The sequence below is a fragment of the Triturus cristatus genome, chromosome 3_1 (assembly GCF_964204655.1).
Source record: "Triturus cristatus chromosome 3_1, aTriCri1.1, whole genome shotgun sequence".
Classification (NCBI taxonomy): domain Eukaryota; kingdom Metazoa; phylum Chordata; class Amphibia; order Caudata; family Salamandridae; genus Triturus; species Triturus cristatus.
In genome coordinates, this window is record NC_140583.1 from 1,133,228,940 (window position 1) to 1,133,301,028 (window position 72,089).

Here is a 72,089-nt window from a genome sequence, read left to right on the forward strand (position 1 = left end):
ATGATGTTGATGAAGACGAGCCAGTCATCACGCACATTACTCCCGCCCCAAAGGGATTGGAGACCGACATTCTAACCCTATCCAGAAAGGCTGCTACTGAGCGGGATGAAGCACGGATCTCACCAACACAGGTTACACCACCACTACCTCCAGCTGCCATATTTTCCAAGGCCCGCCAGGGACCTACATCCAGCTCAACCACCTCAGTAGGAAGTGGTAGTAAAAGTCACAGTGTAGGTGGACAGGGTCACATATTTTCAAGCACCCCCTCAAGTTCATCTGGTGTTGAAAGTGGCACATCCAGCAGTGCCAGAAAGTTCTCCTCCCCAGTTTGGGACTTCTTTTCTGTTAGCGCCAAGGAGGAGAACGTTGCTATATGTGCAATTTGTCGGCAAGGTGTTCGGCGTGGTAAGCTTGGTACAAACTATGGTACCGGAGGACAAGCAAGTCATCTCAGAATACACCACACTATTGTGTGGGAGGATCACCTACTTAAGTTAAAAGAAAGTAGGAAAACTAAACCCTTTGAAGTTGGTCAGGAATCAGGGAGCGATATTATTGTGGTGGCAGGTGAAGAACAGGGAGGCATTTCTAGCCTTGTCTCCAGTAGTGCAGTCACTGCAGTGGTAACGCCCACATCCTCCTCAGTAACATCAGAGTGGCACCGCAGTAAGAGCCATACTCAGAGTGTGGGTGAGACACCAAGGCGACCGGCGAGTACCTCAATGAGACAATCTGTGTCGTTGAGCCTTAGTGGGTTAATGGCACCACTAAGGAAAGTAAGCCAGCCTACCATTGACAGCATGTTTAGGTTGGAGGGGCAGTTCCAACGCAACCACCCAACGGCACGATTGTACAATGCGAAGCTGGCTAAAATGTTAGCGCTGGACCTTCTTCCTTTTTCATTTGTGGAAGGGGTGGGTTTCCTTGAATTTGTGTCTGCCATCTGCCCGAAATGGAAAGTTCCAAGCCGGTCCTATTTCGCAAGAATTGCTGTTCCGGCACTACATCATGATGTGCTGGAATTGGTTGGACAAGCTTTGCAGAAGAGTGCTGTGCACAATATCCACCTGACAACAGACATGTGGACCAGTTGCCAAGCCACAGATTACATGTGTATCACTGCACACTGGATCTGTTTTGTGGGGGTTAAAGATCAACTATCTGCACAAGGTGTTGTTGACACAGCTGCGATTTTTGAAGGTACTCGGAAACATGCAACTGTAGCCATGTTCGCCATGGAGAAATCTCATACGGCTGAAAACATTTTAGAAGAGTTTCGCACCAAGGTTTTGGAATGGCTGCAGCCCAGAGGGCTTGGTATTGGTTTTGTTGCCACAGACAATGGCAGTAATGTACTTAAGGCCATGGAACTTGGTTCCTATTTCAGGGTTCCGTGTTTGGCACACTGCATAAACATTATAGTGCAAGACTTTCTGAAAAAAGAACCCATAGTAAGCAATTTACTGTCCATCTGCCGAAGAATATGCACTCATTTCAGCCATTCTTTTAAAGCTCGGAAGCAGCTGAGGATCATCCAACGTGACCGTAGGATGCCAGTCAAGGCACTCATCCAGGAGGTGGCAACACGTTGGAACTCAACGTATTACATGCTTGATCGTCTGTACGAACAGCACAGGTCACTCAATGATTATGTCTGGTACAGAAGCAGTGATGCTAGTGTTAAAGGCATGACCCTTCAGAGGGAGCAATGGACCCTAATTCAATGCCTCACTGAGATGCTGTCTCCTTTTGAGGTCTTCACACGTGAAGTCAGCAAGGAGGACTGTACAATGGGCCAAGCTATCCCATTGTTGCAAATGCTAGAGCATGAGCTGAATAATGTGTCTGAATCCTACAAAGGTGTAGAGGACAGAAGGCAAGCCCATGACTTGGTGGAGAGCTTATCCAGGCGCTTATCAGAAAATGTAAGGATACAAAATAAAATTTTGTCACAAGAACATTACATTTGTGCCACAATTCTGGATCCACGTGCAAAATTAGGACTATTCCGTTCTTTTTCCGACACTGATGTTGCCCGCTACAAAAGTTGTATAGCTGAAGCAGCCATCAAGTTTGAAAACGAAGGGCTGCTAATTAAAAGCCCGCCACATCAACCCACAACAAGTACTGATACTGAAGCAGGCCATGCAGAATCAAGTGCAACTTCGTCGGCTGAGGGCAGTGCGGTTGGCTCACAATCGCAACACTCACCATCACCATCGACTACAAAAACAATAACTGGATCATTCGGCCGAGTACAATCATTATCAGATTGGTATGTAAAGATGGGCCTTAAGCACAGTGCTGATGCACAGAAAAAACAGCACAAAAGCTTACCAGCAGCAACCCTGAACATTGAGCGGATGGTCCAGGCCTATCTGGACGACCCAACGTTGATCAAAACCCAGTGCAGTATTGGCATAGGAAAAGGTCTGAATGGCCACAGCTCAGCAGGCTGGCGATAAGCTATCTGGCTTGCCCTGTCGCAAGTGTCTCTTCCGAACGTGTTTTCAGTGCTGCAGGTTCCATTGTAACCTTGAGAAGGACCAGTCTATCTCCCAAAAACGTGGAGAGGTTAACAATGATCAAAATGAATCAGCACTTCATACCACCGAATTACACAATGCATGAATCAACAGAGGAAGATGAGGACAGCGGCTCAGGTGACGGAAGTATTGTGTCAGATGATTACCTACTACTGCAAGATCCCCCAGAGTTTGAGGACGAGCTATACTTCCCTGACAATTAGGCTCGCACTTACTGTCTTCCTCCCTTTTTTCCCCCTTTGTTTGTGTCTGTTGTTCCGGTTATAAACTTGTGAATCGCAACCAATGCATTATCACCGTCTTCTAATCTTCTAATTTAAGATACAAGTTTCAGGTGTCTGCCATTTGACACTACAGTCCTCAGAATCCAGCTCCTCCGCTCGATCATACTGCATCTCCTGGTCAATTCCATTTCCCTCATGAATGATGATTGGATGATGGTAACAACAAATTCAAACTTTCCTCGTCCTTCCAAAACAAGTGGACCATGAATCTGATGACTTCTATAGCTATCCTCCTTCAGAGCCGAGAGAGACTGGCCCTTAACTGAAAATAAGATGCAACAGGTAATGATTGATGCCATGCATTGTCCGCAGAAAAGCAGACTGAGTGATGTAGATTTTGTTGTGTGTGTTGCGCATGAATGAATTGATGTAATTGACTGTGCACTGCCACTAATCAACATTCTACAGAACACACTAATTTTCCTCTTCTGGCAAACAAGAAATGTGTACTTCTCCTGCATCTTGGTGATACATTGCTTTTAATTCAATACAGGAAGGGGACTCACTCAATCTGCGCAATGCAAATGACTGTGACTTAACAGCACCGTCCATCATGATGATGGCGAAAGAGACGGCCTGCAGCGTTAACGAGATGAGATGCAACAGGTAATGATTGATGCCATGCATTGGCCGCAGAATAGCAGACTGAATGATGTAGATTTTGTGGTGTGTTGCGCATGAATTGATGTAATTGTGCACTGCCACTAATCAACTTTCTACAGAACACACTAGTAATTACTAATTTTCCTCTTCTGGCAAACAAGAAATGTGTACTTCTCCTGCATCTTGGTGATACATTGCTTTTAATTCAATACAGGAAGGGGACTCACTCAATCTGCGCAATGCAAATGACTGTGACTTAACAGCACCGTCCATCATGATGATGGCGAAAGAGACGGCCTGCAGCGTTAACGAGATGAGATGCAACAGGTAATGATTGATGCCATGCATTGGCCGCAGAATAGCAGACTGAATGATGTAGATTTTGTGGTGTGTTGCGCATGAATTGATGTAATTGTGCACTGCCACTAATCAACTTTCTACAGAACACACTAGTAATTACTAATTTTCCTCTTCTGGCAAACAAGAAATGTGTACTTCTCCTGCATCTTGGTGATACATTGCTTTTAATTCAATACAGGAAGGGGACTCACTCAATCTGCGCAATGCAAATGACTGTGACTTAACAGCACCGTCCGTCATGATGATGGCGAAAGAGACGGCCCGTTAACTTAAGATGAGAAGTAACAGGTAATAAATGATGATAATTAATGGCATGCATTGGACACCTGACTCTGAGCTATTGGTCTTTGTGTTTGCGTTGTTTGTTGTGCACAAAGTGATGTCAAAGTGTACTAGTGTTAATCTATCTTTCTGTACACAATAAAGAATGACTCAAGTCAGTAATATTTATATTTCTACTCTTGTTGTGTTATAAAAATTACACTTGTACTGCAGGCCGATCTTCAGTCAGTAGAAGTATCAGAGCTGATGATGAAGTCAGGAGGATGTTTCATGAGTGGCATAAAACGGAAAAGCCTAAAGGTAAACACGTGAACCACAACCACAGCACACCCAAATGTCTGTGTAGAAGTTGAATAGAGTGTAGCGGTGGGATGACTGCAGTGCATTGATTTTACTAACTTTAACTGTAAAATGCTATGTCTGGAATGGATAATGTGCTTTGCGTTTGTCCAACTCTTTGAGAGAAAAAAAAAAAGGACTCTAAAGTGTTAACGTAGGATGTGCTAATGGTAAGCACTGTGGGCCTGATCTCTCCTGTTACTGTTGAAGGTCTATGCTGGAAACAGACTACAGTAGAGATGATGCATATGCATACATGCCACCTCGGAAAGTGTTCTTGTTGCACTACACCATCACTTGTGCATTTGTTTTCACTTTCTTTCTGAATATCCCCTTTGGTTTTCAATCTAAAATTACAGGCCGGGCCTTGTCCAAAACTTTGTAAAACATTACAATGCATATTAATTACCTTACCAATCAATCACCTTTTTATTCCAGCCGAGCAGTGGCGAGTGGTGAGGCGACACACCCAAGATTGATGGACGAGAGGAGCAAGAGGAATGCCGAGATGCAAAAAACCAGTCCACATTTTTGACCAGGATAAGACAGTAACAGTATCCACTTTTCACTTCTTTTAAATAATTTGATTAATATCTTGTATACATTCTTTACAACAGTGTGTTCTTGGAGTTGTTATTATCAATCATCATTACGTTTGCTCTGTGTTTACGATTCTTCACTACCAATATTTAAAATTTCTATTTGCTATCTGTTAAAGTATTAAGGCCGGAACAGAACAAGAAATAGAAGTGTATGTAATCCGGGTCTCATCATGCATGCATTTCCTTTTTTATACCTTAACATATGGAATGGATATGGTATGGTAGTCTTCAATGATTGTCGTTTGTTTGTCTATGTATGCATACTGTTTTTCTATGTCAAACCTTTCCCAAAATCCCCCTTCCCATCCAATCAACGGACCCTAACCCTCTTCCCCCGGGCTGTGTGACTTATTGTCGAGGTGTAACTAAATTAAATGTACACCAATACTTAATCACACACTTGCTGGGGCGGATGTGGTGAAAGCAACACTACTTCAATTTCAATGCAGAGCGATGATCTTCTTCTGCTTGCCCACCCATGAGTAGGATATTTCACAGGTTATTTTATTTAACAAAGGAACATATACCTCAGCATGAATTGCCGGCATTGATTGGATTTGTTTGTTGTCATTCCTCATATACAGCACTAACTGTTAGACTGTAGGCATAGCCAAGTCGACAAAACTATAGTTTGTAACTCTGTCTAGTAGGCTATCCTCATAATAACCAGCATTCAGTTTTTTTGTCAAATATTTGAGCATATAATTGTTGCTCTGTAAATTCTGTGATGTACTTCATTCAACTACTCCTCTAACAGTCTCTCAAAGGCGATTGACTATCTCCTTTTCTTTTTTTGGAAATGCTGCCACCCTGCCAGTGTATACTACTACTACTATACTACCACCACCACCCCAATCATGGCATGTATGAAAAAGGAAACCATCTTCACCATGCAGCCAGTGCTGTGCCACAGTTGGACATAAACATCAAGCACCGGTAAGAGAGAAGTTTGGGGGAGGCAGAATCAATAATGGACATGTTGTCAATGATGTCAGTTTCAAACACCACTCCAAAGAATGCATAGTAGGACCAGTCAATGAGTGAGGTGTGTCGCATCTATCTGTTTGTGTCTTATACAGTCAGCAAATTATTGAAATCAAACACACGCTATGGGCGGCCATGCACCAGCAAAGAAACAGTGTGATGTAAAACAGTTACCCCACCTACAAAACATTAACAACATTGCATGTAACATAGAAAAATATATTTAATTGACCCTAACAAATAAACTAAACCCACAAAAGCTAACCCACCCACCTCCCTAACCCCAACGACTGTCCATAGAAATAGAGAACGCCCAAACGAGTGAAGAACGAACAGGAATTAAAAAAAGGGCAGTGACAGGGACTAACTGGTGGGGCGGGACTGGAGGAGGACACGAATCTGGTCCTCTAAATGGGCGACGCGGCATCTAAGGCCGCGGCAGTTGCAGCCACAGTGGGGGGGGGCACCGGAGATGGCACGGTGGCGGCGGGCAGCCGCCAGACGGTGGCGCCGTACCGCTGGAGGGCAGTGGCTGGGGCCCGGGGCACTGGAGGAGGCTTGAATTGCTGCTGCACTCTCCTCCTCCTCCTCGGCTAGGACCACCAGCCGCCGGTATTCCTGCTGGATTGCCTCCAGCTTCCGGCGCCGTGCCTTGGCGGCCAACTCCTTCCGGTTGATTTTCGGAGTAGCTGTGTATCAAAAAGAAAAAAACAAGACAATTGTAAAATATAGTCTTAATAAAACAGTAGGACAAGGTAATTATTTATACACATAGTGGCATGGTAGAGTAGCACTATAAAATAAAGCACAGTAGTACATAACATTTTAAATGTCGCCCGTCCTTCTTCCTTCCACCTGTCTTACACTTTTTAGTTGAACAGTGCACCAGGTGCTCTTCTCCATAAAACTTTCAAAGCGGAGTTGAAATCAGATAGATGAGGCCATTGGTTACTCAATACTCTGGCTCCTAGTCCTATACCAATTAAAGGGAATTCAGGTCTTCTAGTTCACTCTTCAAACGTCCCCAAGAACTCATACTTACTTACGACATCGGATAGCCATCCGACTGCTAAAAAGGGTGGGGGTCCCGTGGGGACAATTAATTAGGATGATGCGCCCGGCACAGTGGCGGGCGCACCCTGTTATTTTAAATTTAAATTCTGGTTGGCTTTGCTGAAAGCAATGCTAAAATGTTGTGCTGCTTTTCCAAGCACAACATGACGGGCCTCGCACGGAGCCTGTCACGTTTTGCTTTGAAAGTCGGGGGGGTACCATAGCATCGGTAGGTACCCTCCATGGGGGCCCCCAAGCATACTCTGCAATGTGTGCATGCCTTTCCGTGGCGGACGGTAATGCCGCCACGCAAAGGCATTCCAAAATGCAGATTATATGGCTGCCGGTGTGGTGAGAGAGACACCACCGCCATATTGAACCCTTTTCCGCCTAGACATGTCTGAATATTTTCTACAGGGATGGCGGGAGGTTTGCCCCTGCTGTGACGGCAGTGAATTCCAGCCAGCCCGGCGGGGGCAATACGCCCACCATCCTAATGGGGCCCTAATTCACAACTTTACAGTATACATATACATACAGTACACCTTTGCAGTGAGTGTGCTGTCAAGTTCAACAATAGTTAAAGATTATGAATCTAACTTACCACCGCCTGCCACTGGTGCTGCCACTCCCCCTCCGTTGCTATCTGCAACTGCCGCATCCTCGCCCTCTGCGTCGCCTTCGCTGGCCCCAGCAATGGTGGTCGGTAGTGCGCCTAGAAAACATTACACATTTATTAGGCAACATATACACCTCCCCCCTATTGATCAGTAGCAAGGTTGAAAAATGAGTTAATACTAACATAAATCACTAGTACAAATCAGGTAGTAGTAGAGTAGACACTAAGTTATATGATCATTGTAGCATTTGCTTGATTAGCCCTAGCCATGCACATGTGACGTTACCTTTACCTTGCAGCTTCTTAAGACACCTTTGAGCCCACATGACCTGCCTCACACTGCTACTGTCTAGTCTACGCGCTGCGTACAGGCGGTCAACAAACATTAACAAGCCACTTTTTTAGGAAGAACTGGTGTACTACTGTTACTGTTAGTCCATATTGCTTATCCATAGATGCTACACTTTTTGGCACGGCTGAGAAATGCTTGCAAGTTGCAATATACTAACGCACACCATTTCTTTTTTCGCATTACAGACGCAAGATTCGCTTCTACGAACCAGAGCTTCTGAACGATGCACCAACTACCAGTACTAGGTTCTTCTGAGGTGAGGGGTCCCTTCACTCACATCTTCATTTATAAATGTATATAAACTAAATTGCTATGGGATGGTGGTGCTGCCTTCCACCACTTCAGTTATCATGATTTAATTCCCAACTGTATAAGTGTAACAATGTATATTGTTTTAATGTTATTGATTTGCCGGTTGGTGCTGCTAAGAAAACAGTGTACAGACCTTCTCAAATTGAAATAAAAATGTTAAACTTACATAGACGTTGTGGTATTTGGTGTGGAGTGGACTAACTTACACGATTGAGCAAATTAAAGTAAGGGTGTGCATGTGAATTGCTTCCACGACAGAGGTTGGGTGTGTTAATGTTCTGGGTTGTCTACTTGTTGGTTATCTTGGGGGGAGGGTTCCGAGACCTAATAGGTATGACAAGACAGTACTATAGTCAAGCAGTGGAATTGTGGTGGGTGCGGAATTTCTGATTGAGGTGTACAAGGAAGGTCCAACCTACCATCACCAACATCCTATTTTCTGGTGCAAATGTATGTGCAAGATCCCTACAACAGTTGTATGTCCTATAGGGTATCATATCAAAATATTAAGAAATCTGGTAGGGCTGTTGCTGTGAATTTTCAAAGCCTAAACATCAACAAGAGTAAAAAGTAGTACAAGACAACGACCCAACGGATTGTACGAGCTACTGGTGAATATGAGTTTTATATTACAACCTTTCACAAAGAGTGGCACTGGGCAAGACTAGCTACTACAGTACAGACAGACAGACTGATAGTATGTAGTAGTACTCAGTCATCATAGCGGAGGCAGGGATAAGCTTTTTGAAACCGTACAGATCGAAGGATAATTGGTGGTAAAAAAATAGCATTTGGAAACACACTATAGTTCGGGAGAAATGGGGCAGTAAAAGTTATGGAATAAGAAATATTATTAAAAACAAGAAGACTTACTGGGGCCAGTAGAGGAGCCCTCAGCGGTGTCCTCCTCGTGGTGTTCCTGTCCCGCCGACTGCCCAGTCCCTGCCCGTCTGCCCCTGGGTGCTGATGAACAGGAAAGATATAAGAAAGAGACAAACATTGATGGATGGTGTCAACTTAAGCAAATACAATATTTTTCAACAACGGTCAAAAAACACTTATGTAAACAATTGCAATAACTACATTGACCGATCTCATCTGGTCAACATGTAATATCGGGGGATTCGCAGTTCGACTACTTAAGTTACTATTTATCAACAGTAATCCATTCTTCCATTCTGATTCCAGAAAACTAAGTTACAAGTAAGCCTAAGTATTAGTACAACGTACCACCCAACCTAGCCCACCTATTCCAGGCATGCCAATTGTACATTAAGTATGCATTTCGACTGTATTCCTCAACAATGTGTATGATCCAATCATGGAGGACACATGAACATGACTACATTTTTTGTATATACACAATTTTGGTTTGATTGATGCTGATCTGCTACTGCTAAGTAACTGCAAAGCCTACCTCCACTCATTGAACAAACTAGAAAGGTTCTAAAGACTGGCGTACTAGCAGCACGTCACGTAACTGAGTGAGGGGGCATCACGCATACCACTAACCAATTAGAAGCTCATACAAAGTACCTAAACCTATGTATCAATCCGCCCCTATCTATTAGTGAGAGGACAAAGTAAGGAGTGGACGTGAGTCACTGTAGCATTACGTAACTTAATTTCTCTAAAATAAACTCGTAAAGAATCACGCTAAGCAAGCGCAAACGCAAAGCTGCAAACAAGTAAGATTAGTAGTAGCGCAGAAGAGCACCTGTGTCATAATCACAGAAGACTTTTAAACGTTATTAACCTGGAATGTATTGCAAGCAGCAACATTCTATCTGGTTGGAAGGAAAAAAAGATATTCGCAATATATAACATAGAGCAGAAGAACAGACACAAAGTTGTAATAATTAAATAGGTACTCACCAAGCCCCGGGACCTCCACTCCTAGCAGGTCCAGCAGGTCCTGCTCACGGTCCAGGATGTCGGACCACCGGTGCGTCAGCTGTGCCTGGGTGCGCCGGACCCCAGAGATGCGCGACACTGCCCGGCGCACCTTCCCCCACCGCTGCCGACGCTCCCGGAGGCCGTACCCGGACCCAGGCCTGCCACCTGCTGCCAGGGTTGAGGGGAGGTGGCGCTGCACAAAGAAAATTAGTGCAGCCAACTCCGCCTCCCCAAATAAGGCCCGTGCATGCACCCCTTGTGGGCGCCGCCTTCCGCAAGGAAGGCGGTCGCGGCTCTGGCTGCGCCGGCGAACAGCCCTGCCCTTGGACATGGTTCTGGGGACGGGGCGGGAAAGAAAAGGTAAAATAAATAAAGGAGTAAAGGAAATAAATAGCAGGCAATACAAAGAGAAAAAGTAGCTAAAAAACAAAAAAAAAGTACACAAAAACCAAAAATATAGAGGCAGGAAAATAGTTAGAGAAATAATAAGTAATAAAGATCCAAAAAAAGTGACTATAAACAAAGGATTGAAAAGATTTAGGGAGGATTGAAAATCAGGCCCCAGAACCATGCAATAGAGTGGAAAACAAGATGGCCGCGCCCGTTGCGACCACGTGCGCAAGTTCGCGCGATATTTTCTCCCTGAGCAAGCAAAAAGCAACGCGATCAAGTAAAAGCGATCGCGAACAGGAAATATCGACCGCGAACATGCATTGCGCGACCCGGAACAGGAAGTAAACAACGCCAGAGGGAGGGACAAGTGAAAACAAGATGGCCGCGCCCGTGAGCGACCGCATGGGTAAGTTGGCGACCCGCGAACACGCAAAAAATACAGCGAACAGGCGGCAAAAAACTTCCGCATCTTCGCGATATTTCCGGCGTGTTTGCGGAGATTTTCTGCATTCTCGCGATAATTTGCGGAGGTTAATTCCGCAAATTCCGCCCACCCCTAGTTTATAGGTTGCACTTATTGTTTTGTTCGACAAAAACAACTTGAGTTGCCTCCTTTATAGTGCACAGAGTTAACTTCCTGAAGGAAGTATTGTAAAGTGGAAAAGAGTAGAGTGGCATTAAATGGAGTAGAGTGGCATAGAATGGAGTGGAGTAGACTGTCATGGAGTGTTGCAAATTGGCATTGATTTTCCTAGAGTGGCATAGAGTAGAGTACAGTGGAGTAGAGTGGCCTGGCATAGAGTCTAGTGAAGAGTGATAGCAGGGCTGGTTTTAGCACTGGTGGCATCCAGTGCGACAATGTTTGTTGGAGCCCTCAGTGACTACCTCCACCATGGATTCCATCAATACCATCCACTGACAGTGCCCCTCAATTCTCCATAACAACTCTCTCTCAGATGCGTTTAATTAGTTTTACAGTGCCGCCGCCACTCATACCAGAGTAGGATGTCAGAGCAATTTACATCACATACACCACAGAGAGACAACCAATTATAGGTTGTGTAAATTAGTGTGTAGAAAGCATTCAATAAGACAGAGGACTACAAGGTGTAGGAGTTACTTGTCATCCATACTGGTAAACAGTATAGGTTAATAGTGCTTAGTCTGGAGAACCACATCACAGAATTTGAAACTTAACACCATGATTGGGGGTTCTCTTTCATAATCAGAATTGATATCTATCCAAATGAACCCTTTTCCCAACATTAGGATAATGAAAGCTTGGGGAAAAAAATCATAGCGCTCTAATCTATACCTTGCAGTATCTCTCAGACAAAAGCAGTAACCCACTGACTACTTTTAATTTATATTCACTTTCTGGTCTGAATTGTACATGTTCTTTGCAGCAGACATTAACTCTCTGCTTCACCATGAGTCAAAACTTTCACTAGATAAACCTCAGACCTCTTCCTAGGAAGAACGTTAATCACCGGAGTTATCTTGACATTTATATTGTTGCCTGCAGGTGCTTTTAAAACCATAGAATACCTGTAAAACCTACGCCCCAACCGAAGCCAACACCTGGTGAAGTCACACTGTTGCATCGTCCTAGAGCTAGCCCTGTGTCATAGACTGCCAGGGAGTGGCTTAGAATGGTCCGGAGTGGCGCTTAATGGATGGTCCTAGAGTGGAGGGGTGTAGTGTGAAGGGGTTTATAGTGGAGGGCTGTAGAGTTGAATAGAGTTTCATACAGAGGAGTGTCATAGAGTGTCAGAGAGTGGAGGGGAGTAGAGGGGATGGGCATTGAGTGTACGGGTATAGACTGGCGTACAGTGCTGTAGAGTGGCATGGAGTGGCAGAGAGTGGAGTATTGTAGTGTGGAAGATCATAGAGCAGAGGGGTCTAGAGTGGCGGGGCTTAGAGTGGAGGCGTGTATTGTGGAGGGACGATGAGTGGATTAAAGTCATATAGCATAGAGTTGAGTGGAACAGCATACAGTGGAATAAAGTGTCATAGAGTGGAGTGGCGCAGAGTGTAGTAAAGTGCCATAGAGCAGAGTGGCATAAAGTGTTGTAGAGTAAGGTGGTACAGCATTGCGTAGAGTGGTGTAGAGTGTCAAAGAGTGGAGTGGCATAGAGCGGCATATAGTGAAGTGGAGTGCTATATTGTGGAGTGACATAGATTAAAAGCATGTAAAGTGGAGTGTTGTAAAGTGCCACACCATAGAGTGGAGTAAAGTGTTGTAAAGTGAAGTAAAGTGTTGCAGAGTGGAGTGGGGTAGAGTGGAGTGGTGAAAAGTGGAGTAGAGTTGAGTGGCATAGCATAGAGAGGAGTAAAGTGTCATAGGTTAACCTTTCATAACATGGACTGCTGTAAAGTGAAGTAAAGCGTCAGGGAGTAGAGTAGAGTGAAGTGACATAGAGTGGCATGCTGTGTCGTAGAGTGCCATAGGGTGGAGTGTCATAGAGTGGCATAGAGAAGAATGCCGTAGAGTGTCAAGGGGTGCAGTGGTGTAGAGAGAAGTAGAGAGACCTAAAGGGAAGTGGCATAAAGTGTTGTAGAGTGTCATTGATTACAGTGACATACAGTTGGTATACAGTGTTGTAGAGTAGAGTGGTGTACAGTGTTGTAGAGTGGAGTGACGTAGAGTGACATGGAGTAGGGTGTTGTGGAGTGGCATAGATTGCCATAGAGTGTCATAAAGTAGAGTAGGATAGAGTGAAGTGTCATAAAGTGGAGGTTTGTAGCATGGAGTAGAGTGGCATAGAGTGGCCTAGAGTGGAGTTGCATAGAGTGGAGTAGAGTGTCATAGAGTGAAGTGACGTAGAGTGTTGTAGAGTGAAGTAGAGTGGAGTGAAATGGAGTGTCAGAGAGTGTCACAAAGTGGAGAAGAGTAGTGTATCATAGAGGAGAGTTTCGTAGAGTAGAGTAGCATAGAGTAGAGTGGCATACAGTGGACTGGATTAAAGTGGCATAGATTTAAGTAGAGTGGCATAGAGTTAGGTAGAGCAGAGTTGAGTAGAGTAGAGTGACATAAAGTGGCATAGAGTAGAGTGGTGTAGAGTGGAGTGGCAGAGAGTGTTGTAGAATGGAGGGGCATAGAGTGGCATAGAGTGGAGTAGTGTCGTAGTGGTGAGTAGTACACTGCCATTACGGACAACACATTTTCAATTGAAAGGACCTTTACATTTGCACAGACATACAGTTTTACTGATAAAACGAATGCACCACACAAACAATAATGTGTGGAAATGGCATCACCTAATGTATTGATTTGTTTTATCATAATAAAATATTTGGTTCTATCACACTTTAGAATTACAACAAAATATGCTTCATTTCTGCAATTTGAATTATGATGTATTTTAGAATATTAGCACAGTTCATATACAGACATTTAAATGTAGTTGTGTACTTCAAAACAGACCATCCTCTTACACCCCAAGATTGTCAGATAAATCTTCACTTTGAAATCAGAGAAAGAAAAGTACAAACTAAGCTACCTCAAAAGATAGAGCCTGATATTTGACCTCTGTTTTGAATGCACAGCAAATGTGCCGAAATGAAAACAAAATCTAAAAACCTGTTTAGAGAAAGTGAGCACCTGTGGAAGAATACTGTAAACAGAATATGCTCCATGGGAGTTGACATAATGGGCAGTCTAAAACACATTCAACTAGCAAAAAATGTAAGTTACAAATCACAAAGCTAATGGCAAGCAACGGGCAGAATACATTCTTTGGTCAGCTTTAAGATTGTCCCCTAGAAGTCTTTAGCAACCAGAAAGCTTTGCCTTCTGTTAGGCTTCGACCAAAAATGATAACTACACACCTTATCAAAAAAGAAAGAGAGAGAGTGAATAACCCAGCAATAAACCCATCTCCCCATCAGTTGCACCTGTAACATCTGATGTCCCCTGCTCCTTCTATCAGTCGACTTGCTTCTTTCCTGCCTTGAAACTACCAGTTTAACTTGCATGCTGAAAGCTGTCCACTGCACATCAACAATAGGTCATCTACTGCAGCAATTCAGACTTTTTCGTGCATTATAGTCTCAGTCAACTGTGGCATTTTCACCTTCTGCAAGATGCATTCTTCTGATTCGTGTCTATCAGCATTGTTCCAAAGATTTGAACATGTAATACATAGTGGTGTGCAAGCTCTAGGCTGGACTCTGTTCTCACGGTTTTAAAATATCTTTGGCGTGTTTTCTGCAGCAGTGAGACAGGTCTCTGGGACAAAGTGACACAAAAGACATGGATAAAGGAGTTGAAAGAATACTCAGAAGACAGTTGCTCTGTAACAGGAAGACGCTGACAATTTTCTGTGAACGCAGCAGCCCTCCCTCACCTAGACGCTTTTCATCTCCATAAGCTGTAGCACCCTCTTAGTTCCCACAACTGTCCTTTCCACTGATCAAAACCCCCACATCTACAATCTTATTTACACACTTCAAGATCAGCATATACGTGGCAGTTTCCAAAGCCTGAACACCTTTTGAATCGAGGTAAGAATCATAGACCAGACAGTCATTGCTACAAGCGTGGGTGGAGACACGGAACGGTCGTCCAACTCATCGCCAATTTGAAGTGACCACTCAACACAAGGTAAAAAAAACATGGGGCTGATTTGGATGGCGGGCGGACTTTCGCCCGCCCGATACCCTAGCGGTGCTTGGACCGGCCGCCAGTGGTGCGGCGGTACCGCATCTGCAATTAGGATGCCACTCCCACCGTGGGTGGTGCATCCTCTATTCCCAGCATTGTGGCGGGCGGTGCTCGCAGCACCACCAGCCCCACTGCTGGGAATGCACTGTGTGCATTGTCATGCACAAGGTGACAGGCACCACGCAGTGCCTGCCACCTTGTCCATGACAATGGCCATGTGCACCCCCCAATACCCTGGGGACCCGCAATGGGCCCCCAACAGCAAATTCCGCATGCCTTTCAATGGCGAAAGGCTTCTTCCCCCACCCATGCTAATATGGATGGCGGTGTCTAGCAGACACCGCCACCATATCCAGCCCCTTTTACGCCCGGTCAACTGGTCGACCGGCGGAAAACCGGCGGATGGTCTTTCCGTCCGCCGGGGTCCCCCTGCCAACCGAATATGGCGGAGGGAAATGGGTGGCGGGTGGAGGGAAATGTATGGCGGATCACCACGGCCATGTGGTAATCATCGTAATCAGCCCCCATGTGTTTATTGACCGTTCGTCTCCACAGCTCCCAGGGAATGAATAACAGTCCCTCGATGTTCAAAAATGAACATTCTGTAACCATGGTGGCATTCTCACAACACAATCAAAACAGGTTAATACATTACTACAACACTCACACTAGTTCACAATACTCCTCTCATTTTCTAACCCCAATGTTATCCCACCAGCCTCCCTACCTTCAACTTTAATGCAACAAAACTAGCATGACTCTCAAATACAGACCCACTACTCCCCACCCATCTTCTTCACCACACACACATATATACACTACATACGGACATAGTGCAGAAGGACCAACCATCGACACACCACTCTCTACATAATCACTGATCCAAGAAACACTGATTACACATATATGGTTGTTAATTCAGTTCACAAGAAGCAGTCACCAACTGGACTTCCAACAAAGGGAACACACTGCTATCAAGCAACATTCTGCCAATCAGAACATGACCAACTGAACACACATATACATGTGATGGAGGAGGTGCTGAAGATAGTCACAATACGTAACTCCTTCAGGGGAAAACCCACACATAGAAGAAGACCACAGAGAGGGACAGGAGTCCTAAGATAATGTATTATGAGCGGATATGAAAATGATACAAAATGCTATAAAAAAAACCACAGGCAAGGTTTCAATCTGCTTAAAGGTAATCATACGTTGTATATGCTAATTAAGATTAGCCTAATTTCCTACTTAATTTCCTAAAGGATCAAAATAGATGTACCTTTCCTCAAGGACAAGGGTTGGACACTATAGAGATCCGTCATTTTGTTTTCTCGTGTAAGTAGAATATTTAGATTTTTTCATTTTCGTGATTTGGTGGCAAATTTCACACGTTTACCAGTGTATTCAAAGTTCATCAAAATAAATAATAATGGTTTACATGAAGAGCTGCAATATCGGCTGAACAGAAGCCTCTTCTGTCACAGGATGCACAGGAAATTACTTTAGCTGCAGAGCAAATAAAGGAGTGAAAACTAACAGCAGGAGATGTCATATTTGACACAGTTCCAAAGAAAAGCCACGAAGAATCTGTATTCATACAAATCAAGAGCAGAGGTGACAAGACAATCAGATGCTCTCCCCATGGGTTCGAAAACGGAAAAGAAAAAATGCTTTAAAGGCTAAACACTGTATCATTTTCATGGTGGGCAAAATGCCCATTTACTTTTTCTACGGAAGCTTTGCAGATTCACAGGCAATAAACATACCTATGTGGGGCTCTGTTCAACAAACAAGAATGAGAACTTAATTTGAAATTTACATGGGAGCATTGGTTTTTGTGAAATTGTGAATACAATCCACTATTTTGAAACATTGTGCACAACGATTTCTAGGTTTTGCATATGGTAACCCATCATATTCGATTTTTTTCTGTACATTATATTAGCAATTGATCTTTCTATCGCGCTATGTGATGACCTGTGAATAAGAAAACAGATACATCAGAATCACACTGAAAGCTAATATGACCTTGAATAAGTTTCAGAAGGTCTGGGAAAAGACTGAACAGAATTCCTTAATTATACCGATGTAGGTCCTTTTTTTATAATAGGCTGAACACAAGGGGTCAGATCTATCAAAGGGCAACGCAATCCTTAAACCCAGCCAAGCAAAGTGACCTTCCATGGCGCAGCTTGATAAATCTGGAGTAACACAAGGCAGCGACTTGCACTACCTTGGGTTTCTCTCGGCCAGGAAGGCGTTACATGGGTGGAGGGTGGGTGTCCACCCATGCTTGTTGCTGCATTCCTAGATTTGCCAAGATAAGTAAATATGGGAATGTGTCAAAATTGTACGCCTTCCCGATAGAGGTGAAACAAGGAGAATATTATAATTGTTTCCTAATTTTTAAGTGTGCTGCATTTCGCAGCACACTTAGAAAGAGAAGAATGCCTCTAAGTATTGTTTTTGTGGATGAAGATTCTCCTTCCTGGATAAGAACAATCCATCCTGCCTGTGTTGGCTCTAGGCAGCACATAGCGTGCCAGTGCAGGGAGAGAGCAACAATGCACCATATTGTGCTAAATATGGCGCATAGTGCCCGCTTCATTTGGTGCAACAAGTTGTCTTGATGTATTGCGTTCTGTCAAATATTGATAGGTTTACTTTCAAATGAAACTGCAGCAGTCTCGTACACATCGCTTCAAATGATATATTGCAAAATAAAGAGAATATCTTCAAAACAATCCTTAGCAAGGACAACAGCTCAGACTTGTTGAGACATGCTAACACGTGCACACAAAGGGGCACAAACTATTTGTACCATGTGTTGGCACAACAGCCCCAGATGCCCGGTTAACAAAACTTAGGGCACAAACATAGGAGCAACCGAAAGTGGCATTTTGAACAGAGCAGTGGCACAAATAACTTTGGCGGATTTTAGTATTGCGGATTTTTAATACAACTTAAAGTCAGCCCTACAGGCTTAACCAGTGTTTGTTTTGAATGTGTTCATCCATTACCCTTTCTACCAATGTTTTGTGCTTGCGTGCCGTTTTCCTCCTTTTCCTATTTGATTGAGTTTGGACACAAAATCTTAAGTTTTTACTTTTTGGATTCCGACCTTCAAAAAATTTCTGCCAAAATCTAGATTTGAAAAACAAATCATAATTAATTGGCTTTTCCACATACCATCATGTTTTAGAAATGTAGGTTGTCATGTTTCTTACTAGAAGTCTCTTTTAGATGATTGAAAACCTCAGGTGCTCCTCTTAGTTGTTTAACTTCTTTTCATGATTTGGCTGGACAGTGCAGCCACCACTCAATTATGTGAGAATCATCAGGAGGTCTTTGGCTTTGCCCACATGTTGAGGCTGAGGAGTACATACTTTGATGGGGCAGAAGTTGTGTACTTCCCGAAAAAGTGCTAATCCTCCAGCAGCTGTGATCGTTTTGTTTATTTATCCAGCTGCCTGAACTTGGACTTTCGGAGTCACATACATGGCAATATAATGCTCTTAAAGTGTGTTATATAACTAGATAATTACTGTGACTGTCTTTCTCTGGCAGTAGCACAGGTGCAGCCTTAAGCAAAAAAAATTGCAGTCCCAGCATAATTTCCTTCCATCATTAACTTTAGGCTTCAGAGTGTAGAATTGTGTTTCAGAGCAATATTGGGTGCAGAGGGCTACACTAATCTGCATAGATTTTTAGGGCTGGCTTGATAATGCCGGGCCTTATGTGCTAAACAAACAAGCACTTTCAGAGTACTTTTGAAAAAGTGACTTTGGCTCCATTCACAAGTTGGTTTCCACGAGTACAGGATCTGATTGGATTTAATCTGAGTGCTTCAATAGAAAGACTGCTTGTGATAAAGTTTATGCTAGCAATAGTCCTGATCTGCCTATTATGACATGTAAGGATATAGCATTAGGCTTGGCATATTCATTATCAAAATCATAAGTTAAAGTCAACAGCCATTTTAGTGTGGACTGGTATTACTCTATAATAAATCCAACCAATAGGTATTTTGTTACATGTAATCTCACAGGTGAAGATAGTAGGCAAGGGTTTTGGAACTGGGCTCTCACTGACACAAACCTTGGTGGTTTTCACTGTGATGGTTTTTGTTAGGCTCTTTTGAATGGGGTTGTGTATTGTTTGGCATTCTGCATTTTTCAACATATTTGTAGTTTCATAACAGTGTGTGTGATAGTTAGCAGTTTATGTGCACATAAATATGCCGGTGTTGTGTAGTTGTAAATCCTATGGTGAAAGGTCAAGGCTTCGAAGGTTCACTGGGAAAAGCTTTCCAACATTTCAAAGTTTGATCTGTTTATTACAAAATGTTATAAAACAGCTAGAAGTATTGAGCTATTGTGAAAAGCATGTGTTAAAGACAACTGACTCTTATGGATGGATTGATAGTATAATGAGCTAAAATATGTAGCCGGATATTGGTCTAATGGAATGCAAATTACCCTAAGAAGCCAGAGGTTTTGTGTTGGTGATTCACATGAACAATAATCTTGTTATGCTCTCTTTGGAGAGACAGTAATTTGGCTTTTCCAATTGTGCGCCCATACACTGCAATATGTGGTATGCAACCACCTGTCACTGCCGGCCGCCTGCAGGACCCGCAACATCCTGCACCACCCCATTGCCCAGTCGACCTAGTATTACCCTTAACACCAGCAGGAACTACATCAACCAGGCATATGGGGGGATGCCAGAGCCACAGGGGTAGCAATGGGCGTTGCACAGCGATGGAGGTGAGTGAGGGCTCCCCACTGGGTTAGCCACCGGAGGAGGCTGCAGGGCTGACGGCAAGGGATAGAGGTGGCTGGACTAGGTTTTAGTGCGGTCTGCAGCCGCTGTTAGCCTGTGCACTGCTGGTGCATGAGAGGGGACCCTATGAAGTGGAGGGGTGCGACTGACAACCATTTTGAGGGGGCCAGCCCAGCTAAGCACATGGGGAGCCATGGAATTGATGCCACAAGATTATTTCTGTGTTTTTGACACCGCCATTTTTGTTCAGTTTTACTTAGCCCCTGCTTACTCCCCCTTTCCTATGCCTGTCTCTGTGTCTCACTTCTTGTTCACCCTCGCAGCCACTTCATCGTTTAGAAAGGCTAAGAAGGCCAAAGAAGCCAAGAAAGGGGGAGGTATAAAGAATAAAGGGGAATGAGATACGCTTCAGGAGCAGTGGCGAAGGCTCAGAACCTTAAGCCATGGGTCGGCAAAAAACCCTACATCAGGAGCTAAGCGCAGAAGAATACAGCGCAGGTTGACAAATTCGAAAAATGTCTGTTCCCTGTGGAATGAACATACTAAGAAATCTTCTCTTAAAAAAGACCGGTGGATGCAACACCATGCACATCTAGGGCTTTTACATTTTTTATGTCTTTGACTCTCAAGACAACTATATGCAAGTCCCTCACTCCAGGGCCGTGGAAAAAGTTTAGAAAGATGCGATTCTGCCATTTAAATGAAGGAACCAACGCAAGTAATGTGGCAGCAGCAAGCTGCAACTTGACAGAATTAGCACAATCAGAATTTGTTAAAACACTTGCATGTCCTAAAAGCAAAGAGACCGATCTCTGCTGTTTGAATTCATCTACTCCACAAGAATCACGAGCTAAAGAGAAACCTTAAACACATCGGTCAGGCACGCCCCACAACAGGGACATGTATTAGTAGAGGCATCAGAGATGAGATCATGCACTATTTGTGAAGACCTCGCGCTTGGGGAAAATGTTTGGACAACAACCATCAAGGTCAGTGGAAATCCCCTGGAACAGTCATTAGTGACCTCCTCGCAGAAGTAAAGCTGAGTACACCCTACGAGACGCGAATCTGGGCCACATAAGAACGGGGATCCAGTTCATGTGCCAATAGCAAGAAGAGCTCTGAAAGATGTGCCCTGAATAAAATAAAGTCAGGGCAGGAATACATGAGGTGAAAGGCCGTAAAGATCCTCATAGCAACACCAAAAGAGCGAGTATAATATGAAACGTCACTGAAGATAAAGGAACATCAATTGAAGCCTTGGACAGAGCCTGGACACATTGAATGGGGAAGTCGAGGTTGAGGGAGTAGACTGCCGACCGGAGGTGGAGGGAAAAAGGGCAAGGAAATCAAGAAGAAAGGAGTCAGCCAGGAGGACATGTCTCTGAAAGCTCAAGGCACACGTAGCACTAAAGGCCAATCTCGGCTGAGCAAGCAGGAGAAGAAGAGAAAGCACAAAGGTAGAAAAAGAAGCTCAGCATTAATCGCAGAAAATAATAAGGGAAAGTTATAATCACTTTAAAACAAAGAAAATCGTAAGAATTTGACTTAAAAGCTAGAACAATGTCAAAGTACTAGGACAAGGCAAGAAGTGGTACATACGGGTCATGCTAGGCAGTCACATGTATTTTAGAGTGTAACAACTGCCAAAATTAACCAATTGAGCTGGAAGGCACCCACAGTAGAGGGAGTACCTACATTAGTAACTACTGAATCCCAAACAGAATGGGCCACTCCTCAGGAGTCTCTAACGTCTACTGCTGGTAGGCCGAAGCAGAGGCCACTTTAGGAAATCTATCAATGCAAAGAGAATCCATAATCAAGGTAGCAGCCGCACTGCTAACAGCTAGATCCCAAACAGAATGGGCCAAATCAAGGGAGCCAACAACACCAAGTGGTAGTCAACAATTTCATAGTAAATTGAGAAACTTAAGTGCCAAAGACATCAAGCTCACAAGACAGATTGTAAATGGTGAAAAACACATCTCTGAGGACTCTCAGCGACAAGTAGCAAAGTATATGAACAGGCCAGTATGGGCCTAACTAAGGCAACCTACACTGTCTGTCTGTATCTAACCAATTAATAGTAAGTCGAGAACCCCATCTTGTAAAACTGTCAAAGATATTAAGCTCACCAGGCAGATTGTAAGTGCCAAAACACAAATTTCAGAGAATCCTTAGTAAAAGGCAGCAACGGGCCAAGCAATGATCTGCCCATACGGCACCCAAAATATAAAACAAGGGGCAATCATTATGACCTGAATCACACCAATATCTTGAGTTTGCAGGAAGAAATTCCATGGTTGGCAGACATAAGATCATGTGGCATATACTCAATAGAGTTTATTTCACCATGTGGACCGCAGCAAACAGAACCCACTGTTCTCATCTTCTCAACATTCCAGCAGGCAACCCACGTATATACGCACAAGAACGCCTTCAGGAATTATGGCATCAAACTCAGCTGGTTTACACGCAATGTATACAGACTGCCATTGGCTAACCACGAATCCTCTCAACTAGGTAGATGATAGAATTGAAATGTAGTTTTCCGATTTTACTAGTGTTTCACCCTATATTAGGTTAGCATTTTTATGGCTAATACATTTTATTAATAATACTCAAAAGATACTGTGGGTCTTGGGTTCAGAATCAGAACAAACACTGGTAGATCAGAAAAAGTCTGAGGTAACCAAGGCAATTATGTGGAAACCTCCACTGAGGTTTGAGTTCCCATCACCCACCGAAGGTGGTTAATCATCATTTGGGAACTGAGGACATTCCCAAGAGTACCAGCCACTCTGGTGATTGTGATGGTACCCTGGTTGTCCCAGGCATCCGTGCCAAGTTGTTACCAACGGTAGGGTGATGGTTGCAGTGCGGAAAGTGTAGTAAAACACAAAAGTGATGTTAAAAATGACTACCAAGACACTAAATATTTTATTCTGGCGCTATCTTGGTGCCAACTTAAAAACAATATATAGACAGCATAAACAAATAACTGTCAGGTCTTTGGTCTACATGTTTCGGCTTATGGACAAAGAAGTCCAAGCTCTCGTCAGGACCATGTAAACGCTACTGCAAAAGTGATTGAAACAATAAATGAAAGGAAATGTATCGTATAAATTGATTCCACGGTTGGTACCCAATACAACCTGATAGGGTCCTGTATGTCACATTGGAACAGTTACAAGCATTGTCTTGTGGTTGAACTCTAAACGGAATCAAAACAAAAAAAGGTTTTTTTGATAAGGACACTCAACTTAATCATGTTTAACAACAGTGTACATTACAGATCCAAATGCTATGTATGGTTCATTATGATGCACAAAAATATATTTGTATCGATACTCATGGATGTATACTGTGACAAGTAGTTGACACAAAAAATTACGTGCACTTACCCGAGTAATTGTGGGTAGGCACCTCGCCTCACCTGGCATCCGCTCAGGAAATGAGGCACCGATCTAAAAAGGGGGGAATTCCAAAAAGACATGTTATGTAATCCCAGTGGGCCGGACAAACCTCAAGCCTAAGGGGACAGTTGGAATTGCCGTGATTGGTGCTCGTGAAGACAGGGCTAAAACCAAGGCAGAAAGGGTCAGGACACTTAGCTACTCATAGAACAACTGGGCTGCTTCTAAAAATAGCTTCAGATATGTAAGAATATAGACTGTGAGTAGCTGAAACACTCTAAATCATAAGTCCGTTACAAATGTGTATCGAAACAGGTCCAATAAAAACGGAACTATAGCCAGTGCAGCTTCGTCTAAGAAGACGTGATAATCTACAGAGCTGCCAAAAGGGGAGGACCAGGAGGTGCGTCGGGGGTTTAAAGAATATCCGATCTATTAACACATCAAAATGTGGGTCACTGAGAAAAATGCTTACCTATCCGTCGGTACCCCGCTCCAAACACCAGAGCTGGAAGGGGAGGTGCCGGGCGGGCTGCGAGGATGTTGTTTTATTGAGTTTCAGTACGTGCGTACTTCCGTATCAGTAGCTACGGAGCGCGTAGATGTTCAAAAAGCAAAATGCAATTCTATTGTATGCAAAGCTTGCTGGGACATGTAGGATTGATTGTATAACCACAGAAAGTTTCGCGTTTGTGCGAGCCGAGAAAAAACTGATAATGTAACAGGGATGTCACAAATATTTTGAAACAGGCCGAGGGTGGGAGAAATGATATCAGTTAAGAGAGGTGTTTGATATTCATATGGTGATAATCATGCCAAAAGGATAGTTAGGAGTGATTAAGAGGCAGCCAGGAGAAATGGGGGGAGGGTGTGTAAGAAAAGAAAAGCTCCTCGTGCAAGTCATCAGATGTCCGATAGATGGCTAGTTAACTGAGGGCGCGTGGACAGATCTAAAAATCCTGTGTGAAAACACAGCATTATTTATATATATATATATATATATATATATATATATATATATATTGTAGCCTCAGGAAGAGGGCAGTGGAGTTTGTCAAAGACATGTATGGTTCACCAAATCATGAGCTCTATAGAGAGGACCACGGGATGTCATCGTTTAAACCCTGTTGGTCACTCTTAAGTTTGAACACCTATTTTTGTTCTTTGATGAACAAAAATCGTTTGATATCCGTCACATGCGTAGGAATGAAGGGCTGTTCCAAAATCAACCATCTCAAGTCTTCAGGTTTATGTCTCAATTCCAGAAAATGGTTTGTAAGTTTAGTAGCCTGTTTGCTCCGCCTGATAGTGCTTTTGTGCTCGTTAATGCGTGTTTTAATTTTGCGTGTTGTCATGCCGACATAACGCAAAGAGCAAGGGCACGTAATGAGATAAATAACTCTTTCAGTATTGCAGTTGGTATGTTTTCTGAGTGTCCAAGGTATGCCTGTACCTATGTCAACTGTTTTAGTCGTCTGAGTTTGTGGACAAACAGAGCAATGGCCGCATGGAAAATGGCCTTGAACTGGCGGTAAATTCCATAAAGTGTTTGTCATACTAGGAGTTTTACTTCTAGGTCTAGTATGTACAAGGCTATCGCGAAGGTTAGTTCCTCTCTTAAAAGAAAAGAGGGGAGGTGGAATAACCTCGTTTCTTGTATTCAATATGCGCCAATGTTTACGCACAGTCTTTTGTACCTGGTTAGACCATTTACTAAAGGTGTTGACAAATGTCATTCTGGATAGAGGAGGCTTAGGCACTGGGGGTTCCAGAAGTGCCCCCCGGTTGTTATTCAAGGCTCTTTTGAAAGCCTGTCTCACCAAACGTTTTGGGTATTGTCTGTCTCTCAGTTGGTTCGACAGGTCCTCGGCATGATGGTTGAAGGTAGTTAGATCTGAGCAGTTCCTGCGAATGCGCAGAAACTGGCCAACGGGTAAGTTATCCCGAAGGGATTTAGGATGGTGGCTTTTAAAGCTGAGTAGAGAGTTCTTAGACAATGGTTTTCTGTAAAGTTCGCTACCTAGTTTACCCTGATCAGGGACTATTAATATGTCCAGAAAGGGAAGTCGTTGTTTATCAAAGGCAACTGTAAAGCGCAGGAAGGCGTTCTTAGTGTTGAGCCAGGCATGAAATTCTAGTAGCGAGGCCACAGATCCTCGCCAAACAACCAGGATGTCATCGATGTATCTCTTCCAGATAGTGATCTGATCTCTGAAAGGGTTAGACTGGGTGAGTACATTGTTCTGTTCGAAAAGATGGACATACAGGTTGGCCAGGCTGGGCGCAAAAATGCTGCCCATAGATGTACCTGAGATTTGTAAATATATAGTCTCCTCATGTTTAAAGAAATTCTCCATCATGGACAGCCTCGCACATTCCATGATGAAATGGACCGATGTGATGGTGTCTAAGTCTCTCGCATCTAAAAGACTCTTGATGGCCTCTAAGGTTTCCATTTGTGGGATACAGGTATACAGAGACTCTACGTCAAAACTGACCAAGAGGTCTGTCTCTGTATCGTAACTGATGTCCGGAAGGAGCCTGAGGACATCCTTGGTATCTTGCAGATAGCTGGGCATTTCCTTTACAAGTGGTCTTAGGAAGAAATCCACAAAGGTGGAAAGCGGTTCCAATAGGGAACCTATGCCTGATATAATCGGTCGCCCAGGAGGTGGTCTTTGACTTTTATGAATTTTGGGTAGGACATAAAAGTATGGCATGACTGGGTGTGCAGTTATTAAAAACTGTGATTCTTGCTCTGTAATCCAGCCCGCAGCTTTAGCATCGTCTACAAGAATTTTTATCTCCCTGGATAATCTGGGAGTAGGGTCTTCAGTCAAAGGTTTATATGCTGTGCGGTCATTGAGTTGTCTAAGACACTCTGTGCGGTAGTTCTCGGTGTCCAGAATGACAATTGCACCGCCTTTATCGGCGGGTTTTATAGTTATGGTCTCATCATTTGACAAGGCCTTCAAAGCTTGTTTTTCTCTGAAAGGCAAATTGTGATAGATTTTATTTTGTCTGGTACTGACATTGATAATGTCGTGAATCACTGCCTGTTCAAACACTCTCACTCGGTCGGGTGTCAGATGGGTCGGAGGGTTGAAGGTAGATGGAATTTTGAGGCCTGTATTCCTATCAGAAGCATTTTCAGAAGAGGATGTCAAATCCTTATCTTTAAAAAAGAAATGTAGACGAATTTTTCTGAAAAATTTGGCTAATTCACAGCGCAATTGAAAAAGATTTCCAGCATTGGTGGGGACAAAGCCTAAACCTTTGTTGAGCACCAAAAGTTCATTGGATGTAAGAGCTCTTGTGCTCAAATTCACAACTAGCTCGTTGTGTCCGAGCTTGTGCCTACTTGTGGTTGCCCTTTCCTGCTGCGGGTGTTGGGTGGTGGTTGATCTGTCGACCAGTGTACTTGAGGCTGTCCTCTCCTTCTGCCCCTGTTGCGTCCACGGCCTGCTCCTAAAAAAGGCGGCTGTCCAAAAAAAGGAGGCTGCGGTCCAAAGGGAGGTAATGACTGTGTGTAAGGAGGGAGTGGATAACCCCAGGGAGCTGGGGGCCACCAGGGGCCTCCTTGGTGATAGGGGTTAGGCATGCCTCGTCTAGGGTTAGATCGGAATTGTTGTCCATTCCCTCTTCTAGATGACTGCATGTTGTTCTGAGTATCTGAATCACTCGAGTAGGTGTCTGATCCCGACGATGAGTAGTTGGAACCATATCTTTTACCTCTCTTGTTAAATTCAGGTGGAACATACTGTTCACTGGTATAGGGATAGACCTTTTCAAGAGAGAAGCGTGACAAATCTTTCTTGAATTTTTCAATTTTAGTCAGTAGAATTGTTTCTTTGTGATCTTTACTAGATTTACTGGTTTCCTCCATATTTCTCTTGAACACAGTGCTAGATCCGGTGGTCTTAATCTGCCCTTCCAAAGTCTGTATTTCTACAAGTATGGCATCTGCCACCCTTTTTGCTGTGTTAATGATTAGGATCAACCAATCGCGTGTGCAACGCCACGCGATTAGTGACCAATCTTTAAGGAAGGCTTTGTCTGTGAGAAATAGTCTGGGGGAATTAGTTACGATTAAACCCATAGGGGCACTGTTGCTTCTCAGGTATTCGGTCATGATCGCACCGTGAATGAAGGTGCGGGAGTGAGAATTCTTAAGGCTGAGTAGGGATTGCCAATCATCCTGGGTGTTGTTGGTGACTGAAGATAAGGTGTCTATAATGCTCGGATTTGTGCTCAATATTGTTTGTAGTACATCTTCGTTAAAAGATAGACCCGTAAATTCTGCCATGGTGATGCACCGCACCGCGGACCAAAAGGAGCGGTAAAAAACTCTACTAAATGTGGAGAGTCTGAAAAACGGGGACCCGCATCCGTAGCTGCTCTATATCTTGACAAACAAATTTGCTATACAAAAGAGGGTCCAAGGGATATGTTTAGAGACCTGCACAGTATTAAATCCCCAAATCAAATTACAATACTCAAAAGATACTGTGGGTCTTGGGTTCAGAATCAGAACAAACACTGGTAGATCAGAAAAAGTCCGAGGTAACCAAGGCAATTATGTGGAAACCTCCACTGAGGTTTGAGTTCCCATCACCCACCGAAGGTGGTTAATCAGCATTTGGGAACTGAGGACATTCCCAAGAGTACCAGCCACTCTGGTGATTGTGATGGTACCCTGGTTGTCCCAGGCATCAGTGCCAAATTGTTACCAACGGTAGGGTGATGGTTGCAGTGCGGAAAGTGTAGTAAAACACAAAAGTGATGTTAAAAATGACTACCAAGACACTATATATTTTATTCTGGCGCTATCTTGGTGCCAACTTAAAAACAATATATAGACAGCATAAACAAATAACTGTCAGGTCTTTGGTCTACATGTTTCGGCTTATGGACAAAGAAGTCCAAGCTCTCGTCAGGACCATGTAAACGCTACTGCAAAAAGTGATTGAAACAATAAATGAAAGGAAATGTATCGTATAAATTGATTCCACGGTTGGTACCCAATACAACCTGATAGGGTCCTGTATGTCACATTGGAACAGTTACAAGCATTGTCTGGTGGTAGAACTCTAAACGGAATCAAAACAAAAAAAGGTTTTTTTGATAAGGACACTCAACTTAATCATGTTTAACAACAGTGTACATTACAGATCCAAATGCTATGTATGGTTCATTATGATGCACAAAAATATATTTGTATCGATATTCATGGATGTATACTGTGACAAGTAGTTGACACAAAAAATTACGTGCACTTACCCCGAGTAATTGTGGGTACGCACCTCGCCTCACCTGGCATCCGCTCAGGAAATGAGGCACCGCTCTAAAAAGGGGGGAATTCCAAAAAGACATGTTATGTAATCCCAGTGGGCCGGACAAACCTCAAGCCTAAGGGGACAGTTGGAATTGCCGTGATTGGTGCTCGTGAAGACAGTGCTAAAACCAAGGCAGAAAGGGTCAGGACACTTAGCTACTCATAGAACAACTGGGCTGCTTCTAAAAATAGCTTCAGATATGTAAGAATATAGACTGTGAGTAGCTGAAACACTCTAAATCATAAGTCCGTTACAAATGTGTATCGAAACAGGTCCAATAAAAGCGGAACTATAGCCAGTGCAGCTTCGTCTAAGAAGACGTGATAATCTACAGAGCTGCCAAAAGGGGAGGACCAGGCGGTGCGTCGGGGGTTTAAAGAATATCCGATCTATTAACACATCAAAATGTGGGTCACTGAGAAAAATGCTTACCTATCCGTCGGTACCCCGCTCCAAACACCAGAGCTGGAAGGGGAGGTGCCGGGCGGGCTGCGAGGATGTTGTTTTATTGAGTTTCGGTACGTGCGTGCTTCCGTATCAGTAGCTACGGAGCGCGTAGATGTTCAAAAAGCAAAATGCAATTCTATTGTATGCAAAGCTTGCTGGGACATGTAGGATTGATTGTATAACCACAGAAAGTTTCGCGTTTGTGCGAGCCGAGAAAAAACTGATAATGCAACAGGGATGTCACAAATATTTTGAAACAGGCCGAGGGTGGGAGAAACGATATCAGTTAAGAGAGGTGTGTGATATTCATATGGTGATAATCATTCTAAAAGGATAGTTAGGAGTGATTAAGAGGCAGCCAGGAGAAATGGGGGGAGGGTGTGTAAGAAAAGAAAAGCTCCTCGTGCAAGTCATCAGATGTCCGATAGATGGCTAGTTAACTGAGGGCGCGTGGACAGATCTAAAAATCCTGTGTGAAAACACAGCATTATTTATATATAGATATATATATATATTGTAGCCTCAGGAAGAGGGCAGTAGAGTTTGTCAAAGACATGTATGGTTCACCAAATCATGAGCTCTATAGAGAGGACCACGGGATGTCATCGTTTAAACCCTGTTGGTCACTCTTAAGTTTGAACACCCATTTTGGTTCTTTGATGAACAAAAATCGTTTGATATCCGTCACATGCGTAGGAATGAAGGGCTGTTCCAAAATCAACCATCTCAAGTCTTCAGGTTTATGTCTCAATTCCAGAAAATGGTTTGTAAGTTTAGTAGCCTGTTTGCTCCGCCTGATAGTGCTTTTGTGCTCGTTAATGCGTGTTTTAATTTTGCGTGTTGTCATGCCGACATAACGCAAAGAGCAAGGGCACGTAATGAGATAAATAACTCTTTCAGTATTGCAGTTGGTATGTTTTCTGAGTGTCCAAGGTATGCCTGTACCTATGTCAACTGTTTTAGTCGTCTGAGTTTGTGGACAAACAGAGCAATGGCCGCATGGAAAATGGCCTTGAACTGGCGGTAAATTCCATAAAGTGTTTGTCATACTAGGAGTTTTACTTCTAGGTCTAGTATGTACGAGGCTATCGCGAAGGTTAGTTCCTCTCTTAAAAGAAAAGAGGGGAGGTGGAATAACCTTGTTTCTTGTATTCAATATGCGCCAATGTTTACGCACAGTCTTTTGTACCTGGTTAGACCATTTACTAAAGGTGTTGACAAATGTCATTCTGGATAGAGGAGGCTTAGGCACTGGGGGTTCCAGAAGTGCCCCCCGGTTGTTATTCAAGGCTCTTTTGAAAGCCTGTCTCACCAAACGTTTTGGGTATTGTCTGTCTCTCAGTTGGTTCGACAGGTCCTCGGCATGATGGTTGAAGGTAGTTAGATCTGAGCAGTTCCTGCGAATGCGCAGAAACTGTCCAACGGGTAAGTTATCCCGAAGGGATTTAGGATGGTGGCTTTTAAAGCTGAGTAGAGAGTTCTTAGACAATGGTTTTCTGTAAAGTTCGCTACCTAGTTTACCCTGATCAGGGACTATTAATATGTCCAGAAAGGGAAGTCGTTGTTTATCAAAGGCAACTGTAAAGCGCAGGAAGGCGTTCTTAGTGTTGAGCCAGGCATGAAATTCTAGTAGCGAGGCCACAGATCCTCGCCAAACAACCAGGATGTCATCGATGTATCTCTTCCAGATAGTGATCTGATCTCTGAAAGGGTTAGACTGGGTGAGTACATTGTTCTGTTCGAAAAGATGGACATACAGGTTGGCCAGGCTGGGCGCGAAAATGCTGCCCATAGATGTACCTGAGATTTGTAAATATATAGGGGGGCGATAGGGTCCAGAAATTGCGGAGATTAGAGTCCCGCTACATTATTGATCTACACACGAAGTTCCCCCACGGTCTTAACAGTGGTGAGGAACTGAACGTACACCTGGGTAGATGAACCAGTAATATAATATCTTGAAAATATGATTAAGGTCATAGAAAGGTATTTGGTAGCTGCTTCACTATTAATATAAATCATGCAGGAATTAAGAATATCTATGATAGTGTACAAGCTGGGCCATCACAGGATTTGAGGTAGTTCTAGAAATTTATTGAAATTTCTGTGACATTGTTGAAACATGTGAATTCGGGAAATTCTCAACATGTTCTTTTTTCCCCCTCATATCTTCTAGAATCTCTTTCCCCCCTTTGTCAGAGCTTCTTTCTTCTGTCCTTCTTTATAGATCTTTCTATTCTTCTTTTCTTTCTCTCGCCTTTTTCCTTTTTTCCCTATCTTACTCTTTTTTTCCCTTTTTTTTGTACTCCCTTTTCCCTTTCCCTTTTTCCCCTTTTATCATAGATTGTACTATGTTATCAAATATTTTTTGGGGATACAGAGCCATGCTTTAAACACGTTTCGCATATATATGCAGAGGGTATGCCAATACATGGCGTTATGTCGGCCTTTTGCCATGCAGAATTAGAATTATCTACTTAGTCACGGGTACCTGCAGATTGATTGCCTCATATTTTGAGGCCACTGCTGCAATATGTTTATTGTAAATTGGTTATAATTGGTTGTACCCATTTATTGATTTTTGCCAGAATCTGACACCTCTAGATTTTACACAATATAAATATTGGCGAATATCCCAGCCAGCATGGCTCCTTAAGGGTTATGATCTATGAATTCATCTGTTTATATATATATATACTTATGTGCTTTTGTGTATAGAGTACACCATTCAAAGATGGCCACCCCGTTCACAATGAAATAATGTGGGTGTGTTGCCATCATTTGTTTTGATTATGTCGTCGCGTGAAACACGACACAATGGCATTTAATGTCTGCGCGCGATCTTTGCGACAAGACACTGATGAAGAATATTTCGAAACGCGTCTGTCTTGCTGTCCGTTTTTTCTGCTGATGTCTTGCTGTCCGTTTTTTCTGCTGAAATAAAGAAAAAACGATACCTAACCCCTCCAGTGAGTGCTTGACTCTATCTGAAAAGTAAGGGAGTTTGGGAGCCGAATATTTACGTGGGGCACCGCCACGCTACAGCACCCGCCTGCGAGTGACCTGGTTTGCCGGTGCAAGTCTGGGAGCGTTCATATATATATATATATATATATATATAAATAATGCTGTGTTTTCACACAGGATTTTTAGATCTGTCCACGCGCCCTCAGTTAACTAGCCATCTATCGGACATCTGATGACTTGCACGAGGAGCTTTTCTTTTCTTACACACCCTCCCCCCATTTCTCCTGGCTGCCTCTTAATCACTCCTAACTATCCTTTTGGAATGATTATCACCATATGAATATCACACACCTCTCTTAACTGATATCGTTTCTCCCACCCTCGGCCTGTTTCAAAATATTTGTGAAATCCCTGTTGCATTATCAGTTTTTTCTCGGCTCGCACAAACGCGAAACTTTCTGTGGTTATACAATCAATCCTACATGTCCCAGCAAGCTTTGCATACAATAGAATTGCATTTTGCTTTTGAACATCTACGCGCTCCGTAGCTACTGATACAGAAGTACGCACGTACCGAAACTCAATAAAACAACATCCTCGCAGCCCGCCTGGCACCTCCCCTTCCAGCTCTGGTGTTTGGAGCGGGGTACCGACGGATAGGTAAGCGTTTTTCTCAGTGACCCACATTTTGATGTGTTAATAGATCGGATATTCTTTAAACCCCCGACGCACCGCCTGGTCCTCCCCTTTTGGCAGCTCTGTAGATTATCACGTCTTCTTAGACGAAGCTGCACTGGCTATAGTTCCGCTTTTATTGGACCTGTTTCGATACACATTTGTAACGGACTTATGATTTAGAGTGTTTTAGCTACTCACAGTCTATATTCTTACATATCTGAAGCTATTTTTAGAAGCAGCCCAGTTGTTCTATGAGTAGCTAAGTGTCCTGACCCTTTCTGCCTTGGTTTTAGCACTGTCTTCACGAGCACCAATCACGGCAATTCCAACTGTCCCCTTAGGCTTGAGGTTTGTCCGGCCCACTGGGATTACATAACATGTCTTTTTGGAATTCCCCCCTTTTTAGAGCGGTGCCTCATTTCCTGAGCGGATGCCAGGTGAGGCGAGGTGCGTACCCACAATTACTCGGGTAAGTGCACGTAATTTTTTGTGTCAACTACTTGTCACAGTATACATCCATGAGTATCGATACAAATATATTTTTGTGCATCATAATGAACCATACATAGCATTTGGATCTGTAATGTACACTGTTGTTAAACATGATTAAGTTGAGTGTCCTTATCAAAAAAACCTTTTTTTGTTTTGATTCCGTTTAAAGTTCTACCACCAGACAATGCTTGTAACTGTTCCAATGTGACATACAGGACCCTATCAGGTTGTATTGGGTACCAACCGTGGAATCAATTTATACGATACATTTCCTTTCATTTATTGTTTCAATCACTTTTTGCAGGAGCGTTTACATGGTCCTGACGAGAGCTTGGACTTCTTTGTCCATAAGCCGAAACATGTAGACCAAAGACCTGACAGTTATTTGTTTATGCTGTCTATATATTGTTTTTAAGTTGGCACCAAGATAGCGCCAGAATAAAATATATAGTGTCTTGGTAGTCATTTTTAACATCACTTTTGTGTTTTACTACACTTTCCGCACTGCAACCATCACCCTACCATTGGTAACAACTTGGCACGGATGCCTGGGACAACCAGGGTACCATCACAATCACCAGAGTGGCTGGTACTCTTGGGAATGTCCTCAGTTCCCAAATGATGATTAACCACCTTCGGTGGGTGATGGGAACTCAAACCTCAGTGGAGGTTTCCACATAATTGCCTTGGTTACCTCGGACTTTTTCTGATCTACCAGTGTTTGTTCTGATTCTGAACCCAAGACCCACAGTATCTTTTGAGTATTGTAATTTGATTTGGGGATTTAATACTGTGCAGGTCTCTAAACATATCCCTTGGACCCTCTTTTGTATAGCAAATTTGTTTGTCATAATACATTTTATTTACATATTGCGTGTAAGACATAACCAGTTGATACAGATGTCACGTTAGTTGGGTTGACATCTGTGCCACCATTTTAGTTAGAGAGGACCCCATGTTCTGTTACAATCTAAACTGTTACTTGCACCTTCGAAACCGTTGTTTGCTCATTTACGAGAAATAGTCCTTGGTAAGTTTTGTTTCTTCAATGGTCATGTTAGCTCGTTAGTGCATGCCTTTTCTCTTAAGTCAAGGCCTTCTTCCACCTGTCCAGAGGGAAGGATAGGCCAGACAACCTTGAAATGTAGATAGCTTGTACTAGGCTGCGGAATCAAAACTTATGTTCTGTAGCCTCATTGTATTACGACACCCACCAGCGTTTTTCCATGGTAGGCGGGTCTTTGTGGATTTCGCAACATACATAATGTAACTTTATGCTTGTTAAAGTCAGTTCCTCGTCTGCCATCATAGGCGGCTGGTCAGATTGGACTCCACTGCATTGTAATCTGCGAATGAACTAGTTTGCTTGTATTCTCTACTGCGTCATCGACTCTTCATTCTTGGAAGGCTAGAGGAGGTCGAGAGAGACCCGGGTGGCACTAATCTGGTCATTTCCTTCATAGACGTAAAGCCATCTCTGTTTTACAAGGTTCAATGGGGTCCTGCCTAGTATTTTAGATAGTCCAGCACAAGGATAGTCACTTAGCCTCAACAAAGCCTTACAGGGGGGAAATTGTAGGAAACTGGATATACAACCAGATGATCTAGTAGTCAGGCAATGGAAAGGAGTTGGCTTGCAACTGCATTATCTAGCCAGAATAACAGCCAGACGCCAATCCATTCAGTAAGATAAAGAACAAAAAATCTGCTCATGGAACGCTGGGAACCTAAATATTAAAATCGGCTTTGCAGTCAACCTACAGGTACAGAAATCAGACACTGTACTACTAGAGCCCAGCTTCTTCACAGTTCTCATGGAAGGATGCAAAGCTGAAGGGAACACACACCTTCTCATCAGAAATACTTGCTTGACTGCCTGCTTAAAAGAAACAGTCCTGGAAGTTGAAAAGCCATGTGAAGCATTAACAGACTTGAAGATAGCATACAACAATGCACATATAATCAGGGGATTTTAGTTTGGGTCTGTTTCACAACCAAGAAAAATAATTGGATATCCATGAAATGGCATCAAAGAAATGGTACAGGATCGAATTCTGCCATCAGTAAAATGCCCCATGAAACTAACTAGGGAAAGCTTTGTTTGATGTCTGCACCCCAGTAGGTTGAGAGCTCTTAATGGCAGGTTTCCTTCTGACAAACCTCCCACATGGACAAGGGCAATGGAAAACTGTGTCTTCTATTTGGATTGTACACTGTCGAATGTTGCACTCTCCAATCGCCCTAAAAGTTTCTCATTGACCAACAGGCAGAAAGTGATCATCTGCCTCAAGTCATCACCCTTATAATAAACACCCGGACTTACCCGGGCCACATTGTCAATCTGAGGCGGATCAGGTGGGATGAAGCTACAGCCCCATATATACTCAACTGATGTAACACATTTATGCAAAATAACTTGGATCAAAGGAATCCTATAGACAGTTGGTCAGAACTGATACAATACATCACACTCTGATACCCAAGGAAACTTACAATAAAGGGCAGGCTTTGATTGTCCAGACAAAATATTGTCTTCCAACCAAAGTGAGATTCTCCAAAAGGATCACGAGCAAGCTATTATGGCAGTTAAGTGCTGCAGTTAAGAGCGACCTTGCAATGCCCCGTATTAATGACGGCAGTAAAGCACCTAGGGCGAGAAGGCAAAAGGCACACAATTGATGGACAGAATGCAGAATAAATCAAAACATTCACCCCCAGTCAAGTGATCTGGGATAAATCCATCATTCTTTTGCTCACCATGCCACCACAGTTTAGACCTGGCCATATGCAAATCAGTCTGGACGCAGTGCATCATGGGAACAGTCCAGCCCGAACTGCCAAGCCAGGTCCTCCCTGGACCGTAAACAAGCATCCTAGGACCGGTTTCGGGGTTTCACCCCTCTTCAGCCACGATAGGTTGACTCCAGTGGCACAGTGAACCCAGGACCCACGTCTGGGCATACCTGGCGCACTTAGGGTGAGAAAGCAAAAGACACACAATTGATGGACGGAATGCAGAACAAATCAAAACATTCACCCCCAGTCAAGCGATCTGGGTTAAATCCATCATTCTTTTGCTCACCATGCCACCATAGTTTGGACCTGGCCATATGCAAATCAGTCTTGACCCAGTGCCTCATGGGAACAGTCCATCCCGAACTGCCAAGCCAGGTCTTCCCTGGACTGGAAACAAGCATCCTAGGATCAGTTTCAGGGTTCCACCCCTCATCAGCCAGGATAGCTTGATTCCAGTGGCACAGTGAGCCCAGGATCCATGTCTGGGCATACCTGGCGCACTTAGGGAATGAAAGCAAAAGACACACAATTGATGGACGGAATGCAGAACAAATCAAAATATTCACCCCCAGTCAAGCGATCTGGGTTAAATCCATCATTCTTTTGCTCACCATGCCACCCCAGTTTAGACCTGGCCATATGCAAATCAGTCTTGGCCCTGTGCCTCAGGGGAACAGTCCAGCCCGAACTCATAAACAAGCCAGGTCCTCCCTGAATCGGAAACAAGGATCCCTGGAACTGTTTCAGGGTTTCACCCTCTTCAGCCAGGATAGCTTGATTCCAGTGGCACAATGAGCCCAGGACCCACGTCTGGGCATACCTGGCGCACTTAGGGCAAGAAGGCAAAATACTAGGATGCTTGTTTACAGTCCAGGGAGTACCTGGCTTGGCAATTCGGGCTGGACTGTTCCCATGAGGCACAGGATCAAGACTGATTTGCATAGGGCTGGGTTGAAACTGGAATGGCATGGTGAGCAAAAAAACGATGGATTTAGACCCAGATCTCTGTACTGGGGTGAATGTATGACATCGTTCTGCATTCTGTCCATCAACTGTTATTTTTGCATTTGTCACCCCGAGTGAACGGGTACGCCCAGACGTGGGTCCTGTGCTCTCCATGCTACTGGAATCAAGCTATCCTGGCTGAAGAGGAGTGAAACCCCGAAACCAGTTCTAGGATACTTGTTTCCAATCCAGGGAGGACCTGGCATGGCAGTTTGGGCTGGACTGTTCCCATGAGGCACAGGGTCAATTTGCATATGGATGGGTTCAAACTGGAATGCCATGGTGAGCAAAAAAACGATGGATTTAGGCCCAGATCTCTGTACTGGGGTGAATGTATGACATTGTTCTGCATTCTGTCCATCAACTGTTATTTTGACAGTAAAGCACCAGCGGAAAAAATAAAAAGCAGCTCTGGGCATATAAAAAGGCAATACTTAATGACTATTTGGCAAAACTTACTTGCACCAGCAAGGATAATAATGTTGCTAACACCTGGCTCATGATCAATAAAAGAGATCATGGTCCTTGGAAAGCCAGTAACACAAACAAAACTGAGTAGGCCTGGGCAACTTTCCTAATGAAACACTTTGCAGTTCTTGCAGATCATCTAGGGAACTGAAATCATGCTAAGTCCAACAGAAGTAATCCATAAATAAAAATACCAGATGCAGTTCAATAGATGTTACCCAACAAACCACACAGCATACCGGGTTTTCCAGTGAGGAAATTAAGAAACCTTCCTCACCACGAAAGACACCATCTCCATCATGATCTCTGTGCTCTCTGGAGGACCCACAGACCCGTAGGGTTGGCCCTCAACAGCCCATTGGGCAGGGTGCTTTGTATTTACAATGTTGGATGTGTATTTTTAAGTTTCGCATTTTTTGATAGTAAAAAGCTCTCAAATTTGTTTTTCACTATTACAAGGCCTACCTCTCCTATAGGATAACATTAGTACCTTATTACATTTAATAAGTGATAACTTTTGATTGGGAGCAAGTTAACAGGTTGGAAAGTCATATTTTGTGTCTAAGTAACTGTAATTTAAAACCCTTTTTAATGGCAAACTCGGATTTCAGGTCACATTTGTGAAAATGCCACTTTTAGAAAGTTAAAAACCAAAACAGTTGGTGGTTGTGTTTCTTGCTGTTTTGTACATTTCAAACAAGTTCATAATCAAAAATAGCACAAATCAGTGCTTTTCATAGAAAGCCATTAGTCGTCCTTCATATTAGTGTATTTTGAACAAACTACACTAATATGGAGGACGATTAAGGACTTTCTATGAAAGGCAATTATTTTTCTTTCATTGTTTTAGTTTCATTTTCCGTATTTGATGATTTTGGAACCCAGTATCAACACCAAGAGCGTTAACAGGGGGTGCTCTGGTTTATAACTTTGGAATGATTGAACACTGGTTGGTGCTTATTTTTATTCAAGTCACCTTGTTTATTAATGTTTGATTTATTTTGGGATATGGAAAAAGTTTGTATAGGTTTGCGATTCATTTGGTTATCACTCTCTGTTCTTAAATATTGAGCAATTTTATGTTAGTATGATAAAATGTCATAATTGATTTACAGGTCATGTTTATTAAATAGAATGATCTTGTGTGAAAAGTAAAGAAACAGAAAGAAACACAACCACCGTTTTTGGTTTTTGATTGTATATAGAGGTCCATGGTGGTTGCAGATAAGGTCCCAACCCCCTGTTGTTGTTTTTCAACTTTTAGAAAGTTGGCATTTTGTTGTCCTAATCATTTGGTGCCTGTAGCCCCTCTTAAAGGTGATGCACAGCAAGCTTTTACCAACAATTATGTATGGGGCAACAATATTTAGAGATAAGTTGGCAAACTGGATTCGATAGGGAAGAATCCATCTGCTATAGAAGAATCTTCACCCTACCAGATTGGGCCTCACATGCCCGAATTCGACTAGAATTGTGCATGTCCTCGCGACATCTGATATTGAAGGCAAAATGTTTAGCTAATTGCCTCAAAGCCAAGCAAGCAAATAATGACATAATAAAATATGCAATTTGGGAAGCAATAAACACCCTTCAGACAAATTGGCATAGTTACTTGAATAGCGCTCTAAAGGGAATATGTTCAAGGAAGTGGCCGAGTGAGGTGTTAGCCATCATGGCTTAACGCCTCACTCAGCCACTTCAGAAACCCATGGCTGCACCAGATTTACAAGGATATGCTGCGTTTCCCCTGCGCTAGTGCTATGCTTAGCAGTGATGCGCCAACGCGGGCACCATTGCACCATAGTGGAAGGGTGTCTACGTGCAGGGAAGGATTGTTTATGTGTAGGAAGGTGTCCCTTCCGGCACATAAACAATCCTGCAATGCAATTGTGTTACTTCTATGTGTGCTGCTTAATGCAGCACACATGGAAGTTACAGAATGTCATTTTTTAAGGATTATTTATGTGCAGGAAGGGTCACCTTCCTACACATAAACAATCCAAGGCGTATTTCCTGGTCTTAATTTTGGTACTGCCTCCTATTTATGCTGCACTTGTAAATAGGGGGCAGCATCAACAACAAAGTTTGTTGCAGTGGAATACCCACCGCAACACCCAATGCCCACCCCTTTAACGCTAAGCATAGCGCATAAGGGAGCCTTATGTACAAGGCAGCTTTAAGCCTTGTAAATAAGGCAAGACCCCTATTGCCACCACAACGTCACTGAAAGTGATGATGCGATGGCGACAGGGGCTTGTACATATGCCCCTAAATGTACTGGAAGTTCAATAGATTGGGGGAAGTAACCCTCCTGCTGCCCTAGTATTGAAGCTGTTGAACAGGCAATGTTAATATGGAGATTACAGGATGTGCAAGCTCTGTATGAAAAGTCACATGGCAGTTTGGCAGTAAGCCATATAAACCAGGTGTTTCCCCAACTTATTTCTCGCAACCACTTGCCAAAAAAGGAAGCTGATGAGGCTAAGAATTGGTTTAATCCCCTTAAAAACCTATTGGTATGGCTGGAGGGAACTCGATGATGACAACAGCCAATGCTGGCTTCATGCAAAGGAAGAAGAATGTTCCACATCCTTGGCAATTGTGAAAAGTTGCTTCCACTAAGAAAGCTCTGGCTGCGCCAAATATTGCGAGTAATAAACATCACGTCTTGTTAGGATGATGTTCAAGTATTTTTGAAAAGTGAATCAACTCAGTTAGCTGCCTGATTTCAGAAATCCCTTAAAGGCACTTTAGCAGCTCTGCAAACATCATGATGACCACTGGAGGACAGATAGTAGTGCTGTTATAGGCGATTCATGTCAACATGCTGCTAAAAATCTTCCACTTTACCTGGCTCCTTGAGTTAGACTCAGGCACTTGAAAAACATTTCTTTAAGTAGAGGAGAACTTGGAGAAATAGAGAACTTTAATGGCACAAGCCCTGATGGAGCAAGGTGTCGCGAGTATTATGGGAAGTATTTTTTTTTTAAAGTACAGTTTTTTCTTCTTTTAACTCTTTTTATGGACAAATGAATATATACATTGTATCCCCTTCGCTGCTAGGCCTTTCCCCCCTGTGCTAAGCCTTTTTTTGGCTATTTGCTGTAGTTTGCACTTAGGCCCTTGAAGCCTTTTGACCACATAAGGTATCCACGCCAAATATGCATCCTTTTCTTCCAACATCATGGGAATTTTAAAGGTACCCAGGGTTTGTTGAGTCCCCTGAAGGAGACCCAGAAATTAGCCAAAATACAGCTAAATATTTTTTTTGGGGGGTGGGAAAAAAGTGCTGCAGATGTATCATTTTACCTGGGAGACCAAGGGGAGCGCTGGGTGGTAGGACATTTGTGCCGGCACAGTGATCCCACACAAAAATGTGTGGAAAGAAGTGATCTTTCAGCTAAATTTGAGGTTTGAAGGGGATTCTGAGAAGGAAAACTTTGGGGTAGCCACACAAGCTATACCTCATTGGTCTCCCCAGGGTATCTAGTTTTCATAAATGTGTGGATTTGGTAGGTTTCCCATGATGGCCACTGAGCCCAGGGCCAAAAACATATATGACCCCCCCTTGCAAAAGCAGGTAGTTTTAGGATAGGCAATTTTGACGTCACCACAGTAGGATTTGGGCCATTGCCTGTTGTAGCCACTATGCATACCCACAGTAGTGAGGTACAATTTTTACCGGGAGACCTGGGGGAACACTAGGTGGTAGGCGATTTGTGTCAGCCCGGTGATCCCACAACATTCCCACACAGAAAAGTGAGGAAGATTGTATTTTTTTCAGCTAAATTTGAGATTTGCAAGGTGATTCTGTGTAGGGAAATGTTGGGGGATTCACGCAAGACATACCTCACTTGACTCCTCAGGGTGTCTAGTTTTCAGAAATGTGTGGGTTTGGTACGTATCCCTAGATGGCCACTGAGCCTGGGGCCAAAAACCCAGGTGCCCCCCTTGCAAAACCAGGTCGTTTTGTGAAAGGTAATTTTGATGTCTCCACAATACGTTTTGGGCCCTTGCCTGTTGCAAGTACTTAACCCACCCTCAAGAATGAGGTACCATTTTTATTGGGAGACTTTGCAGAATGCGGGATGGGTGGAAGTTTGTGGACCAATGCAGATTCCAGAACTTTCCATCACAGAAATGTGAGGAAAATGTGGTTTTATATTACAAACTTTGAAATTTGCAAGGGATTCTGGGTAACAGAACCAGGTTAGAGCCAGACAAGTCACCTCATCCTGGATTCCCATCGGTGTTTAGTTTAAAAAAATGTATAGGTTTGCTAGGTTTCCCTAGGTGACGGCAGAGGTAGGGTTCAAAATCTACAGCTAGGCACTTTTCACTATAAAAAGGTGGAGTGTCCATGTTGCGTTATGTGCCGTTACCTGCTGTGGGCACTAAGCCTACCCACACATGTGAAGCATCATTTTTATCAGAACACTTTTGGATATGAGGGGTAGGTGAAAGTTTGTGGACCCACCCAGATTTCAGAATTTTCCAACAAAGAAATGGTAGGAAAATGTGTTTTCTTTTTACAAAGTTTGAGGTTTGCAAGGGATTCTGTGTAACAAAACCTGGTTAGAGCCACACAAGGCATGCCATCCTGTATTCCCCTGGATTTCTAGTTTTCAAAGATGTATAGGTTTGCTAGGTTTCCCTAGGTGCCGGCAGAGCTAGCGCTCAAAATCTACAGCTAGGAACTTTGCAAAAAAGGGGTCAGTTTACACTGCCAAAATGTGGTGTCTTCAAGTTGCGTTTTGCTGTTTCCTGTCGTGGGCACTAGGCCTACCCACATAAGGGAGGTACTATTTTTATCGGAAGACTTTGGGGAATGCGGGGTGGGTGGATTCTTGTGGATCCACACTGATTCCAGAACTTTCCATCACAGAAATGTGATGAAAATTTGCTTTTTTGACACAGTTTGAGATTTACAAGGGATTCTGGGTAACAGATCCTGGAGAGAGCCAGCAAAGTCACCCCGTCCTGGATTTTCCTAGGTGTCTACTTTACAAAAATATACAGGTTTGCTATGTTTTCAGCGCTAGGACCCAAAATCCACAGGTAGGCACATTCCAAAAAAAGGTCAGTGCCTAGTGGGCTTTCTGCCACCTGGAGATGGGGAAATCGGGGGCTTTTGCCCCAATTTGCCCCTAAGGGGGACAGAAACACTGCGGCTATTTGTGGGGTGGTTGGGGCAATGGGATGCCTAATCTGGGCAGTCACCACTCCTAAATTTTGATTTTTTTTTATCCCATGTACCTAGTGGGGTTTCTTCCCCCGAGGGGGAAGATAAGGGACTATCGCCCCATCTGCCTCCTGAGGGGGCAGAATTACTGTGGAAATTATTTTGGGGTGAGTGCATTGGCATGCCCATTCTGAGCAGCCCCAATCCCAATGTTTGGGGGAAAAATCCCTGGTGCCTAGTGGGCTTTCTATCCCCTCCTGGGGTGGGGTCAGATAAGGGCCTATTGCCCCATCTGCCCCCTGGGGGGGCAGAAACACTGTAGCATTTTTTGGGGGCGTGGAGGCATTGACATGAAGCATGAATCCCTGGTACTTAGTGGGCTTTCCCCCTTTGGGGGGGCAGATCAGGGACTATTTTCCCATCTGCCTTCTGGGGGGGCAGAACAGCTTTTGTTTTTTGAGGGGGGTAGAGTGGGGGCATTTGCATACCCATTCTGGGCAGCCCCACATCCTGGACTATAAAAATAATTCCTGGCATCTAGGGTGCTTTCTGCCCCCATGGGGCAGATTGGGGGCTACTGCCCCATCTGCCTCCCAGGTGGGGCAGAAACACTGTAGCATTTTTGGGGGGTTGGGGCATTGACATGCCCATCCTGGGCAGCCCCCACCCCGATGTATATAAAAAAATCCCTGATGCTTAGTGGGCTTTTTGCCCCCTCGGGGGCAGATCAGGGGCTATTGTCCCATCTGCTTCCGGGGGCAGAAAGTCTTATGTTTTCATTGGGGGGAAGGGTGTTGGGATTTGCATGCCCATTCTGGGCAGCCCCCACACTGGCCTATAGAAATAAATCCCTGGCATCTGGGTGCTTTCTGCCACCCTGACGGGGCAGATTGGTGGCCACTGCCACCTCTGCCTCCCAGGGGGGACAGAAAGACTAGCATTTTTTTCAGGTTGTGGGGGCATTGACATGCCTATTCTGGGCAGAACCCACCCCAACATATATATTAAAAAAAAATGGTACTTGGTGGGCTTTTGCCCCCCCGGGGGGTAGACCAAGGGCTATTGCCCCCATCTGCCTTCTGGGGGGTACAGAAAGTCTTTTGTTTTCTATGGGAGGGTAGGGTGTGGGCATTTGCATATCCATTCTGGGCAGACCCCACCCCCTGCCTATAAAAATAAATCCTTGCCATCAAGGGTTCTTTCTGCCCCCCTAGGGGGGCAGATTGGGGGCTACTGCCCTATCTGCCCCAAGGGGGGGCAAAAAGACTTTGTGTACCCAAATTATATGGGGGGAGCAAAGGCCCTTTCCCCAAGGGGCCGCTTCTCCTTCCCTGGTGGCTGGTGGGTGGATCCCTGTTTGTGGATCACCCTCATGGAGCGATCACCAAGCTGAGATAGCCCCACGAGCACGGAAACAATGAAACTGAAACTAAGTTTCAGTTTAATTTTAATTGCAATGACGTCAGCGCACCATCCGCACAAATGGCATTGCAATAACAATGCAAATTGGCCTTGGGATGTTGGGGAAGCTCTTCCACAACCTCATGAGGCCAATAGGAGCACTGGTGCTCATGATGTAACCCTTCTCTCATGAACACCGAGAGGGTTAAACATCGATCTCTGAAGAATCTTTGGCACTATTGCAGTGGTTTTAAATAATTGTTCAATAAATAATTATCTTATCTTATTTTAATATATAAGTCACTCCTAGGGTGGGCCCTGGATAGCTGGGAGGGCAGGGCGAAATGTTTTAAAAAAGTAGGACTAGTACTTTTAAGTTTTACATTTCCTGGTAGTGAAAAACTTTCAAATTCGTTTTTCGCTACTGCAAAGCCAACCTCTCCCACAGGATAACATTGGGATCACCTCATTTCATTTCATAGGTGTATTTTCCAAATGGTGAGAGGTCACCCTTTCATGTTTGGTGTCTCTCAAATAACAATTTAAAATCCTAACTTATGGTAAAGTCTGATCTTATATTGCAACTCTAAAAATGCCACTTTTGAAACTTGACATTTTCTTTCCTTAGCCATTTTGTGCCTGCAGTCTGGCTCTGGGTCACATGACTGGGTGCTTGTGACTGTTGGGCTCTGTGTATTGGTCCTAGAGAAGCCACACATCATGGGAAGCTACGTGTGACTGGATGGGCCATCACTGGCAGGATGGGAGGGAAAAGCTGGGCTCAGCCCCACTTACACTTGAATAGACTGTGGCGTGTCTCCACAGAAAGGGCCGCAAAGGTCCGCATACCCCCTGTAGTAAGTCTGGAACCAGGGCTAGGAAGGCACATTATCTGTGCATTCCAAAAGCAGGCCTATGGAAGCTTCTCCCTAGTTCAGTGGCAAAACTGTGTATACATACTGGACCTCAGACACAACTCTTCAGTACACTTCTGTACCTGTGGATACTCTGCCATGAAGAAGGAATGCTCTGCTGACTGCCACTCTGCTGGACCACTGCTCTGAAGGAACTGATGCTCTGCTGTCCTGACCTGCTGGCCTCTAGCCTGGGGTGGAAGAACTGGACCTGCAACTTCATCTTGAACCTAAGACCTCAGAGTGATTTTAAGGGCGAGTCTACAGGCCTCTTGATCTGAGCCGGATGTATATAAAAGGCTCCATAACATCCTGCACCAGCCCCTGGACTCAGCTGCAGGGAGTTCCCGACCCCAAGTGGTGCTTCTCAGTTGCTGGACCATTGGTGTGACTCACAAGTGCTTAAAATCAGACTTTTGGAATCTTGCACCAAGACCTCACCGCCTGCACCGCAAATCAGCGCAAAGCTTTGTCAGTCTGACTTTTCACACTGTAGCATCAACCACTCGCAGGGACCATCGCCTCGAAGCTCTACCACTGTTTGTGCATGACATCGGCCAGCTCCTCTCGTTTTGCCCACATCCTTCTGCGATGCTTTCCTTGCTCATCAGAGTTCTCCTCAATGCGAACAGGACTCCTAGCATGGACATTGTGCAGGTAAACTTTAGTGGGCCTAACCAGGCGAATTTAGCCAACCTGCGCTCCTTCATGGTTGGCCTGAAAGTGTGACTTTGCCATGGTCAAGCACAACCATATATTCCTGGTCTGGTTGTATGCTTTTTGGCGCTATTTTCTACTTAAATCTTTATGATGGAGAAGAATTATCTAAAATGACTTTGAGCAAATTAACCATTACTATGACAGACCAGGAGAAGCCTACTCCAGATGAAATTCAAGTACACTCTGCTAGTGGCGTCTCTGTTTCTAGTTAAAATTTCAAGGAGTTACTCTATAGGTGATATATTTTCGCTATTTCATATAAAATAATGCTTTGTATTGTTAAAGGCCTTGTATACACCTCACAAGTAATTATTGGAATTAGGGTTGTAGAGGTAATGGTTGGATTACTTCCTAGAAATCTTCATTACTTTCAGTCGTACTCTTTCTCATCTCAGTTTTTATGATCTGCCCACACATTTGGAAAGCTTAATACTTTCCCTCTTTGCCTGGGTTGCAAAGTTTAAAATGTTGGCATATTTGCACCTAAACGTAACTTCTGTGATTCTTTTACCAATTCTATATAAGCTTAATTCTAAAAAAAATGTTTATACATAAGATATATTTGTCAGGAAAACAGTCAGTGTTCTGTTAATAGGTAATACCATTATGGCGAAAGACCTTTACAACACGGTCGTTACACCGCGATAAATTTACATTGTGGTCATTACAACACAAGTTGTTACAACCACTTGTGCTGGATGGCGCTATACACTAGGGAATAGTATGATTTACTATTCCAACACCTTCCCTACTGTTACGTAGGCTGGAGTTGGAATAGTAATAGTAAATCATACTATTCCTAAGTCCAGCCCCCTCCAGCGCAATTCGTTGTAACGACTTGCGTTGTAATAAATGCGATGTAACGTTCATCAGGTTGTAACTTCATATAGTCTACCATTATGCACAGAAGACTCATGGAAAGGAAACATTTGATGATAACAATTCAGCAAACATTAAACATTGGGCCAATAGGAGAAAAGCTCAGAAAAAAATATTATTTTTAGAAGAGATGTGTTGCTAGGTTTCCCAGCTCAGCTGTGTTCGACTAGGATGAAATTTATCTTGTCATCTGATGAGAATTGTCTCGCAATGAGTAGAAAAGATTTGGGCAATTCAAGGTAAACACTAAGGGACCCATTAGGATTGCAGGCAGATAGCTACCCCCGGCCCGTCGGTGACCACCGCCAGCCCGGCAGTGGTGATCCACCCGCTGGATGGGCCCATATTACCCCCACCATATTACTATGGCGAGGGGCTCCACGGCAGACGGTAAGACCTTCTGCCGCATTACCGCTGGTCGGATTTCTGACCGGGTGGGAAATGGCCTGAACATGGTGGCGGTGCCTTACAGGCACCGCCATCCATATTAGGATGTGACATATCTAATGCCTTTCCATGCCGGAGGCTCCTCCATGGAAAGGCATGCGGTGCTTGCTATGGGGGCCCGTAGCGGGGCCCCAGGGGGTGGGGGGCTGTACTTGGGGGGTACCCATGGTACCCCTCAAAATTGGCATGGACAAGGTGGCAGGCACCGCGCGGTGCCTGTCACGTTGTGCATGCCAATGCATAATGTCCATTCAAAACATTGTGGCAGGTCGGCTGTGAGCACCACCCGCCACAATGTTGTGAATGCAGGATGCCACCGCCACGGTGGCAACATAATTGACGTGCAGGACCGCTGCACCACTGGCGGCTGGGTCCACCCGCCATCCTAATGTGGCCCTAAGGGTGAAAAGCAAGACTATGTCAAAACTTTGCTTGGGGAAATAAATGTGCACAGTCCATCTCAGTGCTGAATAGTTCTTGTTAATGCTATGTTTTGTTTTGTTCTTTCATGGTTTTTGGAAAACATTGTTGTAGGGGAGCTATCGAGCCCTTGCCTATGTAAAAAAAAGACTAAGGGGAAAAATATTTTTGTGGTCCTCAAACAAACACTGTGCCTTAGTAGGCTAGCATTGAAGTTGTTAATTTGTGTGAGGATGTGAGGATATCATCCATGTAAATGAGCCTAATGCCGTTAATCACAGTGAAATCAGCCAGTGGCCAAAGTGAGCTGGCCCATTCCCCCTGCTGTATGGGGGAAAATAAAACTGTGAATTACAAGAGACCAATCGACAAAGAGGGCTGGCTGGAAGTGCCTATAGAAGAAGAACAACTAAACAGCAGCAGCCTGGTGAATCCACATTGGTTGATTTCAGCTCATTGCTTATTGAATAATTTTGATGAACTTCAAAATATCTTTTTACAAAAGTGATGTTGTAACTAGGCCTGGGTGAAATTTGATTTGTGCCATAGTAATCCGAGTAATTTAGGCAAATTCTCGTTTCTCTGGTAATGTGAAATTACATAACATTTCGCATGTCACTTGTTCATGTTTTTTGTCAGTCAGTCAAAACAATGTTTATTTAGACCTTGGTCTCTAAACAATTCTACAAACAATGATAGATTAAAACAATTAAAAACAGTAATTATACTTTCCCAATTCGGCAGTAATTAAAACAACGTACTTTGTGCAGTCTCATATCAAAGATAAACAATTTATCAAAAATGGAGTGCACATAGTTACTTTCTGCAATAGGGAACATGACACCTTATAAAAGTTATATATATTTTAAAACTCTCTTAAAAATACTATACAATTCAATTTCTAAAAAGGGAGAATATTTAACCTTATATAAATTTTTAAGACCAGTTAAAATCTTTAAAATACGCCTACTTCTTACTGAGGAAAACTTTAATTGCCCTCAAATATTTCCCCAATGCAATGTCAATCTCAAGGTTTGGCATTTCTATGAATAGCTCTACCCCCTTTGTCCGTCGCCTTATATAATATTTTCACAAAATTGGGCGAAGATATCGTTTACGCTGCTCTAATACTGTTACACAATCTAACAGAATGTGCAATATGTCACCTTTAGTTCCCAATCTACACTTACAACAACCATCTTTAAGCAACATTTTTATTTTTAGTTCTTCATTTACCAACCATGGATTTATACCATTCTCATTCTTAAAATCTCCTGTCTGTACCAGCAATTTGGTAAAATATCCAAGTAGGGGAACCAATTTTCATTTGACCATGATATCCTCATAAATTGCACAGATTATTTCTTGGCCAGATATTCCATATCTGCTCGTCTAGATACTTCTTGGCTGTATTTTCTGAGCTCACGTTTTGTAAAATCTACATACAGGGAATCTTGGTCGATTTCCACTTTTATATTCTCACAGGCCAATAATATTTTCTTCCTTGACTTCTTAGCCCATTTCAAACTACTAGTTTGGATCTCTTTCCTCCACCATTGGGATACCTTTTGGTTTGTCTCTGTATCCAAACGTTTCCAAAATCTAATTAGAGACATTTGTGACTGCACACTCAAAGCAATTGTACCTATCTCGGTTCTTATGACTTGGACCATCGATGAAAGTGGCAGAGACAGCAATGTTTTCAGACACTTCCCTTCCTCTCGGTCCCAATCCTCTTTACCATTTAAACAAAGGACTTCTGCCCAATAGAGCATTTGTGGGGGTACCATCGCATTAAAGGCTTTCAGCATTGATCTGTGGGACATATCCCCATATTCTCTATTACATTTTTTCAATCCACAGATCGATGTGAAAGCCTTCGCTTTCTGAGTTTCTAAATGAGTATACCACTTTAAGGACCTATCGAACCACATCCCGAGATAGCGATATTCGTTTACCATTTCCAATTTCAAATCACCTAAAAAACAATTAAATGTAATATCTCTTTTCCCAAAACATAACATTTTTTTCTTATCCATATTTACAGTTAAAATGTTTCCTTCACAATATTCTTTAAAAACATTACGTTTTCTTTGCAGGTCTATTTCGGTTTGATCCAAAATTACCAAATCATCTGCGTATAGTAGGCAGGGCACTTTATTTCCATCCATTCTTGGGCTTGCACTTCTTTCAATTTCTAGGGCGGCTGGGAAATCTACTAAGAATAAGGCAAATAACAACGGAGCCAACACGCATCCCTGTCTCAGCCCGTTTTTTATTGCTATTTTGAGCGTCAATGAACCTTCTGTATCTTTAATTATTTGTGCCCAGTTACCACTATGCAGCTCCTTTATTACTGCCAATAGATCTTTGGGTTTTTTTTTATTTTCAAAGGTCTGCCACAGGGAGTTCGGATCAAATGAGACGAATGCTGCTTTAAAGTCAACAAAACAACAACATAGTTTACCATTTTGTTCTATTGACTTACATGCTATTGCCCACAGGGCAAAGCAGTGATCAACCGTGGAATGGCCTTCTTTAAAGCCCCCTTGTTCAACTGGCACAATCGATAACTCTTCCGCCCAGTCCTTTAATCTATTTAAACTAATTCTCAAGAAAAATCTTTCCCCGATGTCTAGCAAATTAATCAACCTATAATTTTGTGGTTCATTCAAATTACCTTTTTTATGAACTAGTCTTATTACAGCCCCCTTCCAATTTTTAGGTGTTTTCCCTATCTCTAAAATGACCATAAACATACAATAAAAAAATCTCGCCCACCACTTCAGCTGGGACTTTATTATAATTGCAGGGAGGTTATCTGTTCCTGCTGCACGTGTTAATTTCAACTTGGTTATTGTATTTTTTACATTCTCTTCTGTGAAGTCTGGTCTTAGTTCTTCCATTAACTCTTGCCAAGGCTGGGACTCTTCTACTTCTAAATCTCTCCGGGGGTCATACAAATCCTTCAAATACTTCTCCCACACTGCCTCATCTACCACGCAGTTCATCTCCCCCACTTGGTGGCCTGCCGCGGCTTTTACCAGCTTCCAGAATTGGCTTATATTTTTTGATTCAATAGAGTCTAACAAATTTTCCCAGCACTTATCATAGTACGCTCTTTTTGTATTTACAGTTAGCTTTTTATACTCTCTTTTCAATTTTTTAAGGTAGCTTTGCCTCTTGTAGTCATGTTTTATGCCTATTCTTCTTATTACTTTCCTTATTTCTCTTTTTTTCTTTAAACAATCCACAGAAAACCATTTTGGTTGTCCAGCAGTGATTGTGTAATGATTTTTTAAATCTTTTTTTAGTTCTTTTTGGAGGCATTGCACTACTTGGACTATCTTTCCTTCATACCATTCCAGAGTCTGGCCCCCTATATCTCCGAGAACTATCTTCTGTTGAAATTTCTCTAATTTTTCCATATATTCTTCTGTTAATCTAGTAGTCACTCTTTTAGGATATTCACCTTGTTGAGCAATTACTGTTTCTCGGGGTTTCGGGGATCCCCTTTGGATCTTCATTTGCAGGGGAATATGATCACTGCCTTCTTTCCAATATATTTTAAATTCCCTCACGAGAGGGAAATTCCAAGCAAACATAAAAATATAATCTATTGGGTAGTTTTGTGTACCTATTTTAAATGTTTTCTTTGCTGGGCAACCTGATTCAGTTCTGCCATTCAGGCAGAAAAGATCCTTCGTCCCTAGATAATTTCCCAGGTCCTGATCCCGTCTCAAGGGTTCACAGCTTGGAAAAGTTGCTTGTTTAACTCCATATGCATCCAAAATTTCCCCATGCCAAAGGTCCACCTTTTTCGGATGCTATTTATGATTCAAATCACCCATTTTAAAAAATATGTCCGACTCGTACTTTCCACATAAAGAGTCTATGTCCTCTTTGAAATGCGCTATCTCAATTCCATACTGTACAACATTATCCCATTGCATGTACACATTTATAATAATTACATTTTCATGCTTTTTATCCATTATCGGCAACAATAATCTGCATACCAAGAGCCATTTACATTTTACTTTTAGCAAAACCACATTCTTTGCTACTTTTGTAGACAGTAGCGTCATAATCCTCCCACAAGACTACTTCTTTATATAATCTCAGTGGGAATGGTGTTGTAGAAAGATTTAATCGCGTGATCAATGGTGTTATCCAAGCTGCATGTAATTCAAGATTAAATTGAGAGACACAATTGCACAAAGCTGTATGGGCGTACAGAGTTACCAAGAATTATTGCACTGGTTTGTCACCTTTTCGCACCGACTACAACATTTCAGAGCCCATTGCATCGTATTTATATTCGTATTTCAATTTAATATGGTTTTATACTGACAAAAAGTGATGAACAGTGCGTCAAGCATTGTATTCCAAAACTCATGGCATATTATACTTATTATCGTGCGCATAGTCGCTACACCATTACCTATGTGATCATAAATGCGTGCATTCCAAGTCTAAGTAATATGCGTTAATCTCGCTACATATAAAGTTGTTACACTGACAATTAATAATCGCTTTGAGCGTTGCCACTACTTCGGATTGGATACATAGAAAAGATATATAAGAAAATATCTCAATGAGATCGAGGATTGCGATATCCCAGTTGTACAGGTACATTGTTGTCGAATTTTTACTAATATAAGTATACTATAAAAGACCATTGGGGACTATAATGCCCATCATTTCTTTTAGTGAGAAAATAATATATTATCAAGGGTTATAATATTCCTTATTCTTTACATATGTTTTTTAGAAAGGATAATACGAGGAAGTTGGGACCAAAGCAAGAAGAAACCGTACACTGTTTAAAGGACAATTGATGAGGTAGTTATAAAATACGATTATTTATGAATGTGTCTGTCTGTGAACTTGAACTGTGGTATGAGCTCCTAGGATATTAGATGGGCTCTCCCATGCTGCTATGTGGACCAATATGAATTCTGACCTAATAAGTTGTTTAAGAAAATATAAGATCTCCCTATGCTAGAATATATATTCACAGGGGTTGTCCCTGATGCAATTCTCAAGTGTGGAATGTCTCTCTGTGCAGCTTACAAATATGTTGGGTAATACAAGGAAATGTTTTTAATCTGTGATTATGACATTGCTTAATCTTTGTTTCCTGATACAAGTGTTTGACAGTCCTCTATAAGTTTCCCATAATGTCACACATTGTGGTTTCGGATGGAATATGAGTTAAGATTCTTGATAAAGAGCCAAATGTTATGTGCCTGGTGTGAACATGGTCGAGGGTACAACTATGGAGTGTTGTAAATAGAATTGTATTGAATGCTCATATAAATCGTGTAAATGAATTTAAATTATTTAATATGTTTGGTTTTAAAAGATTTTGCATTGTTTATCGTCTGTGTTTGTAGCCCTGAAGAAGTCCTTAAATAGTACAAAACGTGTAGGCTACTGTGAAGAAAGAAATTATAACTCAAAGACTAAAGGAATATATAATCTACGACAACTTGGTGGAATTGCTTCCTTACTTTTTATTGTGTGCGGATCAAATCTTTTGTGTAGCTGTTTGTTGTGAAAGTCTCTTTCACTCATTTAGGAAACCAAGGGGTCTTGTTTCCTTGATCTTCGGACCATAAGCCATCAACACTCCCGAGATATAGATAAGTGCTGTATTGTATCTTAGAACTTATTTGTAAACCCTTTCTTCTTAGAGCTGCAGCTTAAAACAGGCCTCGTTAGATTTAGAGTATAGCCCAACTGGTCTTCGGTGATCTTCATTTCACAGTTTCCATTAGTAACTGTTGTTGAAGAGACTGTCACCCACTGACACTAGGGTGCACATCTTGCTCTCCACAGTCTTCCTCTTCTGGAAATCACACCAGCTCTGGGTCATGCTGTACCTCACTCCTTCTGGACATTCATTTCTCCTGCAGGGTTGGGAGGCTCCTTAACTCTCTCTCATCAGGCTGGCTGGCTTCTAGGTGCTTCAGGTCAGGTATAAACCTTTCCCTCAAGGGTTATAGCCAGGAGATGTCGTCTTATCTCTGAGAAGATAATTCTGGTTTCACAGCTGCCACCTGAGTAATCTGCAGAGCCTTCCCTCCATTGGTCATAGAGAACTTGGAACTGGAACAAGTGGGGTAGTGGGATCCCATGTTTATCCAGTAAAAGCAGATAGGAGATGTGTAGTCAGCAATACACTTCCACTGTCTGTCGCACAATCTCACCTCCATCTTGTGCAAAGGCCAGCAAGGATATTGAAACAGTATACAATAGTCCTCCATTACTCTGGCTCACTTGAACATAGCATGCAAGGACTATGCAGGTTACATACGAAAACAGCTGGTAGTATGGTCTGATACCAAGGTGCCGATTACGATCCGTTAAAAACCGGGTACGAACCGTCGGTCGGAGAGTTTTCTCCGTCCGACTCGTACCCGGTCGGAAAACTTTACAAACATGGAATTACGATTCGCACGGAAACACCATTTCCGTACGAATCGTAAAAAACACCGACCGACGAAAATATACGTACGAATGTGATCCGGGAATGCTGCGACGTGATGTCGGGACGCTTTCAGGCAGCGTTTCACGACCCAGGAAGTACGATTCGAACCAACAGCAGTCCGGACGACGATATTTTCACGGCACCCAAAAAGTGCCAGAAAAGCGAAGTACGGCGCCAAACGACCAGAGTAGGTGGCCCTGTATGCGCCGTACCCCCCCCCAGCCCCCGTATGTACGCGCCGACCCCCCCAGCCCCCGTACGTACGCGCTGACACCCCCCAGCCCCCGTATGTACGCGCCGACCCCACCCCCAGCCCCCGTACGTACGCGCTGACCCCCCCCAGCCCCCGTACGTACGTGTCGAACCCCCCCGTGTATGTACACCCGTGTACGTCTCGTACCCCCCCGTGTATGTACACCTGTGTACGTCTCGTAACCCCCGTGTATGTACACCCGTGTACGTGTCGTACCCCCGTGTATGTACACCCGTGTACGTGTCGTACCCCCGTGTATGTACACCCGTGTACGTGTCGTACCCCCCGTGTATGTACACCCGTGTACGTCTCGTACCCCCTGTTTATGTACACCCATGTACGTGTCGTACCCCGGTGTATGTACACCCGTGTACGTGTTGTACCCCCGTGTAAGTACACCCGTGTACGTGTCATACCCCCCGTGTATGTCCACCCGTGTACGTGTCGTACCCCCGTGTATGTACACCCGTGTACGTGTCGTACCCCCGTGTATGTACACCCGTGTACGTCTCGTACCCCCATGTATGTACACCCGTGGACGTGTCGTACCCCCCGTGTATGTACACCCGTGTACGTCTCGTACCCCCCCGTGTATGTACACCCGTGTACGTGTCGTACCCCCCGTGTATGTACACCCGTGTACGTGTCGTACCCCCCGTGTATGTACACCTGTGTACGTCTCGTACCCCCGTGTATGTACACCCGTGTACGTGTCGTACCCCCGTGTATGTACACCCGTGTACACGGGTGTACATACACGGGGGTACGACACGTACACGGGTGTACATACACGGGGGGTTCGACACGTATGTACGGGGGCTGAGGGGGGGGTCGGCGCGTACATACGGGGGCTGGGGGGGTCGGCGCGTATGCGGGCACATGTCTTCATGGTTGCTATGGGAGTTCGGTGCGGACGGTGTTTTTTCCATACGGTTGTAACATCGGACGCACGGGATGGATCGTAATTCCGCGGTCGGACTTCACTTTTCACATTTGTACGGTAAATCGTCCGAGGACGTGTCGGACACAATTTCCGACCCGGGGACGTGTGGGGAATAATTCCCAATGCGATTCGTATGGACTTTTTCCCATGCAAATCGTAGTTGGCAGTTTGTACGGCACTTGTACGATTCGTACGGTAAAAAGACCGGATACGAGTCGTACAGGAATTTTTTTACCGGATCGTAATCGGCACCCAAATGTCAAGAATTTGCTGACTATTTGCAAGATAAGATCAAGATTAGTACTTCCCAGTCTGCAAAACCTATCAGTCTAAATAATTGATTAATATAAGGAACCAATGCACAAGAGTTTTGAGGAAGTATACTCAGACAGTTTTCTGTACTTGAGCAGTGTAATACATTGTTAAGGAGTAGCAGGCCACTGAAATCAAGTACAGATAGCCTACCCATTAAGCATATCATTCATTAGACTTAATGTTCAGTCTAGACCCCTATATCACTTTAAATAATGTATCCCCCCCTTAATATGGACATTTGATTTATTAGGGCCACAGCTTTGAGAGGCAACTACTACAAAGAGAAATATCCTACAGACAATGAAACCACAATAAGGTCTTCTAATTGGTCGGTCACCCTACTTAATGATACTGCTCTGCCTTTATGGAAGATGGATCCTAAAGGCAACATCTAGGACATAGCTAATTAGATTCGTAACTCCATTGATTAATTCAACACTTTAGTATAAAAGTAATCCAAATGATTATCACCATATGCTTCATGGTATATTATTGAACTAAAAGGATTGAAATGATTGTCAGAAAATGAAGACAAAGCTACAGGATGGAGGATAAATAATTTTATAAAACTAAATTGAAAGACTACTATAAGATGGTGAAAATAGCTCAAGCCATTTCATTTCCCCAAAAAATGCTTGAATGCTTCTAATCCCACCCATGAAGTCTTTATACTAATTGGTTTATTGGTTTATTTTTTGGGATTTTCCAGTTAGGAAACAACAAGCAATTCATTTGCAATAACAAAGTATACAGTGAAGTTACCATAGCATTGACACTCATATTAATTTCAATGATAGTGTACAATATTCAACAAGAATCAGATCACTGTTGCCGCGGTGACCATAGGTCCCCTTCCACGGCAGTACACAGAGACCAAGACCACCCAATGCACCCCATTAGGTCGTATTATCATATGTGTTATCTTCATGCCTCTCCAAATAAGCCATACATCACCCATGTACATTCTGATCACCCCTCCATCTGTCAAACCTGTACCTCCCCCCTTCTCCCTCTAGTCCCCATGCCAGAGTGCCAGAGTACAGACTCTCAGAGCAGAGAAGGGTATTGAAGAGGGAATTCTAGCATCATAGAGACACTCAGAACAAATCCCCAAGTAGTACCAAACGAAAAGGGTGATATAGTATGCGCGGCCACTGGCCCTTCCCAGTTTTAACAGATCATCCTCTGCTATGGCTGCGCGTACAGACCCATGAGGCACACCATGTATTTAGGTGGTCTTAAAACTATTTTAGAGTTTAACATATCCTGCAGCACCTTTCTCTCAGGAAAAGGTGCAAACACAGACCCTCTTCAGAAAGACGAGCGCGTGAGTGAAAGCACCCTTCGGAACCAGCAGAATACAACCCCTTAGTGCGCAGTGGCAGAAGAAGTCCACACATATACTTCAGCCATTGCTTCTTACGGTTGCGGCCTGTCACATTGAGAAGTTCTTCTTGAGGCGATCCAGTTCACGCTTTGCAGCACACCGCACGTCGCACGCCAGAGGAGTCGGAGGAGCAAGAGAGAGAGAGAGAGCGCGGCGCTGAACCAGCGCCGACGCCACCACCGCTACTGCCACCGCTAGTTACGGACATCGAAGAAACGGAGCTGAGCAGAGTTGAGGCGGCGCTGGTGCCGTCATCTCCATCGCCGTTACCGCTTTTACCGGTACAGGCATCGCCACCAGACACCGTTACCACCAGCAGCTATCAATCACTGCTGCAGCGCCATTGTTCCGTAGAGCCCCGCAGAGCCAGCGACGGCCAGTAACGGGACTTGCATCAAGCATCCACTAAACCACTAAATCATTGGAGATGGAGAACGCACAGCGGTGAATCTGTACTTTACGGTGAGCGCAAAGGGGGGAGCGCAGCGATACTCCTTCACCTAAGGAGCGGGTCTTGCTTCTACCTTTCTACCCTCACGCTTAGCTATTGGAAGTGCGGTGAGGACCATGTAAAAAAAAAAAAAAGCAGAGGGGGTAAACTAGAGCAGGAGGTGCAGAGCAGAGAGGCGCAGCGAACTAAGGCGTCAGCAGCCCTGGTTGTAAATAGTGGTCTGATACCACTAAAACCACTGAAGGGCGTTTGTCAAGTTAACTGCTAAGCACTATTTATCCTATTTAACCTGCTCGGACATTCCCCTGACTGCTTGTTATTGGGCTTCTCTTAACACGCTTTTAACACGCTTAGCCCTAGCGATATGAGATCAGGGCGGATCCGCGGTTGCCCCATGAACAAAGGGGGGGCAAATAACCGCATGAAGAAAGGTAAGAAAGGCAAAGCATCACAGAATGAGCTGGATGGCACAAGCGAAAAGCCATTGTCTAAATCTAGGCAATTAAGCCAGAAGGAAGGCTCACTAATTGACTTAACAAACATCAATTCTAATAGCCTGTGCAGTGAGCAATTGACACAGGGAAAAAAAGGCAGCAGAACAAAAACCAGTATTGCACTGCTCCAACCGAAAATCTACACAAAGTTTCATTTCTTAAAAAATGCGGCGGACACACTTCTCTCAAACACCAATGAATCTTTAGGCTTACAGCAACCCATCGAACCATCTCAGCCTACTCAGCCTGTGCAGTGCTCTGGCCTGCAACCAGTCAATAACAGCAACGGAAGCAACGGAAGCCCCTGCCATACGGTTCGGGGGCTATTACAAGTGACATCAACCCCTCAGCGTGACGAAAGCTGCACTACAAGGGGCAGGATAACCAAAGGGCCTCTGTCAGGAACAAAAATCCTCTTAGAAGCAAATCTGATCCAAGTGCATAGGGCAGAGAACAACAACAAAAAAGATTGTCCAACAGATATTCTTTACAAAAGCTTCACAGTCCCTTGCACCCATCTCAATGAAACCTCTTGCGAGGGCAATACAGTTGGCAATACAGTTGGCACAGGAGACGAAGCCAACGGTTCTATGAATAGTATAGCAAAAAACAAAGAACTTATAAAGCATCCCAGCAACTACAACTACCCAAATGAAAATACAAAAAAAGAGTGCTGGGAAATAAATGATCCAATTCTGAGAAACCAAAACCTAACTGAAATTGAACAAGTAATGGACCATGAAAGCATGTTGAGGCCTGGCAAGAACATGGCCCGCACAGATAGGTTATCAACCTCGCCACTGGAGGCAACCGAATTATCCTCATTCCTGGGAAAGGAAGAATGGGAAGATCTTCTAGCTGCATATACGCAAGACAAAGGCAAAAGCAAGTCAATCATCAAAACGCTGAATACGCCTATCACAATAAGCGATATTTCATATGAACATCCAGTGACGGACGAGGAGGCACCAAAGATGGGTCAAAAAAGCCCCACAACTTCTGACACTCATGAAGAAATTCCAAAGCATGAAAATGCCTGGTGCAGTCTGCTTAATACTATACAACTCTTAGTAGAAGCCCTCAATTATCAATCGGATAAAATGGACACTCAACTGACGCTACTTGACACACTGGCTGTATTTGTGGTTGCCATTGACGGGAAATTGGGCACGCTAAACACGCTTCTTCAAAACAATTTGGCTCAGCCGAATCAAGGATCTGGGAATACAATAGAAGGGTGCGGATGCAGCCCAATTATCGACAAATTGGCAACCTTACCGACGATTTTGAGCAATCTGTGCACACAGCTTAGAAAGCCATCCAAGTACAGACAATGCAACCCTCGTAACAGCTCCACTGTGGCCGACACAAACAACTCAAGGATTAATGAAATGCCGGTGAGCAACAGACAAGGCATTTGCAATCCAAGAGCAATAAACACAGGGATCTGTGCACCCGGAACAACAGAAATGCCACTCTCTGCAAACCCCGAGGAAGAAAAAGAAAGCCCAATAACGAACGCCAAACAAAGACGAGCAAAAAAACGTAAAGGCAGGAAACAAAAAATTGCTTCTCAACGTAAAGGCTTTATGCACCTCTTTGGGAATGTTCCAACCATGGAACAAGGCGCAGCTCAATCTGAGCATGCCTTGTGCCCACCGGAAAGTGATGAAGCCTTTAGCACATCTGAGACTCCCACTAAGGCAAAAACCCCTATTAAGACGGGGAGGCACATTAACCCCAAAACAAAAACCATGGAACCACCCGGGATTCGCATTCAAAAAGAGCTCGAAATAGGTACACAAAATTCACATCTCCAATCCGGTGTAGCTCGCAAAACTCTCTGTGAATCTAGTGTGAATCAAGCACAAAAAAGTGGCGGACAGCACGATCCCAACTTACAGCAAACAAAAAACCAAGAACATCCTGGGAGCAATCAGGGATCAGAAAAGGCAGAGATAGATATAAGGCAATCAGCAAGTAATCCATTGAAAAAAACCCAAGGAGCATCGCCCACGAAGAGAGAAGAAGAAACAACATCTACTATAGGGCCAATGGATTCAGCATGTAACATCTCCAGGCCAGGCGAAACGCGCCACTCAGCCGGGCATCCAGTACTGACCAAGTATATAATCAGTCGTGACTTAAGAGTAACCGCGCCCAACGCAATTCAGGCGAATACAAACGCAAAACGCTTAGTAGAGGACAAGCGTCTCAGCCCCCTCAAAAAGGAGGGTGGACAGTCAAATGAACAAAGAATCGCTCAGGCTCTGGTACGAAGCCAAATACCTGGTCGAGAGCTAAGAATCACTGCATCTAACCCTTGCCAAATGAAAACAACTGCAATAAGACTAGTAGAGGACATGCGATCCAGCCAACCAAAAACAGAGAGCGAGCAGACAAGCGAACAAGGTCACACAACTGGCGTTGTTTGGTTCAATCCGAACTACAACTCGCAAGGAAGACATGACATACTGAATAGGGGCAACATCCTGCGACTGCTATCTCATGTCACCTCTCTGGCAAAAGTAAAAAGCTCAGACCTGGTATCCATTGAATTTGTAGTCGATGAGCACACAGGAAGAGAAAAAACAAAAGCAACTTGGACAACCTTGGCAACCTCACAAAAAATATACGCTGAGGCAGAAACCTTCAAAAACTGGGGAATCACAATAGAACCATACGTAAAGCCTAGATACCCTGAAATTCTTGCCCCGGTGGAAAAAAAGGCAGAATCAACTACTACTAATAGCCTCAGAAACTCGGTCCTGAGAGGCGCGGCAGGGCCAGAAGGTGAAAAGGTTGATCAATACAACGAGAGCGCCCGTCGCATAGTAGACGAACACCCACAATCATCGGGACTGCTTGACCCAAGATGGATAGCCAGAACCTTAAATAACAACGAATGACAAACCGGGCCCAAGTTAAGGGATGCCGCACCCGACTCATTAAGAACATGTTCATGGAATATCAATGGCTTGGCCGCCAAAATATCAGACTCAGAGTTTATGACATATATCAGGAACTTCGACGTCGTGGCATTCCAAGAGACATGGCTTGCTGACCCCCCGCATCTACACGGCTACTTACGCTTTTTCACCGCTGCAAAAAGGACAGCCAAATATGGGCACCTTCAAGGCGGTCTAGTAACTTACATAGCAGCCACAAGCATTTTGACAGCAAAAGAAGTTGGTCCAACCCTCACAGCATTGCTGGCGGTAAACATTCACTTGCCACAACTTACAACAGGCCCCACCGAAAATGATATTACTTTAATCAATGTCTACATTCACCCGAGAAAGAAAAGAAAAGAAGCTAAAAATCTTTGCAGCTTCATGGAGTCTTGCATGAGGGAAAGACCCACAACAAATGTTATTCTCACTGGGGACTTCAATCTCAACCTCATGGGCGCTACGCAAGAAGTTGACCTACAAATTCAAAATGCAAATTGGGACATCCCTCCACAAGCGTTTTCACAGATCTCCAAGCAAACAAAGCTAGGTAATAAGATTCTGGAAGATCTGGTCCATTTCAACATCAGGGCCTTAAATGGAAGGACATCCGGAGACAATCCCCCAGCTGCAACTTTTCATTCAACAAGAGCAAGCAGTATTTTAGACTATACCTTCATTTCACTTCCTTTATTTCAATTTTTAAAATCATATAAGATAGGTCGCAGCGGAGACAGCGATCATTGCCCCCAAGAAACCATCTTTATAATTGCAAAACCCAACTTCGAACTTTCAAAAGAACCAAAAGAGTCAACCCATACTGTCAATTTCAAAAAAATCAAGTATTCAGCAGTAATAGACGGAGCTTTAGGGGAAAGAGCAATACAGCATTTTGGTAGTTATACTGGATACAGCAAAATCACAAACTGGGAACATTTTACTGATACCATGTCAATGTACGCCACAAGACCTAAAATACAACCACAATTAAGCAATGGAAGATCGTGCAAATTTTCCCGAGAACATAAAAGAAAAATCAGAGGCATAAAAACCTCAATCTATCGTACAATGAGAGAACTTCAGCAGTATTCTACGAACCTAGTAAAGCGTGATCAACTACGGAAATTAAAATTAACACTGAAAAAATCAAAATGGGAAGCAAACAAATCCGCTGAAGACAACCTATGGGCGAGACTACACTCTGATATCAAACGGAACGATGGGGCAAGGTTCTGGAAATCAATCAACACATTCATAAGACCTATGCACCATGGGGTCTCATCTAACATCTCAGAGGACAAATGGGCAAACTATCTTGGCAACCACTTTCAACAGGCTGCGGGTCACAACCAGGACCATGAGCTTGTCACGCAAAAACCACTAATGAGGGACAGCACAAATTATACAGAAGGGCAGCCTCAAAATGATAGAGAGAATCTGCCGAACTTACAAAACACCATTCAGCGTTTAATAAAGAAGGGAAGAAGAGAGGGAGCACCAGGGCCGAACGGTATTCCGCCAATCCTCTACAAACAAGATGTGGCAGGCTGGGCAACAGCCCTCGAACCACTTTTTTTGGAGATAAGTCACAATAACATCTTGCCAAGCTCCTGGAAGGGCTCTATTATCTCCCCAATTCACAAGGCAGGAGATAAGGCTTCCCCCCAAAACTATCGACTGGTGGCCCTAATTGACATTGAGGCAAAATATTTTGCAGGCATCCTACTAGAAGAGCTGACGGCTTGGGCAACAGAGAGATCCTTAATCCCAACAAACCAGACTGGTTTTGCCAAAGCAGTAGGGACAACGACGAACATCTTGAGCATGGGCTTGCTAATAGATAAGGCAGAATCCAACAAAATGCCCATACACTTCTGCTTCATTGATTACAAGGCTGCTTTTGACAACATAAACCGGAACCTTCTATGGTCTAAACTAAATGATTGGGGGATACCTAGACCCCTTTTGAACCTGTTGATTAATCTCCACACAGAGACCTGGATACAGATAAAGGTAGGGGATGGCTCCGTCCTGTCCAGGCGCATACCGACCAACAAGGGCCTGAAACAAGGCTGCGTCCTGGCCCCCACCCTTTTCAATCTGTTCCTAAGTGACCTTGTCCCTATTTTAAATGGTTGCAACTCCCACGCCCCCAAACTAGGAGGACTACAACTACCTTGCCTACTTTATGCTGACGACATCGTCCTTATAAGCCACACCAAGGTGGGACTTCAGCACCTCCTGAACGCAACACAATGCTATTCAAGCAAAAACGATCTCACAATAAATCTGGAGAAAACCAAGTCAATGACCATCAGCAAGAAAAGAAATAAATCAACATCATGGTATTGGGATAAAACAAGAATCGGAGACACGCCAACATACAAATATCTAGGAGTGAAGATTGATAACGGAGGGCAGTTTTCAGTCCAAAAAACAAGTATTCGAGGGAAAGGGATTTCTTTGGCAATTTCTCTAAAATCTTTAAACAACAAACTTTCTGGCCCGTCTCTCCTGCCCTTGACGCAAGTAATCCGCGCTAAACTTCTCCCAACAATTACCTACGGGAGTGAGGTGCTTAGAGGAAGAGACGCCAAGACCCTTGATAACACCATAACAGCTGCCTACAGGATCATCTTCAGCTTGCCCAAGCAAACCTCACCAGCTCAAATTAGGCTTGAATTTGGCATTGACCAACAGATCCTAGCAAGGCAGGGAGCCTACATGATAGCCTGGGATAAAGTGAGGAAATCGACACAAGGATCATTAAATGAATACTTGTGGAAGGAGTTAGTCCAACACCCGTCCTCGGCGGCAGCCAAGTTCCTACGGGACAGCCTGAAGAATACTGGTTTAGACCAGCTTTGGGATACCCCATCAAATCATACAACTTTCAAAAAACTGGTCAAAAAATCGATCAAACAGCTTTCATGGACTCACGACAAGGCCGCCCTTTCTAAAAGAACGCATGGATGGATGATCCTAAATTCGTATTTAAAGAAGGTACCACAGCACTATTTTGGCGAGGGATATCCTAAATCCACCAAAATGAGCTTTTTAAAGTACAGGTTAGGCCTGCTCCCCTGCATTCAAAATCTTCCAACCTGGATCAAAAAAAAAATCGAGCCACTCTGTCGGCTATGTGGATCAGGGCAAGAGGATATGCTGCACCTGATCTGCTCCTGTGAGAAACTACGTGACGAACGAAAACTCCTGTTGAAACATCACTTCAACCAGCAAGGGATTCGTACACGTAGAAAGGCAATTCTGGCTTGCTTTTCCTCCCACGATCCTCGCATGAACTGCAGCTTTGTAAAATTTATGAAGGCAGTGGAAAGAAAGATGCCAAAAATTATCTTATAATGGTCCTTGTATCACTGACTCAACACTGCTTGTCGACTGACATTACTGACCATACGAACTCATGAGGGGAATAAAGAAAGAAGAAATTACCTTACTAACATGAAGCGTGCAAATTATATTCTGTTTTATTTAGAATTGTCATTTTTGTATTTTTATCATACCTGTTCTTAATCAACTTTGTACAGCAATGGTTTTAAGTAACTATGCTAATAAAAATTACTTACTTACTTACTTATATCCTGCAGCTAAATAATTCTATGTCCCCATCACAAGAGCTTTATAATGATGTATCTAATATTTCCACTCAAAAAAAATCATCACTTTGGTTGAAAATCTCACCCATATGCAGGTGAAAACGGTACATATTCTAATATGGTACCATTAATAAGGGCCTACTTTCAACTCAGCAATGGTATCAGAGTTAAAACTTGCTTGTTTGTCCACATCTTCCTCCTCTTCCATGGATGTGGCCTTGATTACACAACTTACAGGGCCCGATTCACAGAACTAACTTAAGACAAAATCCTAAACTTACTACCATTTTGGTATTCACAGAAGGCACTTACTCATTTTGGTATTCACAGAAGGCACTTACTCATTTCGGTATTCACAGAAGTTAGGACTCCTAACTTTAGGACTCCTAAATGCCTTCTGTGAATACCGAAAGTCTTAAAATTAGGATTTTTCTCAGTTTAGTAGTAGCATAGTTAGGACTCCTAACTTTAGGACTCCTAAATGCCTTCTGTGAATACCGAAATTCTTAAAATTAGGATTTTTCTCAATTTAGTAGTCCTAAGTTTAGGACTCCTAACTTTAGGACTCCTAAATGCCTTCTGTGACTACCGAAAGCCTTAAAATTAGGATTTTTCTCAGTTTAGTAGTAGTAAAGTTAGGACTCCTAACTTTAGGACTCCTAAATGCCTTCTGTGAATACCGAAAGTCTTAAAATTAGGATTTTTCTAAATTAAGTAGTCCTAAGTCTAAACTTAGGACTACTAAATTGAGAAAAATCCAAATTTTAAGACTTTCGGTATTCACAGAATTCATTTAGGAGTCCTAAAGTTAGGAGTCCTAACTATACTACTACTAAACTGAGAAAAATCCTAATTTTAAGGCTTTCGGTATTCACAGAAGGCATTTAGGAGTCCTAAAGTTAGGACTCCTAACTTCTGTGAATACCGAAATGAGTAAGTGCCTTCTGTGAATACCAAAATGGTAGTAAGTTTAGGATTTTGTCTTAAGTTAGTTCTGTGAATCGGGCCCACAGAGTTTTAGATACATGTTGAAAAGAAAACCTCTAGATGCCAAGGCTCTATTCCACTGCCAGCCAATCTCTTTGTTACCCACCTGTGCTAAACTGAATGAAACTCTGGTTCACAGACAGCAGTTGAGCCAAATGAAATCCATCAATGTTTATCATCCAGTACAGTCTGGCTTCTGAAAAGGTTTCAGTACAAAAAGTGTGCTAGTTAAGGTGGCATCAGAGGTATAAAATACGAAGATGGTATCTCTGCCCTGGTTTTATGAGATCTACTGGTACTGTTTGTCACGATATCTCATTCAATTCTAATCAAGCTCCTCAAAGATTGTGGCATATGTGGTATGGATTAGAAATAGTTTTAATAGTTTCTGCAAGATAGATCACAGACAGTACAGCTAGAGAGTTTTAGATCACCTCCCCTACAGGCTACCACAAGTTTCCTTTAAGGCTCGGCGTTGTCATGAATTTTTTAATAGCTAAATGACTACCTTGGCTTGGTTAATGGAATCTTTTAGAATCTCTTTTCATATATATGCTGATGACATACAATGTATTAGATTAGGCAGTAGTTTGGAGGAGCTAGCCTTAAACTGCAGCATGTGCCTAAGTAAGGTGACACAGTGGTTGCACAATAATTCCCTCACTCTTATTAGAGGTAAAACTGAGATCGTAGTATTTGGGCCTGATGCCAAGTAGACCCCCAAATGGATGCTAGAGGAGTTTGGAGAGTTATCTGTGCCAGTGCCTCAGGCTCGCAATTTGATTGTGGTGATAGACAAAGACCTACATTTTGAGGCCCATGTCAAATCTGTATGTACTACCAATTTCAGATCATTTCAAATTCTTAAGAAGACCCTGCCTTACATGCCTAAGTTTTTTAGAAGAGATATGGTTCAGGCACACACCATCTTTCGCATTTACTATGGCAATTATCTTCTAGCAGGGGCACCAAAATATTTTCTATCACCTCCATTTTCTGCAGAATGCTGCTGCTAGGTTAGTTGTAGGACCTAAAAGAAATGTGTCCATTTCAGAACATTTAGAAAAATTACAATGGCTACCCATGTGCAAAAGAGATTTGTTTAAACCACCTCTGTCAAAAAGCTGTATATTGTGTACATTACAATGCATACATGAACTTCATTTTTTCATTGTATTTCGTCCTCATTTGACATCATTTCGTCCCCCAGAAAGTTAGGCAGGATGTCACCTGGAAGTGCTCACAGCTAGAATTTGGAGTTCACTATAGTCGATCGCTAGGCTACAACTAAATGTGATGCAGTTCAGGAAATTGGTCAAGACCCATCTATTTAGGCTTACTTCAGTAAATTAGACTATTAATGATTCTCAGTCCATGTCCTGTCAAGATAGCTCATGCAGCCTGCTTTGTTAATCTACATCATGCGCCAGGACTCTTCTTAGGAAGTAGCTGATTGCACTCTATAAATGCAATCAATCAAATCAAATGAAAAATACTCAATGAATTCCTGTTAGAATCAAAAGTGTTTATTCAGGAAATTATCAATTTCTTGTTGTTCTTATATATCCCGTTTGATTTAAAAAAGATGAAAATGAGACCATTGATTAAAAAAAATCAGCATTAGTCCCAATGGACACTGATAATTATAGACCACTATCACAGTTACCCTTTACTACGAGACTACTGGAACAAATGCTTGTCAATCAATTACTATATTTTGCAAAAGAGCACAATCTGTTGCATTCGTTGCAGACAGGTTTCAGAGCAGGAGGGTGTATGGAAGTGGTGGTAACAGCAGTATTAGATGATATTCATTTTTATATCATACAGTAATGTACCAGCAGCCCTTATCCTGTTTGACTTGTCGGCTGTCTTTGACACCGTTGATCATAAGATACTATAGTAGTGACTAAATGACCTCGTATCAGGAACAGTCCTTCAATTATTTCATAGTTTTCTAACGTATTAGACAACACTGGTTTCAATGGTGCCATATGCATGAAAGATAGACATAATCATGTGAGGTCGGCCCCAGGCGTATGTGTTTTACCCTCTCTTTCATTTATATATTCCCTCTGTCTATTTTGATGCAGTACTTGGGCCTAATCACCCTTATGTATGCTGATTATACACAAATTATATTTGCAGTCGAGTGTAATTGTAAGAAGATGCTTTTTTGGGGCACAATTACCTCATTTGTTTTTGAAACTGATACTGTTGTTTTTTTTTTTTACTCTGTTCTTTGGGACTCCGATAACCAGACCCCAGTGCATGTGCTCTGACCGCTAAAACATGTTGAAATTGGCTAAGTCTTTGTTTCAAAGTGTACCCAAGGCCTGTAAATTAACTGTGTCTTGTGCACTGCAACACATACTGTAACACCACTAGAGTGGCAAGGCAAACATGACAGCAGACCTGCCACCAGTAGCCTGGCTGTGCAGGTTTACACTACAAACTACAAATAAAGAAAACCATGTCCTTACAGTGAAAGGACTGGAACATAACGGTAAATAATGTTATTTCGATTTGGGTATCAGATAAAAAGTTACTTTGGGCTTTTTAAAATATTTATTACAAATAAAGTTAATTGGTATAATCAGATTTGTAACAAATTATTTACAAAAGCTACCTTAAAAAGTTACCTTTAGTCTGCCTACAGTCTCTACAAGACAGTTTGCATGCACTCCCAACTGCCATCCAGGAGCTAAATGGTTCCTTGAGCCAAAACGCTTATACATGGAGAGGTGTCCCGCTCCTCTGGCAGGATGACCCTCTGGCCAGTGAAAAAAAACTCAATTATATTCAAAGGGACTTGTCCTGGCATAGGTTGATTTAGCACACACTTAGCCCCGACCCCCCAGTGGGAGAAGAGCTGCCTCCAGAATCAGGATTCAGTGACTGCAGGCGAGGGTTTGCTCATTTCCTTAGCCACACCTCTAGTGTTGGAGAGAAGATAGGTTCTGCCATCTTGGTTTTAGGTACAGAGGGGCACTGCAAGACTGTTTGCAGTAGGGAACATAGGAACTTCTGCATTTGTGGGTTGGGGTAACGCTGTAAACGTAAACCCCATTGGCCAGTGAGGGTCAAGGAGTCACCCACAGACTAATGCCAGGCATAAAAGTGACACCCCTGGGCACCTTCTTCAGAACACTACTAGACCTGTGGAAGACCGAAGAACTGTAACTGCTGTTGTGACCTGTGAGGAGAACCTTCAGGGCTGTACCCTCTTTACTTGTAATCAGGACATAGGAGTGGACTCCAAGGACAAAATGGCTGACCTCCTGTTAAGCTACAGGGACACAAAAACTGCAAGAAGACCACTTTGCTGAAAGAGACCAACTACCATTTTATAACTAAACCTGCCCTGGACCCTGCTTGTGGCTTCTGATGGAGTGAGTCTTGACCTGCAAGTGTTGTTCCGGAAGTCTTGGAACCCGTGGTTGGTTCCTCCTGCTCAAACTGCAAAAGTTGGGACTTTTAAACTTTTTGCAAACTTTCTGCCTGGAGAGGTTGAGGAGACAAGCATCACCATTGAAGCCACAGCCATCAACATTGACTCATTGATTTTTTTTTTAACTTGCTGGGTTGCCCCTCTGAAGGAAATCTGACTTTCTGAAAAGTTGCTAAGTCTAAATGTAGAGGGCTTTGCTGGCACCAACACCAACAACACCCAATCAATGTTGAGGCGTTCCTAGACACAGACTTCAGACTTTGTCCTCTCTGAGTATTTCTGCTACATCGACAACTGTTTCAGGATCCCACTCTTCAAGAACCCTACATCGTTGAGCTCAGCTTTGGATCCAGCTTGCCGCTTATCCCAGCAATGACTCGACAATGACAGCCTTTGAAGTGAGCATAGAGCACATTCCAGCTTTAGCAGTTTCTGTCTCCTACCAATGCAGTTGTAAATTTATTTGCCTTTGTTGTGGCCTTTGTTTATCTATCTGCTGCTATTTCATAGCATACCCTATTGTGCTCCTGGACCGGCTTCACCAGGGATTTTTTCATAAACGTTAATAAGGAAGCAACCCAAACTTTATCATGTTAAATTTGCAATACATTTTTATTAAAACATAGGTGAGGTATAATATGGATTTTCCAACATTTTATAGTGTAAACCCTCTTTCCTTATTTCCTTCCACCATCTTTCTTTCTTTCTTTCTTTCTTTTTTTCTTTCCTTCTTGCCTTGTTTCTTTTCTTCTATTTTCATTTTTTCTTTCCATCTTTTCTTTTTTCTAGTTTCTTTTTATTTCCTTCTTTCTTCTGTTTCTTCCCTCTTTTTTTCCTTCTTTTTTCTTTAAGTCTTCTTTCCTTTTTTCCCTTCATTCTCATTTGCCTTATTCATTTAATCTTTTCTTCTTTCCTTTTTATTTTCCTTCTTTCTTTTTTCTCTCTTTCTGTCTTTCTTTACTTTTTTACTTTCCCCGGTGTATTCTTTCTTTGTTCCTTCTTTCCTTTTTTTGCCTTCTTTCGTTCCTTTATTTCTGTTTTGCCTTCTTTCCTTCTTTCTTACTTTCTGGCTTCTCACCTTTTTAAATTCGTTTCTGCCTTTTTTCTTTTCTACTTTCTTTGTGCTTCTTTCTTTTTTGCCCACTTTCATTCCTTTTTTGTTTATCATCTTTTTTCCTTTGTCCCTTTTTTGCCTTCTTTCTGTCCCGTTGTTTTTATTCTTCACTTATTTCTTTTTCGCCTTCTTTCCGTCTCCATTATTTTCCTTCTTTCTGTTTTTATTCTTTATGCCTTTTTTCCTTCTTTCTTTCTTTTTTCCCTTCTTTCTTTTCTTCCTTACTACTTTTTTTTCTTTTAGGGAATGTTTCATTTTTCCTTCTTTCCTTTTAGCCTTTTTTCATTCCTTCTTTCTTTCCTTGCTTTTTGACTTCCTTCCTTTTTTAACTTCCTTCCTTCCCTTTTTGCTTGCCTTCATTCATTCCTTTTTTGCCCTTTTTACTTCCTTCTGCTTTGCTCTACTTCCCTCTATTTTGACTGCATCCCTTCCTTTTTTGCCTGCATTCCTTATGCCTGCCTTCCTTTACCCCTTCTTTCTTCCTTTGTTTCTGCAAAGCAAGAGGCTGGCAGCCAATGCCAGACTGATTGGCATTTTTCAGTCTGTTTTAGCCAAGATCTTTTCTTATTTTCTGAAAGTATGTATAAAATAGGTACTTATAGGGTTTTTTCAGCCAGACTTCATCCATTAGTCTGTGATGTTGTCATTCACATTTTTCTTACACCCACTCTATCTAGAATGCATCAAGAGGTGGTGTGTGAGTCACTTTAGCCATTTACTGACTGGCTTTATTATAAGTTACAGCAAACTGCCCTTTCATAAGGAGCACATACACACATAAAGTAGTTTCATCAGTGCCCAGTGAGTACTATGGCAATGGTGTACTTTTGGGACCAAAATAACCTTTTTTGCCTTTAGTCAATATGTCTTTTCTGTTAAGAATTCATGAGGGCCTGGCAGCTTTCCAAACCAAAAGATTTTGCAAAACCCATGACAAAACAAAGCATGAATTTCCAAAATGCTTGCTGCTAGCGCCAGACATTTTGCCTTTGCCAAAGCCTGTAACAAAATTTTAGTGGAATGTTTATAGCGTTGTGTTTTCTACTTTGTAAATGTTTTTGTACTTCTAAAAGTTCTACACATTTTCTTAAGCTAAGCCTGTCTGCTCTGTGCAAGGGCTACCAGGGGTTGAGCTCAGGTTCATATTACTGAAACCTTTATTGGACCTAACAAGAATAGCGCCATAATTACTTGTGATGGACTACCATCCACTGCCACTAATAATCCACTTTCTCACAGTGATCCATATGAAAGGGTGTTAAATCTATTTGATTGTAAGGCGACATTCAGTAATACATGCCGCACAGTCATTTTTTAAATTAAATTATGATAAAACTATACTTTCGCCTCCATGCAGAAATAATGTTGGGAATCAGATTTTCTGGCCATCTTCAATAGTCAAAGAACCAATCCTGACTCAAAATATAAGAAATCTGTTTGTAAAGCTGGGTGTAAAACAGCAAGTGAATGCAGCAATGAAGGAATGTTTCTTTGAGTTAAGGGCGCTAAACCGAATAATTAATATTTGGAACAGAGAATTCTGATTATTAATGCATATGTTTTGGCAAGATTATTGTAACCCACTGTATCTTGAGCTTCCGACAAATTTGATATCCATACTTAAAATGATACGGTTTGCAATTGGCAGATTCCTTTTTAATATTAGAAATCAGGACTCAATCTCTCCAGCAGGGCCGGACTGACTACCGGGCGTTTTGGAATGCTGCTCAGCTGGGGGCTGATTTTGTTGATGGGGACCTGCGTGTACTGAACAAAATTCATTTTGCTTTAATTATTTCGAAGTACACGCAGGTCTCCATGAATGAAATCAGCCCCCACCGCAGTGAAATCAGCCCCCTGCTCGGCAGAATTCCAAAACGCGCGGTAGTCAGTCCGACCCTGCTCTCCAGTATTAACCAAAGTATGGGGCATATTAGCAAGAACCTCGTTAAAATTGGCGCAGTTTTAGCGGCAGGAAAC

At 43.1% G+C, this 72,089-nt stretch overlaps 1 pseudogene; it reads left to right on the forward strand.

Annotated features, from left to right (window-relative positions):
* Window positions 1-44,070: 44,070 nt before the first annotated feature.
* Window positions 44,071-44,152, forward strand: LOC146861618 (small nucleolar RNA SNORA17; annotated as a pseudogene).
* Window positions 44,153-72,089: the final 27,937 nt, after the last annotated feature.